This window comes from Balaenoptera borealis, assembly GCF_965194805.1.
Source record: "Balaenoptera borealis genome assembly, chromosome: 1".
NCBI classification, from domain to species: Eukaryota; Metazoa; Chordata; class Mammalia; order Artiodactyla; family Balaenopteridae; genus Balaenoptera; species Balaenoptera borealis.
Genome location: NC_138860.1, coordinates 3,395,467 through 3,467,555, shown reverse-complemented (window position 1 = coordinate 3,467,555; position 72,089 = coordinate 3,395,467). Strand labels below are relative to the sequence as shown.

At 37.7% G+C, this 72,089-nt stretch overlaps 2 long non-coding RNA genes across 4 annotated transcripts; one reads left to right on the top strand and one right to left on the bottom strand.

Moving 5' to 3' along the window:
- Window positions 1-41,605: 41,605 nt before the first annotated feature.
- LOC309630586 lies at window positions 41,606-55,647 on the bottom strand. 3 transcript variants are annotated; one of them, XR_014245775.1, is made up of 4 exons: window positions 52,829-55,647; window positions 44,189-44,445; window positions 42,323-42,481; window positions 41,654-41,743 (listed from the first exon to the last, which is right to left on the bottom strand). It is a non-coding gene; the product is annotated as an uncharacterized lncRNA (long non-coding RNA). The 3 variants fall into 3 exon arrangements; XR_014245774.1 differs by lacking the exon at window positions 42,323-42,481 and having other exon boundaries at window positions 41,606-41,743; XR_014245776.1 differs by lacking the exon at window positions 41,654-41,743 and having other exon boundaries at window positions 42,323-42,454.
- Window positions 55,648-55,652: 5 nt separating this feature from the next.
- LOC309630630 lies at window positions 55,653-60,413 on the top strand. The gene is made up of 2 exons (XR_014245850.1): window positions 55,653-58,075; window positions 58,375-60,413. It is a non-coding gene; the product is annotated as an uncharacterized lncRNA (long non-coding RNA).
- Window positions 60,414-72,089: the final 11,676 nt, after the last annotated feature.

The following is a 72,089-nucleotide window of genomic DNA, read 5'->3' as shown; positions in this document are numbered from 1 at the left end:
TTTCTCCCCTGGTGGCTTTGGATTTGCCTGAGAACTTCTTGAAGAGTGTTTCCTGCAGCTCTTTCCGTTGTAACTCACTGTCTAATTATCCTGGAACCCTATCAAAATGGTGGGAAGGTGATGGGAAGGAGAAATCATGACATTTAATCTTCTGATTAAATCTGTTATTTAGTGGGCCTGACCTTCAGAAGTGCTTCTTAGCCTTTTTTGTGTGTGTCACCCCTTATTTGAGATAGGAAAGCTGGAGGAGATTAGAGCTGACCAGGTGCCCCTCCTGCATGTAGATAAGACTCTGGTGATACAGTTTTCTTTGGAGGGCAGGACTTTGTTATGGAGAAAGATCTGAGTATATTTTAAAATGTTACTTTTCCCTTCTTCTGCCAGAAACAGGAGAGGATTTTTCTCTAATTGTAACCATGAGAACCTAGTTGGGTTTTTAGACATTAAACTCACTCAAGTGTGGGAGTCCCCTAACACTGGCCCCAGGAGTTTTTAATCTCTCATGCTAGCCTACTCTCGCCCTCCAGAAATTCATCAAAATTACCATTTAACTGTTTCTGGCAGTTGCTGGCTCCAAAAGCTTCTGTTTCAGGTATGCTGATCTCCACTTGATTTTCTGTGTGCACATATCTCTTCAGATTTTAGCTAAGCAGCCCTGTAATCTCAGTTCTCTGATGAATCTAAAAAAATCACTGATTTTCAGTTTGTTCAGCATTTTTGTTTCTGTGAGGGAGTGATAACTTCTAAGATCTTTGCGTATTGGAGATAAAACCAGAAGTCTTCCTTTATTTATTTTTAATTCTGATTTATGTTTTTGTTTTCATATCTTCTATAATTGTCTTAATTTCCTTTAACTAATTTTGAAATATGAGGTTACAGTTTTTAATTTATTTTGTGAGTATGCCTTTCTGGCATTTTTCTCTTGTAAGGGTGTTATCTTGTTTCTTATTATTCTTTTACCTATAGTGAAATTACTTAGGATTCAACCATGTTTATTTTTTTTTAATTGGAGTATAGTTGCTTTACAATGTTATGTTAGTTTCTGCTGTACAACGAAGTGAATCAGCTATATGAATACATATATCCCCTCCCTCCTAGACCTTCCTCCCAACCCCCCATCCCACCCATCCAGGTCATCACAATTATTTTCTGTTGTTCATTTTTGCTTCCTAAACTTTTAAAAGGGAGGGAATGGGTCAAGATAGCCATTTTAACTTTATGACCGGTCTGTGTTCTATTATTTTCATGAAATGTTACACTTCATATAATATGTAAATGTATGACCCTGGACTTCTTGAGATTTCTTGTCCTTGTTCTTCTTCCCAAGTGTTTTCTAGGACTTCTATTTAATTTGACTGATGGACTGAATCATGTCTCCCACCCAAATTCATCTCTTGAAGCCCTAACACCCAAAATGAATGCACTTAAATGTAGGACCTATAAGAGGGTAATAATGGTTAAGTGAAGTCATAATTGGGGCCTTACTCCAGTAGGACTGGTGTTCTCATACCAAGTGAGAGACACGCTAAAGATCCGTGTTTCTTCATGTGCACACAGAGGAAAAGAAAGGTCATGTGAGGACACAACAAGCCAGAAAGAGAACTCTCACCAGAATCAAATTTTCCAGCATCTTGATCTTGGATTTCTATCCTCCAGAAAATAATTCCTGTTGTTAAGCCATCTCATCTGTGGTATTTTGTTATGGCAGCCCCAGCTGACTAATATACCCCCTTATCAATGTCCTATTCAATTTATTTTCTGTTGCTATGAGTTTCTTCTTAGTGTAGGACTTTGTCTTAGAGGGGAGATTTGGATAGTTAGTTTTGGGACATTATAGGGCCTGTACTGCTTTCATTTCTGCACACCTCACTCACAGTTTTAGCTGCTACTAAAATTGGCCCATCACACTGTACACAGTGTGTAGCTTTGGCTATTTGGGGTTCTCCAATTTTCAGATTTTTCAGATACCCCATTGCTTCCCTCTTCTTTTTTATGCACAGATACTATATGGTTCTGCCCTACCCCTACCCCTAGTCTAGTTAATATGTTTGTTTTGATGGTTAACTTGGAAATATTAAAAAATGATATGGCCATTCCTATATTTTCAGAATTTTCAATTTTAAAAAAAAAGGGGACACTGGAAATTAGTTATTACTGGACTTAATATTAATAACCATTGATATTTTAGAATTGAACATTAAATACATTTTTTCCAAGCACAGAGCAAAAGAAGTAGAGATTAATAGGTGACAGGAGTTGTCATACTAAATTTATTTTTTAATATGGTTATCAAACTATTAAAATACCTTCATCAAAGTGTTCTTGATATTTTCAGTAATATATGGAAAGAAAATATTTCATTATCTCAATGACAGTATGATATACTAGACCAGATTTGTTAAATTGCAGCGGACAGAAATTTAACTCAAGCTAACATAATAGATTTTTTGGCTCAGGAAACCAAATTGGTTTTCCTTACAGTGAACTAGGTCCCTGTAGGGATCTTACAGAAGGAAACCAGAGCCTCAAGGCAAAGAGAACTCTCCCTTTTTTATACATTTGCCTTTGCTTGACCTTGTACTCAGTATAAATTTTCCTGATATAATAAAAAAAAGAAGCCTGCTAGCAGTCCCCAATTTTCATCTTTCCAAGAATATACTCAAAAAAAAAAAAGTCCCTTGTCCTCCAACTCTAGATAAAACAACCCTGGTGAAGCACTCTCTTGGCCTAGACTGAGTCACCTTCCCATGCTGGAACTATCACTGGACAGAGAAATTAAATGCTTTGCTTAGACCTGGATCAGTGGTTCAACTTTGTGTCTGTGGAGGGAAAGGTATTGCAGCTCCATTTAGCACCACAGCTATAGAGGGAGAGGAGCAGATTTTGGACGGAAACAACCTCCTAATAGAACTAGGCATGATTGAGTTTTCAGCCAATAACTAAACATGATGTATTTGAGATTAACATAGTAATTGTACACTAAAAGTGTTGATTAGGATTCATGACCTGTTGGAGGTTAAATTCTAGTGGTGACCAAAATGATGTAGTGCTTACCAAATCTGATTCCAAAACTTTACCAATTGCAGTGGAATTAATTAAGGTATTTGAATAATTTGCAGAAGCCACAAACCTTGAGGGGCATAACTAGTGTGCTTGTAGATACTAGTCTTTATTTTTACATTTGTCACTACAGATTGATACTTATTCATGGAAGTATAAATACAGTGATAATGGACACATCTTAAATATACAGGTTGATAAGTTTTGACAAACATAACTCAAATTTTGGTCAAAATATAGAGCACTTTCATGACCCAGAAAGGTTCTCTTCTGCCTGTATCCATTCAGTTCCAATACTGAGAGGCCGCTGCTTCTGCAATTTCCATCACCATGGATTAGTTTTGCCTGTTTCTGAACTGCACATGAATGGAATTATATGTAAGCACTCTTTTGTGTTGGATTCCTTCTCTCAACATAATGCTTTTGAGATTTATACATATTATTCTGTGTATCAGTTGTTCACTCATTTTTATTGCCAAGAAGTCTATTCTTATAAATTTTGTTTCTCAATTTTCCCATTGTTGAATGCAGAAATTGTTTCCATTTTTTTGGCTTTGAAGAATAGTACTTCTTGTACAAGTCTTTTTGTGGACATAGGTTTTCAGTTCTCCAGGAGTAAAATTGCTAGGGCATGTGCATGCTTAACTTTATAAGAATCTACCCAACAGGTTTCCAAAGTGATTGCAGTCCCACCAGCAATATATGAAAAATCCAGTTGCTTCACATCCTATTGTCAGTTTTCTTAAATTTAGCCATTCTTGTGGGCATGAAGTATCTCATTTTGGTTTTAATTTGTATTTATCTGATAACTAACACTACAGTATACCTCACTTAGTACTTAGTAGCGATTTTATGTTTTTTTTTTTTAAATAAGTGTCTGTTTAAGTGCTTTATTTACTCAGGAGTTATTTATTTTAGACTTAAGTTCTTTATTAGATATTTGTAATATGCATATTCTTTCAGCAGACAATGAATTCTTTAAGGTTCCATTGACTTTAAAATGTCTTTATTTTCAAAGGATATTTTTGCTAGATATGGATTTCCAGGTTGATAAAGTTTCTTTCTTTGACACTTTAAAGATGATGTTTCATTGTCTTCTAGCTTGCATTTTTCTGATGAGAAGTTAACTATCATTTTTGTCATTGTTCACCTAGAGGTGAAGTGTTTTTTTCCTCTGAATTCTTTTAAGACTTACTCTTTATATCTTATTTTCAGAAACTTGATTATGATGTGCCTGGATGAGGCTTTCTTTGCATTAACTATAATTGAGGTTTATTACATTTCTTGAATTTCTGAGTTGAGATTTTAAATTAAATTTGGAAAACTTCTGGCTGGCATTTCTTCAAGTCCTCTTTTACTTCCTCATTCAGTCTCTTCTCTCCTTCTGGGAGAGCAGTTACAAATATGTTAGGTGGTGTGATATTATCTCACATATCACTGAACCTCCCTTAGTTTTCTTCAATCTTTTCTTTTTATCTTTGCTTCAGTATGAATAATTTCTATTGTCTGGTGGGTTTTCTTCGAATAACTATGTTTTCTCTTGTTTATGATCACATTTTCCTGCTCTTTGTATGTCTCATAATTTTTTAATTATATTGTGTATAAAATTATAGTGGATATTGCTGTATAGTTTTGCTTTGTTGTTCTCCTTATTTCATAAAAGAATGCAAGTCTTTTTCTGTGTCTAGTGGTTAGGGTGAGGGTCTATGAGAGCAAGCATTCTGGGCACTGGGTCTGACCTTCACTTGGATTGAGCTCAGTGACTGGCTGTGCTAAACCCCTGTAGCGCTATCGCCGCCTTTTCTACAAGTCAGTATTTGAGCTGAGAGGCAACTGGGTATCAGTTTTTTGTTTTTTTTTTTCTTTTGCTCATCTCTGGATTCAACTCCTCACAATCCAAGAATTTTGAGACTGTGGAGAAGTGTTGCTGTTTCCCTCTACTTTTGAGGCTGCCCTCCATTGCTCCTTTCCTGGCAAAATTCAGTGATTGGTTAGGGCAAGAGACTAGTTGGGCCACATAATTTGTACATTTGTCACTCTTCCAGATTCCCCCAAGCCCCACCACTCCACACTGTCCTCTGAAGTTCAGCTTATTTCTTCTCATTCCTACACAGTCTCTTTGTTTATGTGAGACTTATTCCACCACCATCCAGGTGTTCTCAGACCTGAGAGTTCTGAGAACTCTCTTTGTATGTCTCTTAGGTTTAGAAGGAGCTGAGGTTCTCTCCTCACTGTGAAGGGCTCATTTCTATCTAGAGTTCAGTTTGACAAGGATCCTTGCAGCCTAGTCTTTGCTATTCTCATAGAAAAGTATTATTTCTATGTTGTCCAGAATTTTCTTATGATTACCATGGGGCCACAGGTATTTCACATTCTACATCCTAACTGGAAGCAGAAGTTTGATAAACAGCATAAAGATGTTAAAATGTCAGACTGAGCTTGAAATATAGCGAAAATCACCAAAAATAAAATTTTCTATGTGAAAACAACACTTTTTTCTTATTAAAAGTCTTAATAGAAAATTTACAAAACACAGAAAAATTAAACTTGATACAATCCATAATCTCATCTTGCTAAGTAAATTGTTCTTAATATCGTAGTAGGTTTATCTAATACAAAAACACACTCAGATACCTACAGCTACATGTTTATAAAAATTGGGATAATATTATTCTTACAATTTTGTTAATATTTATTAAAATTTAGTTCAATTTAATTTGTTTTAATGTTTTTAAGTACAAATATATTAAGTGCTAAGAATGGAAACGTGCAAGACCCAGCTCCTAATGTCCAGGATTTTGCCATCTGATGGGAGAGATACAGATATGGATACAACAAAGTATATGACAGTATTTGTCCTTGTCTATCTCAAGGACATTTGACTAGACTTTGATGTCACATTAAGATTCCATGAGTATGGGTGTGGGTGTTGTATTGTGTGTGCGTGTGTGTCTGTGAACACCTGTGTGGTGAGCAGTTGCTCAGAAGAGGGATGAAGACATTTCAGGTAGGGTGAGTGATGTAGAGGCAGAAACATTTAGGATATACTCAGGGAGCAGCATGCCGTGTCCTGTATGGCTGGAGGAGAGAGTCTGTGAAGGGGCTGGTGAGAAAGTAGTAGATGATGGTAGACAGGAAGACCAATGGCAGGTTGTGAGAGGGTGTGGAAGCCTGACCAATGATTACAGATTATTCCTTATAATAAAGACTTCACACCCCTGGGGAGACATCTCAAGTTTTTAAGCCCAGGAATCATATAAATATATCTATAACCTAGAGATGTACATCTGTCTACAGTGTGGTTGTCAAGGTCAAATGGGAAGAGACCAGACTGGAGGCAGGGAGGTTCATACTCAGGCTGCTTCAGTAGTTCAGGGTGAGGCTGAGGAGACACTGAACTAAGAGGCCAGGGGGCATAAGGGTTAAGATGTACTCAGAGCAGACTGCCTGGGCTTATATCCATACATTAGACGGTGACAGCGGGAGCCCCATGTAGCCTCTCTGTGCCTTGAGGATAATAAAAGGGTTGTTCCTTGTGGGGTTGTTAGGAGGATAAAATGAGTTAGCATTTTAAAAAATTTATTTAATTATTTTCTCATTAGTCATCCATTTTATACATATTAGTGTATACATGTCAATCCCAATCTCCCAATTCATCCCACTACCACCACCACGCCCCCCACTTTCCCCGCTTGGTGTCCATACATTCTCTACGTATGTGTCTCAGTATCTGCTCTGCAAACTGCTTCATCTGTACCATTTTTCTAGGTTCCACATATATGCGTTAATATACAATGTTTTTCTCTTTCTGACTTACTTCACTCTGTATGACAGTCTCTAGATCCATCCACCTCTCAACAAATGACTCAATTTCGTTCTTTTTTATGGCTGAGTTATATTCCATTGTATATATGTACCACAACTTCTTTATCCATTCATCTGTCGATAGGCATTTAGGTTGCTTCCATGACCTGGCTGTTGTAAATAGTGCTGCAATGAAGATTGGGGTGCATGTGTCTTTTTGAATTATGGTTTTCTCTGGGTATATGCCCAGTAGTGGGATTGCTGGGTCATATGGTAATTCTGTTTTTAGTTCTTTAAGGAACCTCCATACTGTTCTCCATAGTGGCTGTATCAATTTACATTCCCACCAACAGTGCAAGAGGGTTCCCTTTTCTCCAAACCTTCTCCAGCATTTGTTGTCTGTAGATTTTCTGATGATGCCCATTCTAACTGGTGTGAGGTGATACCTCCTTGTAGTTTTGATTTGCATTTCTCTAATAATTAGTGATGTTGAGCAGCTTTTCATGTGCTTTTGGCTATCTGTATGTCTTCTTTGGAGAAATGTCTACTTAGGTCTTTTGCCCATTTTTGGATTGGGTTGTTTGTTTGTTTAATGTTGAGCTGCATGAGCTGTTTATATATTTTGGAGATTAATCCTTTGTCCATTGATTAATTTACAAATATTATCTCCCATTCTGAGGGTTTTCTTTTTGTCTTGTTTATGGTTTCCTTTGCTGTGCAAAATCTTTTAAATTTCATTAGGTCCCATTTGTTATTTTTGTTTTTATTTCCATCACTTTAGGAGGTGGATCAGAAAAATCTTGCTGTAATTTATGTCAAAGAGTGTTCTGCCTATGTTTTCCTCTAAGAGTTTTATAGTGTCCGGTCTTACATTTAGGTCTCTAATCCATTTTGAGTTTATTTTTGTGTATGGTGTTAGGGAGTGTTGTAATTTCATTCTTTTACATGTAGCTGTCCAGTTTTCCCAGCAGCACTTATTGAAGAGACTGTCTTTTCTCCATTGTATATCCTTGCCTCCTTTGTCATAGTTTAGTTGACCATAGGTGCGTGGGTTTATCTCTGGGCTTTCTATCCTGTTCCATTGATCTATGTTTCTGTTTTTGTGCCAGTACCATATTGTCTTGATTACTGTAGCTTTGTAGTATAGTCTGATGTGTGGGAGCCTGATTCCTCCAGCTCTGTTTTTTTCCCTCAAGGCTGCTTTGGCTATTTGGGGTCTTTTGTGTCTCCATACACATTTTAAGATATTTTGTTCTAGTTCTGTAAAAAATGCCATTGGTAATTTGATAGGGATTGCATTGAATCTGTAGATTGCTTTGGGTAGTATAGTCATTTTCACAATATTGATTCTTCCAGTCCAAGAACATGGTATATCTCTACATCTGTTGGTATTATCTTTAATTTCTTTCATCAGTGTCTTATAGTTTTCTGAATACAGGTCTTTTGTCTCCCTAGGTAGGTTTATTCCTTGGTATTTTATTCTTTTTGTTGCAGTGGTAAATGGGAGTGTTTGCTTAATTTCTCTTTCAGATTTTTCATCATTAGTGTATACGAATGCAAGAGATTTCTGTGCATTAATTTTGTATCCTGCAACTTTACCAAATTCGTTGATTAGCTCTAGTAGTTTTCTGGTGACATCTTTAGGATTCTCTACATATAGTATCATGTCATCTGCGAACAGTGACAGTTTTACTTCTTTTCCAATTTGTATTCCTTTCATTTCTTTTTCTTCTCTGATTGTCATGGCTAGGACTTCCAAAACTATGTTGAATAATAGTGGTGAGAGTGGACATCCTTGTCTTGTTCCTGATCTTAGAGGAAATGTTTTCAGTTTTTTACCATTGAGAATGATGTTTGATTTGGGTTTGTAACATAAGGCCTTTATTACATTGAAGTAGGTTCCCCCTATGCCCACTTTCTGGAGAGTCTTTATCGTAAATGGGTGTTGAATTTTGTCAAAATCTTTTTCTGCATCTATTGAGATGATCATATGGTTTTTATTCTTCAATTTGTTAATATGGTGTATCACATTGATTGATTTGCATACACTGAAGAATCCTTGCATGTCTGGGATAAATCCCATTTGATCATGGTATATGATCCTTTTAATGTGTTGTTGGATTCTGTTTGTTAGTATTTTGTGGAGGATTTTTGCATCTATATTCATCAGTGATATAGGTCTGTAATTTTCTTTTTTTGTAGTATCTTTGTCCGGTTTTGGTATCAGGGTGATGGTGGCCACATAGAATGAGTTTGGGAGTTTTCCTTCCTCTGCAATTTTTTTGGAAGAGTTTGAGAAGGATAGATGTTAGCTCTTCTCTAAATGTTTGATAAAATTCACCTGTGAAGCCATCTGGTCCTGGACTTTTGTTTGTTGGAAAATTTTTAATCACAGTTTCAATTTCATTACTTGTGACTAGTCTGTTCATGTTTTCTATTTCTTCCTGGTTCAGTCTTGGAAGGTTATATCTTTCTAAGAAATTGTCCATTTCTTCCAGGTTGCCCATTTTATTGACAAAATTTGCTTGTAGTAGTCTCTTAGGATGCTTTGTATTTCTGTGGTGCTCTTGTAACTACTCCTTTTTTATTTCTAATTTTATCGATTTGAGTCCTCTCCCTCTTTTTCTTGATCAGTCTGGCTAATGGATTATCAATTTTGTTTATCTTCTCAAAGAACCAGCTTTTAGTTTTATTGATCTTTGCTATTGTTTTCTTTGTTTCTATTTCATTTATTTCTGCTCTGATCTTTATGATTTCTTTCTTTCTGCTAACTTTGGGTTTTGTTTGTTCTTCTTTCTCTAGTTCCTTTAGGTGTAACGTTAGATTGTTTATTTGAGATTTTTCTTGTTTCTTGAGGTAGGCTAAACTTCCCTCTTAGAACTGGTTTTGCTGCATCCCATAGGTTTTGAATCATCGTGTTTTCATTGTCATTTTTCTCTAGGTAGTTTTTGATTTCCTCTTTGATTTCTTCAGTGATCTCTTGGTTATTTAGTAACGTATTGTTTAGCCTCCATGTGTTTGTGTTTTTACGTTTTTTTCCCTGTAATTGATTTCTAATCTCATTGTGTTGTGGTCAGAAAAGATGCTTGATATGATTTCAATTTTCTTAAATTTCCTGAGGCTTGATTTGTGCCCCAAGATGTGATCTATCCTGGAGAATTTTCCATGCGCATTTGAGAAGAAAGTGTAATCTGCTCTTTTTGGATGGAATGTCCTATAAATATCAATTAAATCTATCTGGTCTATTGTGTCATTTAAAGCTTGTGTTTCCTTATTAATTTTCTGTTTGGATGATCTGTCCATTGGTGTAAGTGAGGTGTTAAAGTCCCCCACTATTATTGTGTTACTGTTGATATCCTCTTTTAGAGCTGTTAGCAGTTGCCTTATATATTGCGGTAGTCCTATGTTGGGTACATATATATTTATAATTGTTATATCTTCTTCTTGGTTTGATCCCTTGATCATTACTTAGTGTGCTTCCTTTATTTTTGTAACATTCTTTATTTTAAGTCTATTTTATCTGATATGAGTATTGCTACTCCAGCTTTCTTTTGATTTCCATTTGCATGGAATATCTTTTTCCATCCCTTCACTTTCAATCTGTATGTGTCCCTAGGTCTGAAGTGGGTCTCTTGTAGACAGCATATAGATGGGTGTTGTTTTTGTATCCGTTCAGCAAGCCTGTGTCTTTTGGTTGTAGCATTTAATCCATTCACGTTTAAGGTAATTACCGATATGTATGTTCCTATGACCATTTTCTTAACTTTGGGGGGTTTGTTTTTGTAGGTCCTTTTCTTCTCTTGTGTTTCCCACTTAGAGAATTTCCTTTAGCATTTGTTGTAGAGTTGGTTTTGTGGTGCTGAATTCACTTAGCTTTTGCTTGTCTGTAAAGGTTTTAATTTCTCTGTCGAATCTGAATGAGATCCTTGCTGGGTAGAGTAATCCTGGTTGTAGGTTCTTCCCTTTCATCACTTTAAGTGTATCATGCCACTCCCTTCTGGCTTGTAGAGTTTCTGCTGAGAAATCAGCTGTTAACCTTATGGGAGTTCCCTTGTATGTTATTTGTCATTTTTCCCTTGCTGCTTTCAATAATTTTTCTTTGTCTTTAATTTTTGCCAATTTGATTACTATGTGTCTTGGGGTGTTTCTCCTTGGGTTTATCCTGTATGGGACTCTCTGTGCTTCCTGGACTTGGGTGGCTATTTTCTTTCCCATGTTAGGGAAGTTTTCAACTATAATCTCTTCAAATATTTTCTCTGGTCCTTTCTCTCTCTCTTCTCCTTCTGGGACCCCTGTAATGCGAATGTTGTTGCGTTTAATGTTATCCCAGATGTCTCTTAGGCTGTCTTCATTTCTTTTCATTCTTTTTTCTTTATTCTCTTCCACAGCAGTGAATTCCACCATTCTGTCTTCCAGGTCACTTACCCGTTCTTCTGCCTCAGTTATTCTGCTATTGATTCCTTCTAGTGTAGTTTTCATTTTAGTTATTGTATTGTTCAGTTTTGTTTGTTTGTTCTTTTATTCTTCTAGGTCTTTGTTAAACATTTCTTTCATCTTTTCGATCTTTGCTGCCATTCTTTTTCTGAGGTCCTGGATCATCTTCAGTATCATTATTCTGAATTCTTTTTCTGGAAGGTTGCCTGTCTCCACTTCATTTAGTTGTTTTTCTGGGGTTTTATCTTGTTCCTTCATCTGGTACATAGCCCTCTGCCTTTTCATCTTGTCTATCTTTCTGTGAATGTGGTTTTTGTTCCACAGGCTGCAGGATTGTAGTTCTTCTTGCTTCTGCTGTCTGCCCTCTGGTGGAATAGGCTATCTAAGAGGCTTGTGCAAGTTTCCTGATGGGAGGGACTGGTGGTGGGTAGAGCTGACTGTTGCTCTGGTGGGCAGAGCTCAGTAAAACTTTAATCCGCTTGACTGCTGATGGGTGGGGCTGGGTTCCCTCCCTGTTGGTTGTTTGGCCTGAAGCAACCCAACACTGGAGCCTACCCGGGGTCTTTGGTGGGGCTATTGGCAGACTCTGGGAGGGCTCACACCAAGGAGTACTTCCCAGAACTTCTGCTGACAGTGTCCTTGTCCCTTGGTGAGCCACAGCTGCCCCCTGCCTCTGCAGGAGCCCCTCCAACACTAGCAGGTAGGTTTGCTTCAGTCTCCTATGGGGCCACTGCTCCTTCCCCTGGGTCCCTATGCGCACACTACTTTGTGTGTGCCCTCCAAGTGTGGATTCTCTGTTTACCCCAGTCCTGCTGAAGTCCTGCAATCAAATCCCACTATCCTTCAAAGTCTGATTCTCTAGGAATTCCTCCTCCCATTGCTGGACCCCCAGGTTGGGAAGCCTGACGTGTGGCTCAGAACCTTCACTCCAGTGGGTGGACTTCTGTGGTATAAGTGTTCGCCAGTCTGTGAATCACCCACCCACCAGTTATGGGATTTGATTTTATTGTGATAGCGCCCCTCCTACCGTCTCACTGCAGCTTCTCCTTTGTCTTTGCATGTGGGGTATCTTTTTTGGTGAGTTCCATTGTCTTCCTGTTGATGATTGTTCAGCAGTTAGTTGTGATTCCGATGTTCTCGAAAGAGGGTGTGAGTTAATATTTTTAAAGCACTTGGAAGAGTGGCTGGCGCTCAGTAAGAGTTATGCATTTGCTAAACAAAATATAAATAAATACAACTAAACAAATAAGGCAGTAAATATTAAAGAAGTCAGGTATGGGGCAATTTCAGGAGAACGGACAGTATTTGTTGATTTTGTAGATATGGCCATGACTCTGGATTTTCTAGCTTCAAGTGTAGATTGTGACACCAGGACATGAGAAGGAAAGCAGAGTATCCCATGGTTTAGAGGAATGAAAATAAGTTCAGCTGAATGTACTATTTTACATTTGTTTTTGTCTTTGTTTTTTGATCATTCCTACAAGGCCAGGATTGAAGAGGCTTGGTGTGAAAATAATTTACATAACAAACCCACAGGGGTTGGGTGACCACAAGCTTCTGTGAGCAGCACTGAGGCTTGGCTTAGTCTGAGTTAATAGACAAGTGATGTTTACCCTGGACTCGACCTGAGCTGGACTGCATTCTAAGGTACAGTGTTGGAAATTTCAGGCCCCACATGAGGTCTGGCATTTACACTCTGGAATGTAGCCAGAGAAAAGTGGCAGACAGTGAGAAAGCGATTTACAGTTGTGTATGTTGCACAGTTAAAAGTCCTGGGAGTATTTGGTCTATATGTCCCCATAACACTTTGCTTCTACCACTTGTATAACATATCATACCTCACATTATGGTGTAGTTAATTACATTTGTATCTGCCACTTCCAGTATATTATAATCCTGTTTTTCGTTACTGAGCACCTACTATATACTTGACATAGTCATGGGTGGTTCACAAAAATTATTGTATTCAATTCCTACAGCAAACTTATGTGGAAAGTATTATAAATAATCAGTCATGGAATGGATTTTCTCTGAGTATACAAATATAAGATAAACACACAATACACTAGAACTGAGATTAGCAAAATCATCTGAAAGAGGTAGGGGGTTATATGGGCCTCACAATTAACACACTTAAAAAGATGGAATTTTAGTCAGAAGAAAGCTTGATTGTGGAGGTATAGGAAAAGAAATATTACGGAAGTGAGGAAGTCTTGAGTTTTCTGGTCCCAATGGCTCAGGCTCTCATTAGGGTAGAGACGATGTAAAGTTGGCAGCATTAGCCTTCAACTGTTTCTGCTCCCATGTACATAACCACCTTTATGGTATATTGAGTGCATCCAGAGTCTTTGAATGGTTTGATGCCATTAAATATCCTTGAGGACACGGGGGTAGGGGGGGAAGGGGAAGCTGGGGCGAAGTGAGAGTAGCATTGACATATATACACTACCAAATGTAAAATAGATAGCTAGTGGGAAGCAGCAGCATAGCACAGAGAGATCAGCTCAGTGTTTTGTGATGACCTAGAGGGGTGGGATAGGGAAAGTGGGAGGGAGACGCAGGAGGGAGGGGATATGGGGATATATGTATACATATGGCTGATTCATTTTGTTGTACAACAGAAACTAACACAGCATTGTGAAGCAATTATACTCCAATAAAGATGTATTAAAAAAATTAAAAAGAAAATATAAAAGAACTTATACTGAAAAAAAAAATATCCAGTTCTTTGTACTTCCCTTATTCTGTTTCTGCCCTCAACACAGCATTCTCATCCCCACACACGTTTACCTACAAGGAAAAAGCACTAATCGTATAGGTATTTTTGTCCTGCTTCACGGTAATTTTTCCTGAGAAATCAGTAAAGTGGTTCTGATTAGGTTTTGGCTTTCCTTGCAGCTTGACTGCAGGAGAGCATTGCCAAGCAGATGGCCGGCACATATTTCTGGTCTGTGTGACAGGAGTTTCTCACTGTAAATCAGTAAGTTAGCATCCTGATGTCTGAGCCCATCTTGTGTATGTTTCTGTGCTCGTGAATCAGGCTGTCAGGGTCTGATCACCCCTTGATATGACAGGAGTTAGTCCCTGGGTCTTCCAAGCAGTAGGTCAGAACACACTGCTGGTTTCCTTTAGATCACATTGAGATATATATTATAATATACACACACACACGCACATACGTATACATATATGTATATCATATATATTCTTGTATTTTTTTTTAATTTTTTATTGGAGTATAGTTGACTTACAATGTTGTATTAGTTTCTGCTGTACAGCAAAGTGAATCAGTTATACATATACATATATCCACTCTGTTTTAGATTCTATTCCCATATAGGTCATTACAGAGTATTGAGTAGAGTTCCCTGTGCTATACAGTAGGTCCTTATTAGTTATCTATTCTATATATAGTAGTGTGTATATGTCAATCCCAGTCTCCCAATATATCCCTCCCCACAACCCACTTCCCCCCCCTGGTAACCATAAGTTTGTTTGCTACATCTGTGGCTCTATTTCTGATTTGTAAATAAGTTCATTTGTATACTTTTTTTAGCTTCCACATATAAGCAATATCATATGATATTTGTCTTTCTCTGTCTGACCTACTTCACTAGTATGACAGTCTCTGGGTCCATCCATGTTGCTGCAAATGGCATTATTTTATTCTTTTTTTATGACTGAGTAATATTCCATTGTATACATGTATTATACCTCATCTTCTTTATCCATTCCTCTGTCAATGGACATTTAGGTTGCTTTCATGTTCTAACTATTGTAAATAGTGCTGAAATGAACATTGGGTGGTGTGTGTCGTTTCGAATTTTGGTCATTTTGTTACGTGAAATAAAGCACGATATAGACTGTAAGCTGCATGATGAGGCCCACATCTATTTTGTTCAGCCTGTTTAGTCTGTGGTTTGTGAAACCCTGACATGTGTCAGAAGCTTCATGACTGTGTTTTCCTGATTGACTAATCAGGATGTTTGCTAGAGAAAAACTAGAGAATGTGAATAAGCAAAGAGAAGACAAGAAAACAGAGTTCAGATATGTGGAGACAAGACCAGAGGCAGCCTAGGCCGGGGGGCAGCAGAATGTCTCTGTAAAGGGCTAGATAATCAGTAGTCTTGCCAGCCTGCAGTAAGGTCTCTGTCACAGCCACTCAGTTCTGCGGTAGGGATATGAAAACTGCCACAGATAATATGTAAATGAAAGAGCATGGCTATGTTCCAATAAAACTTTAAACAGGTAATAGGCCATATTTGGCTCCTGGGCTGTAGTTTGCTGACCCCTTGTCTAGACTATTGCATCCTGGAGTAAGGATGATGAGAAGTTGAAGCTTATGTTCATAGATGCTAAATACACAATGTACCAGCAGGAATCCAAGGTTTAAGAATGTTGGGGTATGTTTATCATGTACAACCTCACATCTACTCACTCTACTCTCTCCCTTATCCCTTCCCCACTCCACATGAATTCCCTGAGAGGGTCCAGAGGATACTTCACAAAGCCATTGAGGAAGGCACCAGGCAAGGGCACTGACATTCTTGAAAGGCTGTGTAGGGTCTGTCCTCTGTAGAGGGAGAGTCTGCTTTGGGGATGGGCTCTTTTACTTCATGGGGATCATGGGGTCATGGAGAGCCCAAGACCAATGTGGCAGCACTTAAGTGCCAGGGACATGATGGCACATTGGCCATAAAGGGAAGCAGGGATGAAATGGTAATAAGAGCTTGTGACCTTCAGTGGAATTCCACGTTGTCTAGTTAGTTACAGTTTCCCTGTGGACTTGTGACCCTCTCTGTGGATGTCAGTAACCTTTTCCCCCAGAATCCCCAGTGTTGTTCAGTGGGCTCAAGTACAAATTATTCTTTGTAGGTGGGATAAAGTTCATGTATGTATTTAACAACAGGGACATCCCTTCACAAAGGCTTTATATAAATACTGTCACTTGCCAAGTGCCTAACTAGCCTACAGCATAGACCAGTGCTCAACCCTTGGTATGGACCATTCTCTAAGGAAACCAAGTAGCCAGCTGGTGGCAGGTTGAGCAACTTCCATCATGCAAGTGGAAGAAATTCCTTACTTTAATAAACATTTATTTGGAATATAGATTTTCTTTCCTGTTAGCAGTACTTTTTGCCAGCATAATTGCCCATGGACTTGATGAAGTTTTGATTCAGTGTCATGGTCTTCCACACAATGTTGCTTCTAACCAAGAAACTCATTTAACAGAAAAAGAAGTACAGCAATAGACTAATTCTCAAGAAATATCTTGATATCAGTTACATACCTGATCACCCAGCCATAGTTCGACTAATAGAAGATTCAGTTAATATGCTGATTAGAAGAAATACTTGCAGGATTGGGGCATTATTGCATACGATATGCCTTTAACAAGCAACCAGTAAAACATACAGGGGTGTGAAAGCAAACAATGAAAGTTGGAGAAGCACCTCTTGTTATTACACAAAATGGACCATTTGAATAACTTGGACTTCCTAAACCTGCAACTTCAGGCTCTAGTGATTTATATAGCTTAGTCTTCAGGAGAGAAAAGCTTCTACCAGCAGACTCAACAATTCAATTCCATTGAGTGGGGGGTTGATATTCCACCTGACCATATTGGTCTCCTCATGCCACTGAAATCACAGGCAAAGAAGGGAATGTCTCTGCTGGCTGGGGTTGTTGACCCTGATCATTAAGGAGAAAGTGGGTGCTTGGAGCAAAATGGGAGTAGGGGACACTATATCCAGATTCCAGGAGATCCTGGGTGGGGAACTTCTTAGTCTTTCCATTTTCCTTTTTCTGTAGTAAAATTTAAAAGACAACTAGAGCAACAAAATAAATACAGTGCTTCTGATAATTCATATTCTTGCAAATAAAGTTGTGTGTCACTCTACCAGGTATAGAACTATGACTGGCTGAGGGCAAAGGGAAAGGGAATAGATAGAAGAACAAGGAAGGTATGAATATCATCTGTGTTCTTGAGACCAGATTTACGATTGATGACTGTAACAGCTAAGCATGTTTTCCTCATCATATTTCATATATAATAACTAGAATTTCCTTTTATTAACCTTTCCCCTATCCTTTTATGTAGTGGTTGCTTTTGGTGGCAAACTTAGTTGTTGTGTTACAGAATATTCAGGTGGGGGTATGAGTGAATTAGAAGAGGAATAACATCATCCAGAGATGGGAGTGGTAAGTCTTGGAACTTTGTATCTTCTCTTTGGGGGGAGATGAGAGAGGTTTTGTCTTTATGAAGGATCGTTGCATCTTGTTAGGAAGATGCATGCACTTGTTGTTGCTCTACAGAGGTTTAAATAAAGGTGAGAGAATCCATAGGAATGCTGAGGAGCCAAAAAGGTAGATTTTGCTGGTTATCTACCTGTTGTGTCTGAGTATCAAGCTGACCCTTACATACTTCACTTTTTGACACTGGGGTTGGGATTCTATAAGTTACATTTTCCAGACTACTTTGTAAACCTCTTTCCAGTTGATTTTTGCAAATGGTGGTCACTGATGGCAGGCGGGAGGGAGAGAAAACAGGAAGAAGGATTTATATTCTGTTCTGAGCTCTGTCAGATTTCTGCAGGCAGTCAAGGACAGCTATGGCTTTAGTCTCCAGCTTCATTGCACCCTCATTACCAGTCGTGCCCGGCCCCTTCCGAGTTCCAGAGCCAGCTGGGCACTCAGCTTTTGGTGGTCCATGAACCAGTTACACAGCATCCTTACCCCCAGGGAAAGCTGAGCACCAGCTATGCTGTGCTGCCCGCAGAGGTCTGAGCGCCCACCACGAGGTGGCACAATTCTGTTAGCTCCACCTCTTCCTAATGGTGACCACTGCTTCCTGCAGTTACTAATGTCTGAGTTAGCTGAGCCGTAGGGGTAGTAACTGCTTCCTGTAGATACTAATAACTGGTGACCTCAGCATCCTAACCCTTTTAGCCTTTCAACCCTTAGTAGTCAGTTCCCTGTATTAAATCCTACTGGCTTGAAATTTCTACTATACTTTCTGTCTCAATTTTTTACTCTGGGGGTGGTGGGGGGGCTAGCCCCTGGCTGGTACGCTACTTGAGGACAGGCATTAGCTCTGTTTAATCTTTAATTCTTGGCACTTAGCCCAGTACTTGACACATAACATTGCTGAATAAATGCAAAAGGTGAGGCATCACAAGTTTTCAAAGCACTGCCAGATAGATGAGGGAATAAGGTTTTCAAGCATTTTGTCTGGTTTTACTAGAAATTAAGGAGAAGATTTCAATTCAACCTAAGGAGCAAATTTTTATTTCCATTAGCAGAATAAAGTACCTAAAAATCACCAAATTGCCCATCACTGATATAATTGAAGCAGAAGTTAAGTGACCCTTTGTCAAGGATGCTGTAGAGGGCAATTCCTCAAATGTGTTGAAGATTAGAAAACATCATGTTTGGAGTACATTCTAGACTAAGATTCTATGATCCTTGTTTATGAAATATATCCTAATTCAACGCCAATATGCTCTTTCTCTTGATAACAACACTGACACTCTTACAGCACAGGAATATGATAATCATTTATATATTTGTAGAGTGCTTTACCATTTGCAAAATGCCTTATATTCATTTTCTTTAAATTTCACTAGTTTTTGTGAGGTATAAAGAACAGTAATTATATGTTACAGTTGAGAAGACTGAGGTTCTGAAGGTACAACTCATCCCTTGTTTGTTTACCTTAAAAAAGGTCAAGATTGCAACTAGAGCTTTGTGTTTGGACTCTAAACTCTGTCCCTATGGGTGGGTAGGTTGTGTGTGTGTGTGTGTGTGTGTGTGTGTGAGACAGAGAGAGAGAGAGAGAGAGAAGAGATTAGAGTCAGAGGGCACCAAGATAGAATTTGGAACTTCTGGATCCCTAGAGGCTTTGAACTTTGATTTGTAAAAATTTTTTAATGTCACTTTCCAAACCATTATTCCTGTTTTCCGGTACAAAATACATTTTAAGATCTAGCCATTTGCCCAGAATTCCAAGAACGGCTGAGTTTTTGTTTAAAGAATGTTTTACTAAAAAGCAAATTTCATACTCCACACTTGGGGAGTCTCTGTTTTTGAAATATTGAGGTTAGGACTATTCCTGGTTTTTGACCTTTCTTCTGCCTTTGTCTCAGTGGTTCTCTGAATTTAGTTTTACATCTGAGAGCTAAACGGTGTAACCCTCTGATGATTCTATGTATGCAAAAACAAAGGAATGACACCAAGCAAATATTTCTGCTAAAATGCAGAGGCTATGTAAGCATGCTTTGGCACAAGTATCTTCAGAAGTCAGACTTTTCTGCCTTCCCCAAACAGTGTGGCATTTAAACACTGAATGCACACAAGTACTTAGTGTTCATTAAAATTAGTAACAGAAAACACAGAGCTTTGGAAGTCTGCTCAATGCTGAACCCAACACTAGGAGTTTAATATGCACTTGAACTAGGAAAGATACCAGAAAATGTAGTTTTAGGCCCAAGAGACATCTTGTAGGTTAATAAATATTCCCTCTGGTTCAGAGATACCCTCCTAAATTTAAACATTGAACTATATAAAATTATATATATATAAAATTATATTTGTGTATTTCCCTGGGCATTAAACAAATATAAGCATACACCTCTATTCCATAACTTTTTCTTTAACATGTGTTAGAATTAATAAGCACTGATGTCAGGAAATAAGCCAGTTGGCCCAAATCTATATTTCACTTGCTGGTTAATATTTGAAACTGCTTCTCCTCACTGTTCACAGTGATGTAACAAATATATGAGGTATTGCTTGTCCCCCTGGGGCCTCTCTGTGCTACTCTTAGTAGTAGGATGATAGGCTACTACTAAGAGGGAAATGGGTCCCAGGAATGTTAAGTCAGTGACTGGACCAAATCCATGGAGTTATTAAATGGTGGAGCAGGAATTAAAACCAAAGGCTTGAGAGGTCTCCAATAACTTTTGAGTTATTCTGCCGTACTCAAGTTCTTCCATCTATTTTCTTAAATTATGAAGCAAATATTCATTGCCTCTTCCCATTGAAAAGTAAGTGATTTGGGCAGTTTGTGCTGGGTAACACATGAGTTATCGTTCTTCTAATTCTTTCCGTTTTGGAATTACCTTTGGGCTATTTTTTTTTTTTTTTTTTTTTTTTTTAAATGTTATTTATTTATTTATTTACTTTTGGCTGTGTTGGGTCTTCGTTTCTGTGCGTGGGCTTTCTCTAGTTGCGGCAAGTGGGGGCCACTCTTCATCGCGGTGCGCGGGCCTCTCACTATCGTGGCCTCTCTTGTTGCGGAGCACAGGCTCCAGACGCGCAGGCTCAGTAACTGTGGCTCACGGGCCCAGTTGCTCCGTGGCATGTGGGATCTTCCCAGACCAGGGCTCGAACCCGTGTCCCCTGCATTAGCAGGCAGATTCTCAACCACTGCGCCACCAGGGAAGCCCCACCTTTGGGCTATTTTTGTTTCAACTCATAAATATTTATTGAGTGCCTACTCTTTTTGACACTAAGCGTACACTAGCGGATAAAATAGATCAAAGAGAGGGAGAGAGGCCAAGCTGGTGGAGCAGGAGGACGCTGAGCTCACCTCCTCCCACGGACACACCAAAACTACAACTATTTGCAGAGCAACTATCAATGAGAGTCACACGAAGACTAGCAGAAAAGACCTTCTACAGCTAAAGATATAAAGAAGAAACCACAAGGAGATGGGTAGGAGGGGCGGAGATGTAGTACAGTCAAGCCCCACACCCCTGGGTCCATGACCCACAAATGAGAGGCTAATCCCAATTGCAGAGGTTCCTCCAAGGAGCGAGGGGTATGAGCCCCACATTGGGCTCTCCAGCCAGGGGGTCCTGCACTAGGAAGACAAGCCCCCAGAACACTTGGGGCCAGCAGGGCTTGTTTTTGGGAGACCCAGAGGGCTGTGGGAAATAAAGAGACTCCAGTCTTAAAGGTGCACAAAAATCTCATGCACTATGAGACCCAGGGTAGATGCAGTAATTTGAAGGGAGCTTGGGTCAGACACATTTGTTGATCTTAGAGAGCCTCCCAGAGAGGCAGGAGGCAACTGGGACTCAACTGGGGGGCAAGGGTGCTGGTGGCAGCCATTTTGGGGAGCTTTGTCTACCACGAGGACACTGGGGCTGGCAAGTGCTAATTTGGAATCCTCCCTCTAGCTTATTAGATATATGTCATAAGCATGGTATATCTTTCAATTTGTGTAGCCTTCGATTTCTGAGTACAGGGCTTTTACCTTCTTAGTTAGATTTATTCCTAGACCTGTAGTCAGAAATTGAAGGCTACACAAATTGAAAGATATATCATACTTATGGATTGGAAGAATTAATAATGTTAAAATGATCATAGTACCCAAGGCAAACTACAGAGTCAATGCAATCTCTTTTAAAATAACAAGCATTTAAAAAAAAAAATAACAAGCATTTTTCACAGAACAAGAACAAATGATTCTAAAATTTGTGTGGAACCATAAAAGATCTCCAACAGCCAAAATACTCTTGAGAATTAAGAACAAAGCTGGAGGTATCATGCTCCCTGATTTCAAACTATACTACAGCTAAAGTAATCAAAACCATATGGTAGTGGCAGAAAAACAGACACATAGATCAATGGAACAGAACAGAGAGCCCAAAAAGGAACCCAAACTTATATGGGTCAATTAACCTATGACAAAGGAGGCAAGAATATACAATGGGGAAAAGACAGCCTCTTCAATAAATGGTGTTGGGAAAACTGGGCTACTTTATTGCGCTGTATACAAAAATAAACTCAAATTGGATAAAGACTTAAACATAGACCTGAAACCATAAAACTTCTAAAAGAGAACAGGCAGTATGCTATTTGACATCAGTCTTAGCAATATTTTTTGGATATGTCTCCTCAGGCAAGGGAAGCAAAGCAAAAATGAACAGGTGGGATTACATCAAACTAAAAAGTTTTAAACAGTGAAGGAAACTATGAACAAAACAAAGAGGCCAACTACTGAATGGGAGAAGATATTTGCAAATGATATATCTGATAAGGGGTTAATATCCAGAATATATAAAGGACTCATACAACTTAACATTAAAAAAAAAAACTTAAAATTGGGTAGGGAACCTGAATAGATTTTTTTTTTCAAAGAAGAAAGGAATGGCCAAAGGGCACATGAAAAGATGGTCAACATCACTAACCATCAGGGAAATGCAAATCAAAATCACAATGAGACATCACCTCACACCTGTCAGAATGGTCATCAAGCAATTATACTCCAATAAAGATGTTAAAATAAATAAATTAATTAATTAATTTTTTAAAAAAACCACAACAGTTAACAAGTATTGGCGAGGATGCAGAGAAAAGGGAACCCTGGTGCACAGTTGGTGGAAAAGTAAATTTGTGCAGCCACTATGGAAAACAGTATGGAGGTTCCTCAAAAAATTAAAAATAGAACTGTCATATAATCTAGGTATTTTCCTCCTGCGTATTCATTCAAAGAAAACAAAAACACTAATTCAAAAAGATAGATGCATCCCTATGTTTACTGTAGCATTATTTAAAATAGCCAAGATATGGAAGTAACCTAAATGCCCATCATTAGATGAATGGATAAAGAAGATGTGGTATATATTACAGTAGAATATTATTCAGTCATAAAAAAAGAATGAAATCATGCCATTTGTAACAACATGGGTGGACCTAGAGGATATTATGCTTAGTGAACATAAGTCAGAGAAAAACAAACACCATATGATTTCACTTATATGTGGAATCTTAAAAGAGCAAACAGAAACAGAGTCATAGATACAGAGAACAAACAAGTGGTTGCCAGAGGGGAAGAGGGTGGGGGGCTTAGAGAAATAGGTGAGGGAAATTAAGAGGTACAAACTTCCAGTTATCAAATCAATTAGTCATGGGTGTGAAATGTACAATGTGGGAATATAGTCAATAATTATGTAATATCTTTTTAATTAAGATAAAAAAGATTGCTGTACAAGCAGGTTAGAGGTAAATTGCCATGAGAGGTATATGCTTTGTAATCTTTTCTGAACATTTTGACCATAGAACTCTTTTAACATGAAGCGATTATTAAGATTAATTTGCAAGGCGTACACTTTGAGAAATGCTGTTCTGGGTTTCATACTTACTGGTAACACACAGTGTCATCCCTAAATGCAGCTCCAGTCCCAGCATTAGCACACCCCACTGAGCAAAGAACCACTGTAAAGTCCTTACCTGACTTCTACAGTTCCTGTAGGAGGCAACTGGCTTTTGAGTGCACGTGATAGCTAATATCAGCGGGAATTTCACATATGAGAAATCAGTTGAGAATTGGTTCACTCACTTTTCCAGTCTTCAAACCTAAACTGATGACAGCTATTTTTTACTCTGTCTACATGGTTCTCTGGAGTAAATATAATAGTGATAAAGATAGGAATAAAGTCTAAAACAGGAGACAGTGGGACATTGGGTGCCCTATTGGCATTCCCCATCCATCACCTTAATGCATTCTCTTTCCTATTTCTAATTTAGTCTTAAAGAGGATGTCCTACTATTTTTCAAGGATGAGGCTCCATCTCCTTTAACCATGAGACATTTATTTGCTTTTTATGTAATTTTTCTGATCTTTGCAACACTTAAGCCATGCTTAGTTCGGTGCGCCCCTCTTTCTTACTATCAAAATAATGCTTCAAAAGATATATTTATCAGATAGAAAATAAGGACAATATGGCCAAAATCATGGGCAACATTCTTTACAATGTATACATGGAGCAATGCATAAATAACATTCCTATTTGCAGCCAAAGAAGTTGAGTGACAGAGGACTTAAAGGACTTACTTTAGGTCAAACAGAAGTCAGTAAATGAATACCTGACTTAGTAAAATGGAGGGTTGTGATATATAGTACGAAATGATTAGTAATTCACCTTGTGTCCTGCTATAGCAACACCCGAGCTCCCAACACCAACCAGATAGAGAGTTAGAATATTAAATAATGACATGTAATATAAAAGTGAGGCTTAAGATAGGTGTTCAAATGGGTCATTCCCTTCTCTGCTTTAAAATCTATATAGGACCCTGATTCAATTTGTTGTGCTTAAGGCAGACAGTGGAGCCAGGAAATAACCATATTTAAAGGAAACTGTGTCCCACAGGCAGAGAAAAGGGAGGATGTTCAAGGGGGACAGACCTTGGGAGCATGAGGAGAGCAGCTCTGGGAAAGAACGGGTGGTTCAGAGGGTATGTAGCAGAGTTCAGGCAGCATTATGAGCATTTCGGGCACCGTTTGCCATCCTAAGCTCTTGGGATCCTTACAAAACCAGAGTCCAATTGTATAGTGAAAAGTTTAGGATTCATTTGGCTTTGTATTCTTTCTCAAAGTGGAAAAGCCAAGCTTCTAACGTACATGGCAACACAGTGATAATTCATTATCAACTCTTTCTCTATTATATTGTGTTGCCATTTTGCATTTTAATATTTTAGTTTTATTCATGCATCCAGTCTGTTGAATTAAAGACCTTTAATGTCTTAGAAGGAAACGTGTGGAATCCAGATCTACTTAACCGTCTATGAAAGCAGGTAACATACACTGCAGACAAAGTCTGTCAATATAGATACATGTCTTCTCCTTTAGATTTATGAATAAATCACTGATATCAGTAATACAAATATCTTCACGACAATATTTACTTAGCAAGATTTAGTTCTACTTGTGAAATTCTACCAAAAGATCCTCTTGGGGAAGGTTTTGAAAATTATTTCTTATGAGGAATCTCTAATAAAAGCAAAACTTTGTAGGATGAAAGGCAGTTTTGGTCACTAAATTTCTTATGGATGTGTTTTTTTCTCTGGTTTATGTGAAATAAAAACTGCATGTGCTAAACAGAATAATGACCCTCTAAAGATGTCCATGTACTAATCCCCAGAGGTTTGATTTTGGTATGTTACATGGCAAAGGGGAATTGAGGTAGCAGCTGGATTAAGGTTGCTAATCAGCTGAATTTAATACAGGTGGATTTTACTGGATTATCCACATGAGCCCAATGTAATCACAGGGGTCCTTAAATGTGGAAGAGAGCCAGGTGAAGAGGTCAGAGTGGTGAGATGTGAGAAGGACTCAACCTACTGTTGCTGGCTTTAAAGATGAAGAAAGGGGGTCATGAGTGAAGGAATGTGGGCAGCCTCTGGAAGCTGGAAAGAACAAGTAAATGAATAAAATGCAACTCTGCAGTCGTCTTAATATTAGCCTAACGAGACCTGTTTCTGTCTTCTGACCTCCAGAATTGTAAGATAATAAATGTGTGTGTTTTTTAATTGAAGTATAATTGGCATAAAAAGTTGTATTAGTTTCGGTGTACAACATAATAGTTCCACATTTATATCAATACACTACGAGATGATCACCATGGTAAGTCTAGTACCATCTGTCACCATTTAAATTTATTACTGTATTATTGGCTATATTCCCTATTCTGTATTTTACATTCCCATGACTTATTTATTTTATAACTGGAAGTTTGTGCCTCTTAATCTCCTTCACCTATTTTGCCCAAACCTGCCCCCTCCTTTCTGACAACCACCAGCTTGTTCTCTGTACCTATTAATCTGCTTCTTTTTTATTTGTTTTTAAAATTGCACATATAAGTGAAATCATATAGTATTTGTCTTTCTCTGTCTGCCTTATTTCACTTAGCATAATACCTTCTAGGTCCATCCATGTTGTTGCAGAAGGCAAGATTTCATTCGTTTTTATGGCTGAGTAATATCCCATTTTGTGTGTGTGTGTATGTATTACATCTTATTTATCCATTCATCTATCAGTGGGCACTTAGGTTGCTTCCATATCTTGGCTATAGTAAATAATGCTGCAATGAACACTGGGGTGCATACCTTTTCAAATTAATGTTTTTGTTTTCTTTGGGTAAACAGCCAGGAGTGGAGTTGCTGGATTGCATGGTAGTTCTACTTTTATTTTGGCGGGAACCTCCATACTGTTTTCCATAGTGGCTGCACCAATTTACATTCCTACCAACAGTGCAAGAGTGTTCCTTCTTCTCCACACCCTCATTAACACTTGTTATTTATCTTTTTGTTAATAGCCACTCTGACTGGTGTGAGGTGATATCTCTTTGTGGTTTTGATTTGCATTTCCCTGATTAGTGATGTTGAACATCTTTTCATGTGCCTGTTGGCCATCTCTACGTCTTTGGAAAAATGTTGGTTCCGGTCCTCTACCCATTTTTTATAGATTGATTTTTTGGGTATTAGGTTCTATGAGTTCTTTGTATATTTTGGATATTAACCTCTTATTAGATATATTGTTTGCAAATATTTTCTCCCATTCAGTAAGTGGCCTTTGTTTTGTTGCTGGTTTCCTTCTCTATGCAAAAGCTTTTTAGTTTGATGTAACCCCATTTGGTTTTCGTGGGTTTTTTTGCTATTGTGGCCCTTGACTGATGAGTCAAATTCAAAAAATTATCACTAAGACTGATGTCAAAGAGCATACTGCCTGTGCTTTCTTCTAGGAGTTTTATGGTTTCAGGTCTTACATTCAAGTCTTTAATCTACTTTGAGTTTATTTTTGTATATAGTGTGAGATAATGGTCCAGATTCATTCTTATGTATGTAGCTGCCAGTTTTCACAACACCATTTATTGAAGAGGCTGTCTTTCCCTCATATTCTTGCCTCCTTTGTCATAGATTAATTGTCCATATAAGTGAGGGTTCGTCTCTGTGATCTCTATTCTGTTCCATTGATCTATGAGTCTGTTTTTGTGCCAGTACCATATTGTTTTGACTACTATAGCTTTGTAATATAGCTTGAGGTCAGGGTGCATGATGCCTCCAGTTGTGTACTTCTTTCTCAAGATTCTTTTGGCTATTTGGGGCGTTTTGTGTTTCCTTACAAATATTAGGATTATTGGTTTCAGTTCTGTGAAAATGCTTTTGGTATTCTGACAGGGATTGCATTGACTCTGTATTTGCTTGGTGCAGTATAAACATTTTAACAATATTAATTCTTCCAGTACATTAGCACAGTACATCTTTCCATTTATTTGTGTCATCTTTGATTCCTTTCATCAAAATCTTATAGTTTTCTGAGTATAGGTCTTTCACCTCCTTAAATTTATTCTGAGGTATTTTATTCTTTTGAATGCAATTGTAAATAGAATTGTTTTCCTAATTTCCTTTTTCGATAGTTTGTTATTAGTGTATAGAAATGTAACCCACTTCTGGGAATTAATTTTGTACTCAAACTTTACTGAATTCATTTATTAGTTCTAATAGTTTTTTGGTGGAGTCTTTAGGGTTTCCTATATATAGTATCATGTCATCTGCAAACAGTGTCAGTTTTACTTCTTCCCTTCCAATTTGGATGCTTTTTATTTTCTTTTTCTTTTATGACTGCTGTGTCTAGGACTTCCAATAATATGTTAAATAGAAGTGGTAAGAGTAGGCATCCTTGTCTTATTCCTGATTTTAGAGGAAAACCTTTCAGTTTTTCATCGTCGAGTATGATGTTAGCTGTGGGTTTGTCAAAAATGGCCTTTATTATGCTGAGATATGTTCCCTCTATACTAACTTTGATGAGAATTTTTATCATAAATGGTATTGAATTTTGTGAAATGCTTTTTCTGCACCTATTGAGATGATCATATGATTTTTGTCATTCATTTTGTTAATCTGGTGTATCACGTTGATTGATATGCAGATGTTCAACTCTCCTTGCACTCCTGAAATAAATCCCACTTGATCATGGTGTATGATTCTTTTAATATTACTGAATTCAGTTTGCTAATATTTGTTTAGGACTTTTGCATCTGTGTTCATCAAGGATATTGGCCTGTAATTTTATTTTTGTGGTGTATTTGTCTGGTTTTGGTACCAGGGTAATACTGGTCTCATAAAATAAGTTTGGAAACTTTCCTTTTTTCTACAATTTTTTGGAATAGTTTGAAGATAGGTATTAACTCTTCTTTAGTTGTTTTGTAGAATTCACCTGTGAACCCATCTTGACCTGGACTTTTGTTTGTTGAGAGTTTTTTGGTTACCATTCAATTTCATTACTAGTTAAAGATCTATTCAGATTTTCTATTTCTCCCTGACTCAGTCTTAGAAGATTGTATGTTTCTAGGACTTCATCCCTTTTCTTCTACATTTTCTAAATTGTCGGCATATAATTGTTTGTAGTAGTCTCATGATCTTTGTATTTCTGTGGTAGTGGTTGTAACTTCTCTTTCATTTCTGATCTCATTTATTTAGTCCCTTTCTCTCTTTTTTTTTTTTTTTCCTTGATGTGTCTGGTTAAAGTTCTCCCAATTTTGTTTATCTTTTCAAGGAAACATCTCTTAGTTTCATTGATCTTTTCTATTTTTTTTTTAGTCTCTATTTCATTTATTTCCATTCTGATATTTATTATTTCCTTCCTTCTACTCACTTTGGGCTTTGTTTTTTATTCTTTTTCTAGTTCCTTTAAATATAAGCTTAGATGGTTTATTTGAGATTTTTCTTGTTTATTGAAGTAGGTTTGTATCACCATAAACTTCCCTGTTTGAACTGCTTTTGCTGTGTCCCACATATATTGGAATGTTTTGTTTCCATTTTCATTTTTCTTCAGGCATTTTAAAATTTCCTCTTTGATTTATTTGTCGATTAATTGATTATTTAGTAGTATATCATTTAGCCTCCACGAGTTTGTGTTTGTCTCCAGTTTTCTACTTGTAGCTGTTTTCCAGTTTCATACTGTTATGGTCAGAAAAGATGCGTGATATAATTTTAATCTTTTAAAATTCATTGAGAATTGTTTTGTGACCTAACATTTGATCTATACTGGAGAATGTTCCATGTGCACTTGAAAAGAATGTGTATTCTGGTGTTTTGGGATGGAATGTCCTGTATATATCGGTTAGGTTCATTTGCTCTAATACATCATTTAAGGCCAGTGTTTCCTTATTGATTTTCTGTCTGGATAATCTATCCATTGCTGTAAGTGGGGTATTAAAGTCCCCTACTATTGTTGTGTTGCTTTCCATTTCTCTTTTTATGTCTGTTAATATTTGTTTTATGTGTGTAGGTGCTCTGATGTCCAGTGAATATTTACAATTGTGATATCTTACTGTTGGATTGATCCCTTTATCATTATGTAACATCCTTCTTTGTCTCTTCTTACAGTCTTTGTTTTAAAGTCTATTTTGTCTAAGTATTACTACTCCAGCTTTCATTTTGCTTCCATTTGCATGGAATATCTTTTCACATACTTTTATTTTCAGTCTGTATGTGTCTGTAGGTCTATAGTGAGTCTCTTTTAGGCAGCATATATGTGGGTCATGTTTTTTTTTCTTTTTAATCCAGTCAGCCACCCTGTGTCTTTTGATTAGAGCATTTATTCCATTTACATTTAATGTAATTTTTGATATATATGTACTTATTGCCATTTTGTTAACTGTTTTCTGGTTGTTTTTGTAGTTTTCTCTGTTCCTTTTTTCTTCTCTTGCTCTTTCCTTTTGTGATTTAATGACTTTCTTTAATATTATATTTGAATTTCTTTCTCTTTATTTTTTGTGTATCTATTACAGGTTTTTGGTTTATGGTTGCCATGAGGTTCATGTATAATGACCTATGTATATATTAGCCTATTTTAACCTTAAGTTTGAACACATTCTAAAAACACTACATTTTCACATCTCCCTCCATGTTTTACATTTTTGATGTTATAGTTTACATCTTTTTGTTTTGTGTATCCCTTAACTAATTATTGTAGTTATAGTTGATTTTACTACTTTTGTCTCTTAACCTTATATTAGCTTTGTAAGTGGTTGATCCACTACCTTTATTGTCTGTTTGCTTTTACCAGTGAGATTTTCCCTTTCATGTATTTTCTTGTTTCTGATTATGACCTCTTTTTTTTCCTGTTTAAAGAAGACCCTTTAACATTTCTTGTGTAGCTGATTTAGTGGTGATCAAATCCTTAGCTATGTTCCTCAGGAAAGTACCTTATATTTCCTTTAACTCTGTATGATAACCTTTCTGGGTAGACTACTTTTGTTTGTAAGCATTTTTCCTTTCAGCACTTTGAATATATTGTGCCATTCCTTTCTGATCTGTAAAGTTTCTGCTTAAAAATCAGCTGATCATCTTATGGGGGTTTCCTCGTACCTAACTAGTTGTTTTTCTCTTGCTACTTTTAAGAATATCGATGTTTAACTTTGAAATTTTAATTTTAATGTGTCTTGTGGATCACCTTAAGGATACACTCATTTGGGACTCTGTGCTTCCTAGGCTTGGCTGTCTGTTTCCTTTACGAGGTTAGGGACGTTTTAGGCCATTATTTCTTGAAATAAGTTTTGTGCCCTTTTCCCTCTCTCTTCTCCTTCTAAGAACCCTGTGATGAGAATGTTAGTATACTTGATGTTATTCCAGAGATCCTTTAAACTACCCCATTTTTTTCTTTTCTCTTTGCTGTTCAGTTTGGTTATTTCCACTTCCCTTTCTTCCAGATTGCTGATCCATTCTTCTGCATTTTCTAATCTGCTGTTGATCCCATGTAGTGCATTTTTCATTTCAGTTATTGTATTCTTCAACTCTAGTTGGTTCTTTTTTATATTTTTAACTCTTGATTGAAGTTCTTACCATGTTTATCCATTTTTCCCCCAAGCTCAGTGAGCGTATTTATGACCATTATTTTGACCCCTTTATTAGGTAGATTAGTTATCTCCATTTTGTTTACTTCTTTTTTCTGAGGTTGTGTCTTGTTCTTTCACTTGGAACATATTTCTCTGTCACCTCATTTTGCCTAACTCTGTATGTTTATTTCTGTGTATTCAGTAGATCAGCTACATCTCCTGTTCTTGAAGGAGTGGCTTATGTAGGTTTTCTGTGGGGCCCAGAAAAGCAATCCCCATGGTCACTAGAGTCAGGGGCACCAGGGGTGTCCCCTGAGTGGGTTGCATGCAACTCCCCCCCTTTTGAGGTGGTGCTGTGGTTACTGCAGGTGCATTGGTGGGTGGGGCTGGCCTCCATCCTGTCTGGCAGTGAGGCCTGGCTGCAGACACACTGGTGGGCAATAAATGTGTTCTTTTAAGCCACTAACTTTGTAGTAATTTGTTACGTCAGCCATAGAACACTAATATAATACATAATCTTCAAAATGACATTGATTATAACTTTAAATAGAAGTCTATAATGGAGTGTTCCTTCATGAAGATATGTATTTTATAAATAATGAAGTATTTCCTCATAATTAAATCCTATTTTGTGTAAGTTACAATTAAACTATCATATATAGACCTTTGACATTTTTTAGTTTAAAAGTTTTGTGCACCCTGCAGTTCAGTACTCTTCTTTTGGTTCATAGAAGGTGAAATTTCCAAATCTTATGTCCTTTTATTACTAGTAAAATAAAAAACATTGTCCAGATCAAAGCTTATATTTCTCTGCTAGTAATATCAATTTCTACTTGCTCTGTCATGAACTAATTCACCTACCTTCCCAGGAATGGAAAATGAGGCAAGGGAAACTTTGCAATGTTACAATTAAGATATTCATTCAATTTCTGAACTTTCATTCCATTTCTTTAAAAAAGAGCAAGCTGGGTATGGGGGATGAATTGGGAGATTGGGACTGACACATTATTGATACTATATATAAAATAGATAACTGAGGAGAGCCTAATGTATAGCACAGGGAACTCTACTCAGTGCTCTGTGGTGACCTAAATGAGAAGGAAATCCAAAAAAGAGGGGACATATGTATACATATAGCTGATTCACTTTGCTGTACAGCAAAAACTAACAAAATATTGTAAAGCAACTATATTCCAATAAAAAAAAGAGGAGGCAAAGATGGATTTTTTAGTTATTTTTTTCAATTCATGCTTTCAAAATATCATAATTACCTACAAAATCCTGTTTTGAACCTCAAAACTAACTTAAGAATCCCTTAAATATTGAGAATTGATTTTTTTGGATGCTGTATTCACTAACAAATTTACTAACAAATAAATTGAGAAAGTGTTAACTGATAAAAGGCACTTTTTTGTCTCAGATTCTCATCCTGCTTCCTCTGAGACTAAGAAACTTGGGCCCATCATCTCCAGCTCTTGGATAAAATCCTACCAATGCCAGGAGGGAGCAGCCCAATAAAAAAAGGCTGTGTCAGCGGTTCTACATGTATTCTTATTTTCAGTGATTCCTAAATTTGCCATAAAAAATCTACTGTAGGTTGAAACTTGACACACCAAAACCTCAGTCTGGGAGCAGTTTTATTTTTCTTCAATTTGCAGAAAAGCATCTCAATGGATTGAATTTCTAGAAACATTAGAAGTTAGGTGTTTCAAAGCTGTCTTGTGTTTTCTTATAATAAAACGCCTTTCTTCTTTTAATTATAGAAAACAGGGACGATGCTATCAGTGTGAATCCCTCCCACCCAGCAAGGGCCATAGGTTGGCTTATTTATTGGGTAACTGGTGGCTATGAAAACACTCCACTGCTGTCTCTTAGTTAAAATAATGATTAAATGACATGAAGTTGCACTTTTCAAAGAAAGTCTTTTACTGTAAACCCTCCCATAACAAGGCCATTCAAAATCCTATCTGATAATCTGTGGCCAAATGAAAATAGCGTCTAAAATGAAACACAACAATGTTACTAACTTGAACTAAATGACAGGGGGCAAAGGCCAAACTGAATTAGTCTGAACTTGCAATCTTTTTAAAGAAATGAACATCATTAAGAGAGGAATGAAAGCTCAAAATAGGCAAGAAGATTAAAAGAGACAGTTGTTTTAAATGAATTCAAGACTCTAGGCCCACGCAGATTATACACCAGGATATGGAAAAAACCTGGATATGGAATTGCAAGACCGCTGTTTGTATCTGAAGAAATGTGGAAGTTGCCAGAAGTCTTTAAAAGGGCCAGTGTCGTACAGGCTTCAAAAAAGGAATAGATGGGTTTAGAAAATGACAAATCAGGAATAGGTTGTCTACCTTCAGAAATATTAGAGAAAAAGTTTAGCAAAGATTTGTGTGACCTTAGAAAATAACCAAAGGAAAGCTCTACTCATTAGGAATCAGTATGAACAGTCCACCTGTGACTCCACTCTGCCTTTCATCTCCAGCTCACCTGCTGCCCCTCTGCATCCCCCATTTCTCTGAATGGACCATCATCCTCCATTCCTAGGCTCAAAGCCAGGCCTTCCTTAGCTTCTCCTTCTCCATATTCAGATCAAATCGCTTGGAACCCTCTGAGAGGTATATGATCCAGGGCCTTAGAGGACATTTTTTAGAATGTTTTAGGACAATTTTCTGTTCTCTCTGTGAAAACCTTAAAGACAACAATTTCTACATTTCACAAATTTTACTCCAGGCATTTGAAAATGCTACTGTTAGGCTAATTTTTTTCATGACCATTTGAAGCCTTTCTGGGTTTAGTTAAAAATCAACTTTTATTTTTCCTTTTGATTCTTTATGAACCTAAGAGAACAAGTAATCAACATTTCCCTCGTAAGAATCCTTTTTTTAAGGATGCCATCTACTAGCTTGCTCTTTTCTACTCCTTCCTTAACCTTCTGTAATCTTGCTCCTGTTCCCATCATTCTGATAAAACTGCTTTCTCAGCACTCACTTATGACTTCATTATTGCCAAATTTGGTACATTCTTCCATCTTAATTTTTACTTTGACTTTTCTGTAATATTTGACACATTCTTGAAGTAGTCATTAGCAAGTGCTTATCCTAGACTATTAACCTCAAATTATAACCTCTATGCAGGTGGGGACTACATCTGTTTTTTTCATCAATGTACACCCAGTTTCTTACTTTAACATGTGGCAAGGTCTGAGTAATAATTGTTTAACAAATAAATTACGTTCTTGACACTCACTTAAGCTCTAGTACTTCTATACTTTTCAGTTGAACAACTCGCCATTGCCTTGAGTATACATATTAAAATTTAATTAATGAATACTTGTCCCTTTCCAACCCAGTTTCTCTTCCTCAATTTATCATCTTATCCAATGGTATAATCACACAGTCTATAAAATTTAAGACTAGTATTTAATTCATGACACAGAAACTTTACCTTCGCCAATAGTCTTTCATTCACCAGATCTTGCTGATATTTTACTATGTTCCCCTCCTTTCTAGTTTTATGGACATTTTAGACCACTGGTTTCTATTGTACTAATCTACAAGGATGAAATCTATCCATTTATGAATAAACTAAAATTAAAGAAAATACAGATGAATCAGACAAAATTTTGACCACTTTTTATTTTGAACTGTAGAATAAGATAATCAAAATAAAACCAGCAAAAAAAAACAAAAACAAACTATCATCTATCTACCTTTGTCAATTTCATTTTTTTTAAATTTTGGGTTTTTTTAGATTTTTAAAAAAATTTTAGTTTGTATTGGAGTATAGTTGATTAACAATGTTGTGTTAGTTTCAGGTGTACAGCAAAGTGATTCAGTTGTACATATACACATATCTATTCCTTTTCAAGAATTTGAAAGAATTTGAAAAAATCTCATGTTGAAAACCCTAAGCCAATTTGACCTTTCACAGTTGTAGGTCCTTTGATAAATGTCGGTAGCCTGTGATAATTGGAAGCAAGTAGGGAGTATGTGCCCCCTTGCCCACACCCTTACCACCTGTTATGATGTTATGAATCCAAAGTCTAAGGATCAATTTGCTATGAATGCAAACATTTATTAGTAAACAGCCCCCCAAACAATCATAAGGCCAGTTCCAGGAGGTGGGCAAAGCCCTCTGCTTTCTGGCTTTTCAGGCATTCCAATAAGCACTTGGCAACAAAGGTTACTCCAAGGCGGAAGCAACATGACGCTTTTGGCAGGACCAGTGGACCTTTTCTTGTTTGTCCTCTCTTCAGTGGAAGGAGCCAAAACCAGTTTTCTCTAAAGATGCTAGGTTGTTGAATTTGCTATTCTTATATTTTTTTCATGCAAAGATGTAGATACCTACACAATCTTCCCAGGCAATGACATGTCTTGAATACTGCTCAGTTGACCAATTATTTCTAATATCCTTTAATTAACAAGGCTTCTCATTCAGTCATTCATATTTAAAACAGTTGCCCTAGACTCCTCTGTGTTGTGGATTCTTGATTGCCAAGAGCAAACTATGCACCTTGTAGTGTCGATTCTGGATTAGGGTACTTTATATGCTAACAACTTATACAGATCCTCAGCTAGGGTACAGATTAAAGAAAACTTATACATCTATACATACTGTTTATACTGAACTATTTTAAAGAGAAACAATAGACCATCATGTTCTAAAAAAGTTTTTAAAATGTTGTAAATAGGATTGCCATATTATTTATTAAAACCAGGATATTTAAAAAAAACAGCAACAAGTAGTAACTTGTAAGATCTCAGGGAAATTGTGTCTGGTCACTCTACATACAAAGGATAGTTCTTTAAATAACATATATGTAGTAGTATCTCATTTGATACATTTTATTAATTTGGTTGTTTGTTTTCTTATTATTGAGTTGTAAGAGTTCTCTCTATAGTCTCAATTTAAGTCCTTTTTGAGCTATATCTACTATAAATGTTTTCTTCTGGTCTATGGTTTGTATTGTCCTTGTCTTAACAGTGTCTTTCTAAAAGGAGAAGTTTTTCATTGTGATGATGACCAATTTATCATTTTTTTTTTATTTTATAGTAATCATTTTGTGTCCCAAGAAATCTGTGCCTACTCCAGAATTACAAAGATTTTATCCTATGTTTCTTTTTAAAAGTTTTATGGTTTCAGCTTTCACATTGAGGTCTGTGGTCTATTCTAGTTAGTTTTGTGAAGGCATGAGGTAAGGGCCAAAGATTTTTTTCTCCATGTGAATTAGTAGTTGTTCCAGCTTCATTTGTTGAAAAGACCTATTCTTTTCTCCATTAAATTACCTTGGCAACTTTGTTGAAAATCAATATAAGTATCGAGTTATTTCACTACTCTCTACTCTGATCCATTGAGCTATACTTTATCTTACACCAATACCACACTGTTTTGATTACTGTAACTTTATTATAAATCATAAAATCAGAAGTGTAAAACCTCCAAATATGTTCCTTTTCTTTTTAAAAATTGTTTTAGCTATTTGAGGTCCTTCCAGTCAATTCTACAAAAAAAAAAAAACAAAAAAACAAAACCCTGAAATTATATTGAATCTAAGGATTCATTTGGAGAAACTGTACCTTAATAATATAATCTCCCAACGTCTAACCATGATACAGCTCGCCACTTCTTTAGGATTTCTTTAACTGCTCTCAGCAGTGTTTTATAGTTTTCAGTGTAGAGTTCTTATACTTCTTTCTTAATTTATCATTAAGAATTGTATGTTTTTGACTCTATTATACATGGAATTATTGTATACATTTAATTTTTTATTTGTTGATAGGATACAGAAAAAAAATGGCTTTTGTTTATTGACCATATATGCTGTGACCTTGCAAAATTCAGTTATTAGTTACAATAGCCCTTATGCAGATTTCTTGGGATTTTCTACATACATGATCATGCTGTATATAAATAATGAGAGTTGTACTACTTTCTTTCCAGTCTGAAAGCTTTTTCTTTTTCTTGTCTTACTGTTCAAGGGCATCCAGTGCAATGTTAAATAGCAGTTGTGAGGGACAACATTCTTATTTTTCTTAATATTAGGGTTTTGTCTTTAAATATGGGTTGTCTCTTGATTTTTATAGATACTCCTTATGAGGTTGATGTAATTCCTTTCTTTATCTAGTTTACCAAGAGATATTATCTTGAATGGATGTTAAATTTTTTCAAATGCCCTTATAGCCATTGAGATGGTTATGTTTCCTGTTTATTCTGTTAAATGTAAAGAATTACATTAATTTTTGTTTGTTTTTATTTATTCATTTATATTTTGCCTTTATTCTGATAAGGTGATAAAATATATTGATTATTGATGTATGATTATTTTTTAATGTTAATATTGCATTAATGGGATAAATTCCATCTGGTCTTGATACCATAAATTGTATTGCTAATATTTTATTAAGGATTTATGCAACTGTGTTCAGGAAGGATGTTGACCTCGAATTTTATTTTCTTTTAATATCTTTCTCTGGTTTTAATACTGGGATATATAGGTTTGAGAAATGTTTCCTTCTCCTCTACTCTCTGAAAGGGTTGCAGAAAGATTTGTATAATTTATTACTTAAATGTTTGATAAATTCACCAGTGATTCCAACCTGGACCAGAAGTTATTTTGAGAGAAGGTTTATATTATGAATTCAATTTTTTTCTTAGGTATGAAGGTAGTCAGAATTTTTATTTTTTAATCTTCCAGTTTGGGTAATTTGTATCTTTCAAGAAATCCATTTATTTTATCTAAGTTGTCAAATTTATTGGCATAAATTTGGTCATAAAATCTCTTATCTTTACATGTCCATAGGATCTGTAGTGATGTCCTATCTTTTATTCCTGATATGGGAAGCAACATAGGTTAGAACACTTGATATTGTTCCAGAGCTCACCGATACTCTATTCATTATTTTTTCCAGTTCCCCCCCACCCCCCGCTTTAGTTTGGATAATTTCTATTATAAAGTCTTTAAGTTAACTGATCTTTTCTTTTGAAATGTCTAATCTAGTAATCCCATCCAGAATATTTTTTACTTCAGATTATTTTTTTTTCAGCTCTAGAAGTTTCATTTGGTTATTTTAAATCTTTCATTTTCCTCCTAATTATGTTAAATTTCTTTTAAATCCTTGAAACTTATAAACATTCCTTTCATTATACTTGGGTCTGTTTCTAGTGACTGATTTTTCTCACATGTCTAGCAGTTTTGGATTAGATGGTTGACATTATGAATGTTATATTGTTGAAGATCTGTATGTTGTTCTCTTTTAAAGATCTAGATAGGTTTTGTTTGTTTGGTAGGCATGTAACTTATTGTGGGTCACCCAAATTTTTTGAGGCTTATTTTTAAGCTCTATTAGGAAGGTTCTATAGTAGTCTTTAAAGATAGTTTAGCCCTATTAGGTTTACCTTTTTAAAGCCTCTATTTAGTATTTGGCCAAAGACTCAAGAGTTTCCTCCATGTGATTTTGGATTTTCTTTTTTATGTACCGCTTTCCTTTCTGGTGCTCTGCCTTTTAAATGCCAGCCATGTTGGCCTCCCCACACACTCATTACTCTGCTATATGCAACGTGCTCTGCTTAGATCATGCTTCCTTGCATTGCGCTGGAAAGTGCCTCCAGCCAGAAAGCCAGGGTAATATTAGGGCTTGTTTTTCCTCCCATCTTAGTAATCACACACTTGGACTGCTTGTTGTTCAATGCCTGTAAACAATTGTTTCATATTGTTGGCCTGAAACAATTAGACTGTCAGATATTTTTCCAGCAAAGATGGGTTTATTCGGGATCAGCAGAGAATTGCAATTTGGGATCTGCAAACATGATGAGCCACCTGCAAGCCCCCACATGACGAGGTTAAGGAGATTGCTTTTATAGAGAGAAAAAGGAAGTCGGGAGGGCTATAGTAAACAAGTAGTCCATGGCTTTTCATTGGCTGAGTCCTTGCCAGTAAGGAGTCTTTCTTCTTCCTGTTGGGCTCTGCTCTTGTCACAGGGTGTGAGAGCTTCCCCTTCTGGTCTCCCAACTCTATTTAACTGAGGTTTCTGTTTATTAATTTTTTGGAATATTTAGTCCAGTTTTCCAATCATTTCCTATCAGGCAAATCTGGTAACAGTTACTCCATCATGACTAGAGGTGAAAGTTAAAATTATCTTTTAGAAATACATACTTTTAATGACACTATTATGAGGGAAATAAAATAATTTATAAATCTGTATGTTCATTTGCATAATAGTTTATTAATATGTACTCATAGAAAGGAGACAAGAAGCATGTATATAAAAAAATAATGATTGTGGGGATTGGTAGTGAAATTTTTGTTGTCTTTAGTTTTATTTTGCAACTTTTCAATAGCCATTATGCTTTTATTTTTCAATTAGAAAGATGTTATTTTTTTTATGGAAATGTAGTTGATTTACAGTTTTTTAGGTATACAGCAAAGTGATTCAGTTATATATAATTTTTCAGATTCTTTTCCATTATAGGTTATTACAAGATATCGAATATAGTTCCCTGTGGTATACAGTAGGCCCTTGTTTATCTGTTTTATACATGGTAGTTTGTATCTGTTAATCCCAAATTCCCAGTTTATCCCTCCCCCCCTTTCCATTTTGGTAACCTTAAGTTTGTTTTCTATGTCTGTGAGTTTATTTCTGTTTTGTAAATAAGTTCATTTTTATCATTATTTTAGATTCCACATATAAGTGATACCCTATGATATTTGTCTTTCTCTAACTTCACTTAGTATGACAATCTCTAGAAAAATGTTATTTTAAAAGTTCTGTTTGATATAGAATATGGTATGGTCTTTCTGTATCATCCGCTTTTTAGTAAGCATTATTAACGTGACGTTAAATAAATAGATGCTTATGAATTTCAATTATTAAATTTAGGAAGACTTTCTCTACACGCCACATTTGAAAAGTTGCGTCATTGTTAATTTAAGATTAATAATGGTCATGGACTTCAGAGTTGACAGGAACTTCAGAAGCTCGTCTGGTTCAATTTCTGTAAGTAACTGATGTTTTATGAAGTAAAGTGATTTTGTGGAGGTTTGATAGTTAGTTAATAGCAGAATCAGGACTAATTTCCATTGTAGGGTTTTTTGATACTACTCCAAGCTGCGTACTTCTTTGAAGAGGTCTGGAGGTAACTTATAGGTTAATAAGCCATTACTAAATTAAAGATTTAGGGGTTCATTAGAATTAAGTAAGAAAGGAAGCAGAACTAGATGCTACTAGCTATCTACGATTGTAAAACTGGGCAGAAATTTAAGATTTCTGTTGTTGAGACAAAATTGAAAACACTTCCAGCTAGAATAAGCATGCATTTTTATATTTATAGAGGTACACTTTGGGGGAGTATTTATCATAAATAGGATTTTACTGTGTGAAAATGCACTCATATATATATTTATAACGCATTAAATGACTCATTTGTAATTAACAGTATCAGTTTAACACATTTATGTGCAAATGTCACGGAAAGAGTACTTCTAAGTAAGTTAAACATCTGCAATATCATTTGTATTAATAATTTGCTGAGCAAACCTTATCTTCAAATAGCATAAAATAGTAAGCTCTAGTTCAGCTCAGATCAAAATCAGACAAATTCTAAATGAATTTATTCAGAATAAGTGAGATTTTTTTAAGGGTAGTAGTGATTCATATTCTGGTGTACCCTTAATTCTCTGTGTAAGTCCGTCTTGTAGCTTCCACACTAAACTCAGCCAAGTCAGGCAAAGGTGGGCAAAGGTAGCCCATTTGGGTCAATCACATTTGCACTCCACCAGCATTTCCACTTCATCAAGAATGCCACAGAATTCTTTTTGTTTTAAAATTATTGATTTATTTATTTATTTTTGCCTGCATTGGGTCTTTGTTGCTGCGTGCAGGCTTTCTCTAGTTGTAACGAGCGGGGGCTACTCTTCATTGCGGTGCACGGGCTTCTCTTTGCAGTAGCTTCTCTTGTTGCAGAGCACGGGCTCTCGGCACGCGGGCTTCAGTAGTTGCAGCACGTGGGCTCAGTAGTTGTGGCTCGCAGGTTCTAGAGCACAGGCTCAGTATTTGTGGCGCACGGGCTTAGTTGCTCCGTGGCATGGGGGATCTTCCCAGACCAGGGCTTGAACCCGTGTCCCCTGCATTGGCAGGTGGATTCTTAACCACTGTACCACCAGGGAAGTCCCAGAATTCTTGATGAAAGGAGGTAATAATTAGAATTAATTATTCATCTCATCTCAAGATGCAATCAGGATTAATCCTATTACTCTCTTCATCCAAAATTATTTTAATCTTCACAAGAAGCCCAAGATTCAGTCTCATCCTCAGACCCCTCCATTGTGCCTATGAGACACATTACTTTTCACGGGTAAAATCCCAATATGCTCATCACGATGGGTCTGTGAAAGTATCTTTACCTTCTTCTACCTGAGCGTGGATGCTCCCTGAGGACACTGATTCCACAGAAAATGATTCCTTTCCTTTCACACTCACATACAGTTGAGTTGGGGGAAGGGAGTTAGTGTTCTTATTCTTAGTCGCTGCTTCTGGAAGGTTGCTTCTTCCTTTTTCCATACAATGCGCAGAGACTTTGAATTTTCGTCATGTACTCCAGCCAGATTGTGCAGGGGCACAGGAGTGCCTGCACGTAACTTCCAATCTGACGGGAACGCCGGACCTCTTCTTGCTAAGCCAGAAGCCCTGGCTCAGGGACGCATCCTGTTGAGTGAGGTTCCTGTTTCTCAGGGGCTCAAGGAACCATTCACTTCCAAGTTGACCTTCTGCATGGCAATGTCTGTCCAGAGGGGGTGCTGGGGTGTTTGTTTTTTTCTAAAAACAGAAAAAGAAAAACAAAAGCATCGTATGGGCTAGTGGTTCTGGCTTGTCATGCACAGATGTCTGGGTCCCTCCCCCACTTTCCTCAAATCTTTTACGATCTGGTTTATGGCTGCTCTTTCCAAAACTACCATTATCATAATCTTGGTGATTCTTCACCTCAGATTTTTCCTTCCGTGCTTATTATTCCAACATCTGCACTGGTTCCACAATCTCCAGACATTCCCCTCTCTGACTTCTACTGCCTGTGCTTCAAGCACATTCACTCCAGTATCTAAACTCCAAAAGTGTTTGACTCTGCTGGGATTTCCAGGCCACTGACCATTCTTTACCTTATATCCTCTCTTCCTTCCTTACTCAGTTTAGATTCCGTGATCCATCATAGAAATCACTCCTTAAAGCACATCTCTGATTATCTTACCCCTGTCTCTCTTTGTCCTACTTTCTGGTTGAAACGCCAACCCTGGCTAAAATTCAACTCTCCGTTTGTTCTTCACCCGAACAATTGAATATAACTGAAGAAAAACAAACTATGAGACCGATTAGTCTCACTTTCATATGATGGCCACAAACCTTACAGAGGCCTTAGGGTTAACCGTGATCGTACTGCATTTTCTTAGTCCAAAGATTGGCCCTCTTCTAGGTGACTCTTTCCCGTTATCTCCAACCAAGCAACACCTCATCATATCTTCACATGTTCAACTTCTTTTTTCAGGAGAAAATAGGAGCAATCTGATGAAAATTCATACAAGTTCCCACCAATAAATATGAAAACCATATATCGCGTCTTTCCATGAGTTACAATGCCATGCCCAGATTTGAGTCCAACTTTTCCACTTGTGTACTAGATCTTATCCCTTCACCTACTAAAGGGCTTTACAGATACACTTACCTCCATTTATCCTATATCATCCATTTTCCCCAATACACTGGATAATTCTCACAAGAACACAAAAATGTGATACATCTTATATTAAACCTTTAATATTACGTGAGGCTGGGTGAAGGGAACATGGGATCTCTGTAATACTTTTGCAGCATCTTGGGCATCAACTGTCATTTCAAGATTAAAACTTAAAAATATAATAATCTTTTGCTTTACCCAAATCTATGTCTAGCTGCACCTTATTTATCTACTCCTTTTATAGTAAATCTCCTATAAAGGACTGTACATACTTACTGTTTCCACTGCTCCTTCAGTTCTCCTGAACACACTCCAATGACTTTAGTCTCCACTACTCTGTTGAAACTGATTATGTTAGTGTCTTCAATGGCCACCTTATTGCCAAAGTCAATCCATAATTCTCAGTCCTTATCCCATCCTGCCTTTCAGCATCGTGTGACCCAGCTGACCACCATCTAAAAACTCCGACACACTTTGGCTACCTGGACTTCAGAGATAGAGGAGCAACACTTTTTCTTTTTCTCCATCCTCTTCTCTTCGACTTATTTTCACTAAACTTTGAAGTGCCCAGGCCTCAATCCTCGGATCTCTCTCTCTCTCCCTCTCCCCCTCCCTCTCTCTCCCTTTCTCTCTCTCTCTCCTCCTCCCTCTCTCTCTCCTCCTCCCTCTCTCTCTCCCCCTCCCTCTCTCTCCCCCCTCTCTCCCTCTCTTCCCCCTCCCTCCCTCCCTCTCTCTCTCTCTCTCTCTCTAATCTCACCCATTTTCTTGACTTCCAGATTCACATCCCCAGTGTCACAGTCTCCCCTACACTGCTGACTCTCATTTTTACCACCTACTCCACACTTCCACCTGTATGTCAAATAGACACCTCAAAGTAAACCTGTTTATAGGGCTCAGGACATGCTACCCCAAATAGGGCACCTTGACATATTAAATACCCTAAGCCGCAGGAATTTTCTAAAAGGCAGAAGCAGGAAGGGCACTCTGACCTGTTCCCCCCTCTCCTCTTCTCTGAAACAGGTCATGAAACTCCCACGTGAAATATACCGTCCCTGTATCTGGAAGAGGGAACACATTCTTATCACCAGAGACAGGGAATTGCGGGCTGGAAAATCTTGCTTTCACAAGATTAGCAAACCTTGTTAAACTAACCTTCATCTTCCTAGCTACCACTTCACCATTTACTACCCCTCACCCAAATGCCTTAGTCTTGTCAATTCTTCACAAATGGATTGTTTGTTTGTCTGGAAGGTATAAAAGCTTCCTGCTGTGGTCACTTCTTCAGGTCTTCATTGTCTTGTGAAAACTCCCATATACATAAAAATTTAATACAATGTATATTCTTTTCTCCTGTCAATCTGCCTTTGTCAGTTTAATTTTTGGACCCAACTGGGGACCCTTAGAGGGTCAAGGAAAGCTTTTCCTCCCCAATAATGTCTAGAGCAGAGCTCTTGATTCATCTGCTCCCTTCCTTACACCCCCAAACTAGCTCTTTCCTCGGTGTTCTCTTCATAGGATGGAGCAGGACCACTTACCAAGTTTGTCAAGCCCCAAATCCCGAAGGAATCTTTAATTCAGATGTGCATCTCACCATCCATTCCATTCCGTTAGGAAATCCTGTGTTCTCTGTCTTCTAGATGAATCCAGAATCAGTCCACTTCTCCCAGCCTGGGTCTAAGCCCCCAGCAGCTCTCTCCTGCACGATCGCGGTGGCCTCCTAGCCAGTGCTCCGGCGGTCACCGGGAGCCCATACGGGCTTTTCTACACAGCGTTCAGAGTGATGCTTTAAACACTAAAGTCATGTCAATCATGATTTAATATCATATCAATCTTATGTTCCAAAACCTTCTAATGAAATCCCATGACACTTAGAATAAAATCCAAAACCTTTGTCATAGACTAAAAATACCTGCATAAAAGACTTTTCAGACCTAATTAGCTGCCATCCCCCTTCTTTACCTACACTGCCTCAGTACTGTTCCTTAAACACAGTGGGTACCATTTTGCCTCAGAACCTTTACATTTATTGTTTCCTCTGCATGGAATGGTCCCTCCTCCCCTCCAGCCCTGATATCTGCATCATCTGTTTCACATATCCTTTTAGATCTTTGCCCAAATATGACCTTATTTGAGGTGGTTAGACCTTTTGGAACTGCTCTCTGTAAAAGACAATACCCTCCCAATCTGAGGTCTCTCTCTTTCTCTACTTTGCTTTATTTCCTTCAGACCACTGATATTTTCTCTATTTATTTGTTTTTTATTGTCTTCATTCTCTGTTAGAAAGTAAGCTCAATGGGGAATTTTTTGCTTCTGTTCACTGTACTAAAGCTAATGCCTAGGCAGTGCTTTAGCATATAGTAGGTGCTCAAGGAGTATTTTTGGATGACTGATTCACTAATTGAATGAATGAATGAACTGTAAGGCCCAGCTCTACCAGGACACAGTTTACTCTTTACCTGCCTTTTCCCCCACACTTAACATTTAATGAACATCCAAATGCTACGCTGGGCATCAGTGATACAAAAGTAAAAAAACAGTAAAAAATTTATAAACAGACTATAGTAGAGAAAAAGAGAAAATTGACATCTATTGAAATAAATGCAACTTGTGATTCATTCTAACAGTGACACAAGGTACTTGGAAAGCCTAAGGAAAGAGATAACTAACTTAGCCTGAGGAAGGAAGGATTCTAAGAGGAACAAATATTTGGCAAAGGGCAGTTGATGAAGATGATTATAGGATGTAAAATCAGAGAAAACAGGATATAAAAAGGCATTCTACGTGCTTGTAAGGGTTGATAGGGTCTCATGATATTTACCATAGTTGGAAAAATAAAGTAAAATCAGTGCTGAAATCTAAGCAGCCAAATATAATTTGGTCTTTGGCCAATTTATATCCTTTTATTCCTTCTTCATCTTTCTGCTTGTTATTTGCAGAGACTCGTTTTCAAGAGACCTAATTTGGGAAAATTGATTTTCAGAGTCAGAAAATTTCAAGGTCATTTGGAATAAAGACCTAAGAGACCTAATATTTAGGATTCCCTTTACCTATAGGTATCTAAATACTGACTTTTTTTTAGATGTCTGTGCTTCCTTAGGGTACCTCGCTCTATGCTTTGTGTTTTTTTTTAATTTTTAATTGAAGTGTAGTTGATTTACAACATTATATTAGTTTCAGGTATACAGCATAGTGATTCAATATTTTTATAGATTATACTCCCTTAAAAGTTATTACAAAATAATGACTGTATTTCCCTGTGCTGTACAATATAGTCTTGTTGTTTATTTTGTACACAGTAGCTTGTATCTCTTAATCTCATACCCCTGTTTGCCCCTCCCCTCTTCCCTCTCCTCACTGGTATCGACTAGTTTGTTTTCTTTATATATCGTTTTGTTATATACATTTGTTTATTTTTTAGTTTCCATATATAAGTGATGAAACAATATTTGTCTTCCTCTGACTTATATCACTAAGCATAATACTCTCGGGGTCCATCAACGTTGTTGCAAAGGTCAAAATTTCTTTTTTTTTTTTTTTTAACATCTTTATTGGAGTATAATTGCTTTACAATGGTGTGCTAGTTTCTGCCGTATAACAAAGTGAATCAGCTTTACATAAACATATTTCCCCATATCCGCTCCCTCTTGCGTCTCCCTCCCACCCTCCCTATCCCACCCCTCTAGGTGGTCACAAAGCACCAAGCTGATCTCCCTGTGCAATGCAGCTGCTTCCCACTAGCTATGACTTATATTCCATTGTGTGTACACGTGTGTGTGTGTGTGTGTGTATACCACATCTTCCTTATCCATTCATCTGTTAATGGACACTTGGGTTGCTTCCGTACTTTGGCTATTGTAAACAATGCTGATATGAACATTGGGGTGCATGTATGTTTTTGAATTAGTGTTTTTGTTTTTGGATATATATCCAGGAGTGGGATTGCTGGATCATATATATGCTAAAAATAAGGTGTTCTATGAAATATAAAGCTCTCTTAAAATTTTGTTAATACTTAGCATGACACATAGTTAAAACAGTAATATTTAGTGAAGTGTGACAATATTTGGAAATATGAACCAAGGTTTTATACCTGTGTTTCCTTATATTACTTAACCTTTCTCCAATTTGAGTACTCAGGCCATTACGCTCTCAATGCCTTAGGGAAGAGATTTAATATAATACAAGTGGAGGGAAAAAGAGCCATCTCTACCTTTTTATTGCCAAAAGCAAAAGCTTCCAGGGGAGGTGTGGCCCAAACAACAGATTCAAAACACCTCTGAAGAACTCAGAGTAGGGCTCCCTGTCTAGAGACAAATTTTACTTTTCCCACATTGGGGTGGGAAGCTCGTTAGAAGGAAGCCAGGAGAGAGTAAACTGCTGGATTTGTGAGAAACTGCTCTCTCTATTTGGTGCGAATCTGACACCCACTGCAGAAATGCAGAATCCTAGGTAGTTTTGCAGAGCCAACAGGAGCAGAAACTATGCCCCTGCAGCGTGCTACAAAAGACAGAGCAAGGGCAATCATACACACGCTCAAGGGTGACCTACAAGTCAATAGGGTGTTAATTCCACAGGATTTCCACGGCTAGTGTTATCTGGGAGCAAGAAAACGATGCTCATGCACTAAGGGGAGGCACCAAAATGTCAAGGGCAAAAGCCCACCAGGCCTTGAGGTTAGGAATGAGGGACAATGCAAGTCAGCCTTCCAGCCTTACAAGGGACAATGCAAGTCCTGGATGAAGGACCAGAGGGCATGAGGATGTGACAGTGGATACATAATACAGTGGATAAGCAATTTTAAAACCAGTGACCAGATCAGACCTCCCCCACCCTCAACCTTTGATCTCCTCTTAAAGAACTAGAACCAAAATGAAAACTGAGGACAACTGAGGTTAAAAATAGAAAGTGAATTCAGTGACAGAGAAGGAAAGGAAGTTCTACTTCGTACGCCTTTGAGTTGTGGGCTAAGAATTGGACTTGCTACGTTTGTTTTCACACACACACACACACACACACACACACACACACACACACACACTGCCATGAGCAAATGTCTAAACGTTTATAAGTCGTGTCTGTTACAAATCCAAACATACAATCGTCTCTTACTTTGGGAATTGAGCACAAAGGATAGTAGGGATTTCCTCAACTTGGCTCATTCATTATCTTTTTAAATCTACATGTTCTTAGTGATATTTGAGAAACAGTCAATGTTTTTTGACAGAGAAACTCACTAGAGTGGATACAGGAATGCAAAGGGCCTCCGAATGTTTTCCTCTTAAATGAGTTTTAGGCACTTAATTTATATAAAAATGGTATGAGACCAACTGAGAAGACAGGTCTAAGTTGCCGTCACGAAAAAAAATTTTTTAAGTTCCCAGAGCTAAGATCCTACTTAAAATACAGACCATCGAAGATTGAAAGCATTTGTCAGGCTTTAGGAGAAACATATTTGAGTGTTTGAAGAGCTTTAGCGTATTATTATTACTAACAATGCAGCATTTGAATGCTGATCTCAGAGAAGCCATCCACTTGGCAAACAAATCAGCAACTCCCATTTCCAGAGCAGCTGAGATGAGTGTCAATTCCCTGACGAGGCAGATTAATTTCCCGTGAATACGTCATTAAAGCCAGCTCTGTATGCAACACGCAATGTCTCGGCAATCAAAGATCTGTGGCGTCCCGAATATGCAAAAGCAGCAGCTAAGATACAGTTTACTCCTTACTAAAGGAAAAGTGATCACCCAGGCACAAAATCCTGTGGGAAAGAAAACATGCAGGATGGGGCCACCTGAGGTTTTGAGTCACTTGCTTTTATTGTATTTCTTGGGAGTTGGCTGCTGTGTTTTGTATTTCCCTTGAGATTAGCTGGGACGGACCACTGGGGAGATTTGGAAGGTGTCCTCTAAGTATTTATGCAGAAAAGCATGGAAATGTCAAAAAAGTCAAATGGTTTTTATGTGCTTCTTGCATGTTCTCATATAGTGCCTTAATTTAAAATAGCATCTACTGCACAGTATGCAGTCAGTGTATTAACCAGCTGGAATCTATGGTCCTTGAGATTGAGAGAAAAGAGGCAGCCATGTGAAAACTGAGAAGAATAGAAGCCTAGTGTGTTGCCCATCCAACAGAGAGCTGCCTGGGGATACTTTATCAGAGGGGTCCATGGAGCTCTATGACCACAGATGAAGTCCCCCAAGAAAAGCCACACTGTGGCTTTCACTACGTTTTGTGTCTTTCATGCAGAGGATCACATTTGTTGCTGTGATTCAGTGCACTCATTGCTCTGTCATTAGAAAAAGGATTTCGGAGTAGCTCTTATACTTGAACTCTCTAATTCACTGTTATGTGATAATCTATAACCCAGTTATTGGGAAAAGGAGGGGCTCTAATTTATTGAATACCTGGTATCAGTCAGATCCCTTGCTAAATATTTGCATGTGTTAATTCCTTAAGCATCTGACGTAGATATTACCTCCTGCTTACAGATAAGGAAAATGGGGTTAAGAATGTTCCTGGTCACAGAACCAAAAAAATAACAATGCTGAGTCTCAAAGGCAGGTCTTTTGGACTCCAAAGTCCTTGTTTGTGCTACTGTGCCGCGTTCTTCCTTTTCTTTTTTTGAAATTCACGTTCTTTTATTTATTTATTTATTTATTTATGACTGTGTTGAGTCTTTGTTTCTGTGCGAGGGCTTTCTCTAGTTGCGGCAAGCAGGGGCCACTCTTCATCGCGGTGCGCAGGCCTCTCACTATTGCGGCCTCTCTTGTTGCGGAGCACAGGCTCCAGACGCGCAGGCTCAGTAATTGTGGCTCACGGGCCCAGTTGCTCCGTGGCATGTGGGATCTTCCCAGACCAGGGCTCGAACCCGTGTCCCCTGCATGGGCAGGCAGATTCTCAACCACTGCGCCACCAGGGAAGCCCTTCCTTTTCTTAAAGACAGAGTAGTAGTAAATATCATGCTAACCTTAACAGCAGAGACACCGAGTTGAGGGGAATATGTATACCTTGGGGTGCAGCGTTAGATGAGCTCTGTGGGAAATCAGACACATGCTCATTTCCCAGGAGCCCCGCTGCCAGCACCCCCTGCCTGGTGGGTTGATAATCTCTTGTCCAGATTGTTCAGAGGAGCTAATATTATCCCTTGAGCGGGCCTCACAAGATACCAGCTGAAAAAGGAACAGAAAACAAATCCACTGAACATTTAAACACAAAACTAACAGAGGAATAGGCATCAGGGGCTCTCTGTAAAAGGAAATTACACCGAACTAACCTCTGTCAGTTCTTGGAGTAGGTAAAGAAAATGCAGATAAGGGAGAACAAGGGGCCCTAGTTGGAAATGCATTTGAGGCTTTCAAAAATCTGTCTCCAGTGAGAACTGTTGGGCAATAGAATTACCATAGGTCCTGCGGCCTATTTCGCCATGCCTAGGGAGCCTTAGCAAGGATGGAAGCCAGTGGAGGAAAGAAAGAGATACTTCATATAATGGAGAAATGTGAGTGGTATGGTACCCCAAGGATTAATGCTTGGAAAAACTTTACTTTTAAAATTTTATGCATAATCGTAAGGAATAAAAACTCCACATCGCACACAACAACAGATTCTAATTTGAAATACTAAGATAATTTGGCGAATTTCTCCAAATCATGTGACTGGGCTGGAAGACAAGAGATGAATTTGAAGTAGTCAAGAATTAACTAACATATATTCAGTCATTCATGTTTTAGGTTTGAGGCCAGACACTAGAAATAAACAAAAGGTTCCAGCAACAAATTAATTCATGACCCTTGGTTTGTAAGTACAACATTGTGATCTGTGGTGCCAGCTAATTTGAATAAAGTGGATAAAAGTTTCTTTCTCTAAAGGGTATAAAGTATAGATACAAACAAAGAACTATAATACAACATGGTAAGTATAAGGACAGATACACATCTGATAAAGAATGCTTTAGCACAGGGCTTCTCTGCCGTAGTATTACTGGCATTTTAAGCTGGATAATTTTTAGTTGTTGGGGAGTGTCCTGTGCATTGTAGATGTTTAGCAGCATCTCTGGCCTCTGCACAACAGATGCCAGCGGCAGCGCCTCCCTACCAAATTTTGACAACCAAAAACGTCTCCAGACATTGCTAGATGTCACAAAGGAGGCATGTGAAATTGCTCTCCCTTGAGAACCTCCATTGCTTAGCCGTTTGTACAAGGGGCATCTAACTCAGCCCTGAGATGATTGTGGGGAGGGGAAAGAGAGGGGTCGGAGGCTGGAGGAAGGCTTTTGGAGGTGATGCCTAAGCAAAGGTGTTGAGAGCGAGTAGGTGGTAGCCCGCCAGAGGGAAGACATACCAGATCAGAAGCATTCCTGAAAGCAGAAGGTAAAGAAAACTCCGGTTCCTCAGTTTGGAAATTCAATTTGCTCTACTTTGTTGGACATTTATTGAGCGCCTACCATATGCCAGGTGCTCAGAAGACAAAAGTTCAAATGAGCTCCCAGCCCAGTTAAGCGATCCCCAGTCTCAACATCTCCCCACACTTGTGTATTGTAATGTTGTGATTGTCTGGGGGGTTTGTCTTACATAATTTGTTACTAATACTTCATTTTAAAAAATGTTCGGTAGTGGTTTACTATTACCAATAAGTTATCTCTGGAGTGAAATCATTTTCATTCCCTGGCTTTCTGATATTTGTTTTGAGTGATGGGTAAAGGGGCGGTGTTTAAGGAAGGCTATCTTACTGGGAAACATGGTTCATCCTAAATTTGCCTCATTTATGATACAGCTCAGAGATGGTTGCCCGAGTGCTTATTATTAGTTTTGGTGGACAAAAGCCTGAAATCTATTTAAATTAGGGGAAAGAGAGAGACAACTAAAACAGAGTGTGATAAAACAGAAATAGACTTGCAGACATATTATAGAAAACAAACTTATGGTTACCAAAGAGGAAAGTTGGGGGGGAGGGATAAATTAGGAGGTTGGGATTAACAGATACAAACTACTACTATATATAAAACAGATAAACAACAAGGACCTACTGTATAGCACAGGGAACTGTATTCAATGTAATAACCTATAATGCAAAAGCATCTGAAAAAGAATATATATAACTGAATCACTTTGCTGTACACCTGAAACTAATGCAACATTATAAATCAACTATACTTCAATAAAAATAATAATTAGTTAAAATACAGTACGGGCAGAAGATCTAAATACACATTTCTTCAAAGAAGACATACAGATAGCCAATAGGCACATGAAAAAATGCTCAACATTGCTAATTATTAGAGAAACGCAAATCAAAACTACAATGAGGTACCACCTCATACTGGTCAGAATGGCCATCATTAAGAAGTGTACAAACAATAAATGCTGGAGAGGGTGTGGAGAGAAGGGAACCCTCCTACACTCTTGGTGGGAATGTAAATTGGTACAGCCACTATGGAGAACAGTATAGAGATTCCTTAAAAAGCTAAAAATAGAGTTACCATGTGATCCAGCAATCCCACTCCTGGGTGTATATCCACAGAAAGCCATAATTCGAAAATATACATGCACCCCAATGTTCACTGAAGCAGTATTTACAGTAGCCAAGACGTGGAAGCAACCTAAATGTCTATCAACACAGGAATGGATAAACAAGATGTGGTACATATAGACAATGGAATACTACTCAGCCATTAAAAAGAATGAAATAATGTCATTTGCGGCAACATGGATGGACCTAGAGATTATCATACTAAGTGAAGTAAGCCAGACAGAGAAAGACAAATACCATATGATATCACTTATATGTGGAATCTAAAAGTGACACAAATAAACTTATTTACAAAACAGAAATAGACTCACCGACAGAGAAAACAAACTTATGGTTACCAAAGAGGAAAGGGAGTAGGGATAAACTGGGAATTTGGGATTAACATATACACACTAGCATATATAAAATAGGTAACCAACAAGGACCTACCATATAGCACAGGGAACTATACTCAATATTTTGTAATAACCTATAAGGGAAAAGAATCTGAAAAAGAATATATATATATATTATATATATATATATACACACTTGTATAACTCAGTATCACTTTGCTGTACACCTGAAACTAACACAACAGTATAAACCAACTATACTATAACATAAAAAGAACTTATACCCCACTAGAAAGAAAAGTGTGATAAACTCACCTACATATGTTTGACAGTTTTTATTTTGTTTTTATCTCTTCTTTTGGTTTCTTTGGTATCATCTTTCCTAGTTTTCCTTCTTCCTCTTCAACCATTTTCTATCTTAGTCTCTCTTGGCATTTTCTATGGTTCTGGTCTGTGTTCAGCACATGATTTTTTGAGAGCCCATTGTGTGAGGCTACTATTTTAGGCAGTTTTGGTGTTGCTCAGGGATGCCTGCATTTACGAATCTACATTAGTGGCTCAATAACTTGGGGGTGAGATGGAGGCTATGAAAAATGTGTCTATTTTGTTTTGGTGGTGTTGCTACCCCCCCTCACACTCACTGGGGTGATCTTGCAGCCACGCTCAAACCCATGGCAGGAGGGGAGAGCTTCTGATAAGGGGCATATGCCTTAAGCTTCCAGAATATTGGGCAAAACAACAACAACAAAAGAGGTTTAGAATCCTAATTGTTTGAAATATTCTTCTAGAACAATCATCCAAACCTCTGGCTTCAAATACCACCTACACCTTGCTCACTGACTCTCTGACTCATCCAGACCTTCCTCCCAAGCCCCAGAACCATCTCTACATGCTCTGGGATGTCCCCCAGGTACCACTGCAAACTGAGCACATCTGGAAATTCATATATTATTTATTACCCAAATCTCCTGTCTCCTCCTGCAGTTTCTACATCAGTTAAAGTCACAACCCTCCATCTAGTACCTCAGCCAGAGATCTGCTCATCTGACATTCCACCCTCCGTTGTTCCTACTTGTCACTCATCGAGAGCTGAATATTCTATCTTCTTCATATATTTTCTGTCATCATATCCTCTCTTTCTCTTTCTCATTGACTTATTTTTTAAAAATCCAGACTGCCTTTGCTCTCTTGGTCTTCTACATGGTTCTCATAGAATAGTCAGATCAAGTCGCATCCCAGCTTAAAACCTTAAAATTCCGTATTTCCCTATAGCTGTAAAATAAATTGATCCTTGCCACCCAAATTCTCTTACATTTTGTCATTCCTATCATATATCTGTCTGTCTTCAACACCAAGACCACAAACTTAGCCCAAATCACTGTCATATCTTGCCTGGGCAAATAAAGCCTCGCTTTTGTTTTCTCTGTGGTCATGCTTGTCTCATAATCTGTCCTCCACATGGTGCCCAATGTAATCATTTAAAAATATCATCCCTCTGTAAAACCCTTAATAGCTTCTCTGTGAACTAAGGACAAAATACAGTCTTTAACTTGCCCACAAGTCGCTGCATGGGCCAGCCCCTCCCAGCCACCCAATCTGACCTGCGTTCCCTCTCCTGCTCCTCAGGATACTCCAGCCACAATGCTTCCCTTCAGGTCTGCAAATGTGCCTCTGGTTCCTTCTTTCCCCAGGGTCTTCCCACACACTGTTTTCTCTGCCTAAAATACTCTTCCCTCCACGTTTTCCCCAGCTAAGTCTTACTCATCCTTTGGGTATCATCAGACCACATAACTTGTGGTTTTTCAAAAATGCTGGGCTATTTATGTCACCATTCCTTGCTTTTTTTTTTTTTTTTTTTTTTCCATTTGAAATAGTCTTTCTCCCACCCAACATCGCATTACTCTGTCCTAAAGAACTTGGTTCATTAGTTTTCTCATTTGGGAACACTTTCTGGAAACCTTAGGCTGACATAGATATCCCTCCTCCGTGATCCTGTGGATTGTGATCTAACTCTACCCCGTTTCAATTAAAGTCTCCAGAGACATTTTCCTATATTGAACTTCTCCTTAGTCGTGAACATACTAACCAGCCACATTCATTCAGTAAATACTCCGGTAAGAATGCAGTGCCGACTTTCCTGGGAATTTAGTTTTAAAAGTTGGAACTTCGCTTTTATTGCTCAAATTTAGTGACTTTTCTCCAGCGACCCATAGCACAAAAATCATAAGGACCACTTGCTTAATTGAACTTATATTTCCATCTCTTTGGAGTAAAATTATTTTGGATGAATCTGAGTTTTGCTAGATTCTTTTTTTTTCTTTTTAAGTTTTGAAGAGAGTTCTAGGAGAAGGGGAGAAATTAATTTCGTTTTGCTTATGTTTATTATTGTTTTTGTTTCAATAACTTCATATTTTGGGGGCTGTCATGCAAAAATCTTTGCTCTCCCTTGTATTTCACCACCTTTGAGTCTACCAGGAGTCCCTGCTGGTCAGTCTTCACAGGGATGCAGGGCTTGTTTCTCTTTTTGCACATGACAGAGGCCCTGGAGCTTTCTGCAGGAAGAACTCCTGGGGCCAGCATTTCTCCCGGGGATGGTGGGACTGGTTTTCCTCAGGCAGCCCCACCACGTGGTTGGCATTTTCAAAATGCTCCACCTAAACTGATTCAGTGACCCCCTCTACTATCTCCAGTATTCAGTAACAATTATTAGAATGGACTCAAACAAGAATCATACTGGTAAAACATATTCTGATTTATCCTTAGAAGTCATTACAGCTTTTGGCTCTGTCACCCTCTCTCCTTCTCTTTCTTTTCCTTCCTAACTCTTTGGCATCTAATCAATGTATGAGACTTGTATCTGTGTCCATTTTTCAACATTTGTTTTTAGTTCTCTTTAAATATGTTTTCTGTCTCAGTACTTTTGTTTTCTTTCTCAGGAATATCAATTTTATATACATTGAATCACTTCTGTATATTTTTCACGTGCTGTTATTTTCTCTGCTTCTGTTAAACTTCTTGTTCATTTCTGTTTTACTTCTTTTTAAAATCTCTCATGTCTTCCTGGCTTGGGGCAGTGTCATTTCTTCTTTGTGCTGATGCTAGCGTGGCCTTCACATGTGTGATCACTTTGTTTCCCCCCCGATCTCTTGACAGCTCATCTGCACAGATGCTTCTCCACTCAGCCTCTCTGACTCACTGGTTCATGCAAATGTGGCTTCTTTCTCTTGACACTTGCATTCATCACATGAAGCGTGATACTTTCATCAAGAATGTGGTTCCTGCTGTCAATTACCATTTGGGAATCAGTCGAACAATGTGTTTTGAAAATGCACATTCTATCACACCATGGTTTATCCTCTCTTGCAAGTGATAGTTTATTTTCTTTCTTGACAAATTGTTTATAAATTCTCCAGGATGATTGTACTGTGAGAAGGAAGCAGAGAAGGTTTTACAGACGAGGAGACATCTAAATTTGATTTTGAAAGATTAGGAGTTTTCCGGGACAATAAAGCTGGACACAGGATTGCTAAGCCAATAGAACATTGTAAACAACCCCGGCACTCGTGCTTATCGGATTTTAATGATTCCCCTTGAATCACGGGCCATCTTTGAACTGGTCACAGTGTTCTCCATGCCTGAGTCTGGTTTATGTAGCTGATGCTGTTTGGTTCCTGGGATGAGGCAGGTCTCACCCCAAATGACATGGAAAATAAATGGGAAAGAAATGACTTTATAATAAATAGTCAACTAGAAAAAATGGGAATGGATGTTAGGAAGGAAATAACGATACATATCTAATGTGATCTAACTCCTGGCTACTTACCATCCACATAAATTCTTCTTTCAATATATAGAACTTCAAAAACTTTTCCATCTAATTTTATGCAATTGTGCCATCTACAAGAGATTATGTTTTCACTCCCTCCCAAGCAGGAGAAAACCGAAGTCATATCCAGGGGCATTGAACTCCAAGTCTGGGAACTCAAGGGAACGTTCATCCACCTGCATCACAGCCAATGTAGCTCCTCAGGGTCTGGGGACCTGTGGAGATAAAGCTCAATGCCACCACTGCCAAACCACCCACCGCCTGGTAGAGGGAAGGCAGGCATATGCAAATAGAAACTCACATTTGCAGTTCACAACTCCACAGATCATTGCATATGCTGCCACAGTGAGCAAACAAAAGTTGACCAACCTTGATTCTCATATTTTTTCTTCTTATTCATTGTTCTCTGTGCCCACATTAGAGATGGGCACTGAGAAGGTGCTCGTCTGAAGACTCTGCCTCTTTGGGTGCAGATTTGGAAGTCTGAGGAGGACCTTAGCGTTTCAGTAATTAAGCATAGGTCTTTGTTTTCTAGGCTCTGTGTTTACCTGGCGGTTTTAGTCAATTTTCATTTGTTTACTCAGGTTAACCAAAGTCAGATCTTATCACATGGTTGTCCTTAAACAATGGCTTGGGATGATCCATCTCTTAAAAACCAGGCTCAGCGCTCTCTGTGCAAACCTCAGGCCCTTAGAAGAATGGCTTCCATGTTAGCCAACACCTCGGGTCAATGGAAAGCCTTCTGGGAAGAAAGATAGACTTACTTGTAACAAAACGTATTTTCTTCCATTTTGGTGTTCTTCAGCTTACGTTTTGTCTTTCCCGTTGGATTTTACTGAAAGCGTCAAGGAATTATAATCACAAACCTGACACTCTTTATGAAATTACTCAAGCGCCAGGCTCAGTGAAACACAGGGTTTGTATCTCCAGAGACAGCAGGCATCAGCTGAATCAGTTTTTCCCCTGACACGTAAAGGAACTGCCCATTTCCCAGTTTGAGACAGGAATATTCTCACTGCCCAGAACTTCATCTTGATGTAGACAAGCCTGTATTTTAGAAGCCATCATGTGTAACATTCTACTTCCAAGTACTAATTTCTGTACGAAGTTTTTTAAAGACGTAAATGACAGAAACTCAACTCAAACTGACTTGCACAAAAAAGGCTTTAAGCTGAATCCAGATGTGCAGTGAGGTTTTCTCCATCTACTGCATCCACTTTGTCCATGATGACTTTATTGTTTGGCAAGGTGTCCCCTAGTCATGGCATTAATAGTCTGGTTTGCATCACCCAGATTAGCAGCTTCAGCAAGAAAAGGTTCCCTTTCCCAGAGGTTCTAGAAGAAGTGTTCTGACATTTCCTAGGTGTATTAGTTCCCTATGACTGATATAACACATGACCACAAACTGAATAGCTTTAAGCAATAGAATTTTATTTTTCTCATAGTTTAGGAGGCTAGAAGTCCAAAGTCAAGGTACTGGCAGGGCCATGTTCCCTCTGAAGTGTCTAGGAGAGCATCCTTCCTTGCCTCTTCTGACTACTGGTGATTCCTGGTGTTCTTTTGCTCGTGGCAACATAACTCTAATCTCTGCCTCTGCCTCTGATAGCAGATGGCCTTCTTTCCTGTGTCTATGTCCAAATTTTTCTCTTCTTACAAAGATACTAGTCATTGGATGAGGGCACACCCTAATCCAGTATGACCTCATTTTAACTTGATTATATCTGTAAAGACCCTATGTCCAAATAAGGTCACATTCTGAGGTTCTGGGCACATATGAATTTTGGTGAGGACATTGTCAACCCAGTATTTGAGGTATCACCAGACTCTTTCTCTGCCTAGAGCCTTTGCACCTGCAAATAACTAAAATTCTCTAATTCTATCAGAACATATTAAATGTCACATCCTCAGAGAGGAGTATAATCTAAGGTAACCTCTTCTCATTATTCTCTATAGTGTATCTATTTGGTTTCTTTCTTTGCATTTATCACAACATGTAATTATTTGTTTGTTTACTTTCTCCTTCGGAAGAATACAGTATCTCTGAAATTGCAGAGCCCATGTCTGTTTTATTTATTCTTTTATCCTTAGCATCTGGCATTATTCTTGACACATGGTAGGACATCAATAAAAAGTGATGAAGAAATAAATCAATGGATGAATGAATGTATGGGTGGATAGAAGGGTGGATGGATAGAATAACTGATTATAAACAATAGGCATGTTCTACTTAATTATATTCATTCAATCAACATTTGCCTTTTGCAATAAATAATTATTATATTTGTATACTTATCTGTTTGTATCTGAGTTAATATCTGCAGAAAATATTGAGGGCCTTCGACAGGGGCAATGTCCAGGAGAAAAAAATGAGAACAACCTGGATTCAATACTTGCTCCCAGAAGCATATGATTTAAGATAGAAGAAACAGATTAAAAAAAAGAAAGAAAACAATAATCACCCTTAGGATTTTTATCTTAATGATGGTATTAATTCAGCATATTCAAAAACACTGCAAAGTTTTAGGTTCATATATAGTTCACATTCTTCTAAAGTTTACACTGAGTAGCAATAAACAAGGCTCTCTCAAAGGGTCTGGAACATAATAAACACTCAGTAACTATTAGTTGGATAAATTAATGAATGAATATTTTGTAAAGAGGCAGAGGAATCCAATCCTTATCTCTAAGGAACAGGCACAGTTTTTGCAGAGCTTAAACTGGCAGGAACCATTAATACATATACTGTTCATGAGGGCCTTTCCCACCAGAATGCCTGGTTAGACTGACTTGTGGCAGAGTTTGTCTTGCTGTCTGAAAATTTGCAAGAAAGAATCCAAAAGTGACAACCGACGTAGCGGGGCTCCTCTCTTTTTAATTTGGGAACATTCCATGATCCCTTTCAAAGAGGGATTGATTAGTAGATTTTTTTTTTTTTTTTTAGTTAATTAAATCCTCCATCTTGATAAGCAAGGAAAAGCTTGGTAGTAAACTGAAAAATCTATGATCTGAAAAATAGCATGTTTCATATAACCTATGGGCTAGATTGCAATGGGGCATTTTAAATATACATATTTCTTGTTCTCCACTAGATAAGGAGAGTGAAATCTGACTTTTTTGACATACTACATGACAGACACGTCCCATGACAGTTTGAGCCACGGTGTTGGCAGTTTTCTTGGCAAAAAGCCTGAGGCTGTATTACTAATTTATCAGCATTGCCATGCACATCGGAGCTGGCTTTCTGCAGTTTTCTTGCTCTCATTCTCTTGGACCCTTACATGTATTCTCCATCTTGGGAGTTAACAGCGTTTCTCCTTTTTACTGCACCTGCCTTTGGATGAATAATTTTATCCATCACTCTCCAGGAACCCTTTGAAAATCCCTTTGTTGCTCAGTCACACAGCTGTATCCTGAGCCTCGGACCACATGGGAAGCCCTTGGAAACCTGCTCTCACAAATCCTATTGTCCATCTCGGGAAGTGCCTCTCCTTGCATGTATGTTTCTTGCAAATAATGTCTTCTTGAGTTTCTGACATGTTCCCAAACAGTCAAGCTGGCGCTTGCTTTATTCTGGGGATGAAGGAGCAGGAGTGATTAGTTTCTCTGTCCCCCACCCCTCCCAATTTGCTCAAATCTGTGAGCTGCTAAGAGAGGAGGTCGGCCTACACGTGTCACAGGCACTGCCAATTAGGGTAATAGACAAGCAGGCAGGACCCCGGCGTTGAACTGTGTCATGTGTGACGCTGGTTTACACGTAATGAAAACAGGAGAGGCAGGATCTCTCTGACTCATGATGTGTTCTTTTCGAAGAGGGCATTGTGATTTTTGAGAGAGGAAGGAAGGAATTCGGACAAAACAAGGGAAGGAAGAATTTGTTATTTCCTTCCACCAGCCAAGTCTCTGGTTCCTGTTGCCAAGAATGTAACTTTAATTTATAAGACAAATACAAACCTAATTATATATCATTTAAAATTTAATTCAGAGTAACACCATATCTTTGGAGTCAAGTTCTCTATTTTGAGGTTAAAAAAAATAGGAACATGAGACAGATAAGAATTCTGACGGGTCCCCTAATGCAAATTCCATCACCTGTATGTGTGCTTAATACAAATATGGGTGTTAAATAAAATTTCATTTCATGAATTATATCTATTTTTAAAGTAAGTCTGCTGAATATATATACCATGCTACAATAAGGAATATGTTCTGATTTTCAGCAAAATACATAATAGGAAGAAGGAAAGTAGAAGAAACAAGGTAAATATAGACTGGAATTATTATATGACAATGTTGTTGTCAGGATAGAGCTTAAAACCTAGGACCATGTTTCACTGTGTCATCTGCAAATAAGTCACAAACCATTACATTAAAAACACATGAGAAACCTGAAATCATGCCAAAGAGATTCTTTCCTGTTTTGTTCATCCCAAAGTAAAACATCCCCACCAAAGCTCACCATTGAGAAAATGTCTGTAAGGAATATATTTCAGTGGAACTGGCCCTTATTTTCTTAATGCAATAGTTTGCGTGTCACCACGAAGGCGTTCTGGCATGAACACTTCTAAGTTCCGAACAATTAGCTTCAAGAACAAAAGAGTGAATGTGTGCACAAGCTACCAGCTAGTCAGTCTCAGTTGACAGTTCATACAAACGCAGCCACCTGAAGCAAATCAACTTGTTTTTGAGAATGAGCTTTAGGGCTAATGCTCTACTGACTTCCATTGTTAGTGAACATAGGTGTTGGCTTTTCATCTTTCCATACACATGTGAATAAAATCACAGAAAATGTGAGCAAAAGATATTAAGACAGAGATTTTATGTTCAAATAACATATTCAGGAAATATCACCATTAAGGTCATTTTTAGCAATGTTAAATTGAGAACATTGTACACTGCCTTTTCCCGGAATTACATATTAGAGTGTAAAAATTATTCTAGCATACTGTATAAGTGGAATGTGATCAAATTAACACTCCACTAACAAGAAAACCCAGTAGAGAAAGAGATAAAACAACCACAGATGATCCAGTATTTATTTTACTTTTACAGAGAAAAGTGAGCAAAAATGATAACTATTTTGCATTTTAATAGTAATGTTCAGTGTTCGTGTCTCCCCATAGATCTAAAAATACTTAGGAGTTTCTTAAAGTTAGTAAATCTATGGTGTTATATTTTGGATTAAAAAAACATTTATTCTATGGTTATGTTTGTTTATTTTGAATAGAACAAGAGCAAAGTCTCACTGCATTTTCCTATGAGAAATTTATATTTCTAAAAGAACAATATATTTTCCCACTTGGTAATTCAACAGTTTTCCAGGGGTCCTTGTGTTCTCAGACATTTTTGTGGTAAAAGGGCACTTCTGCTGCCCCATCACTTCATGCAGCAGAAGCAGAGCACAACACTCCTGTTTGTAAGACAGCAATGCACCTTTGGACTGGTGCGTGGAAAAATCCATCAGTTAAACACACTGCTTAGAAAGTTATGAAACTTAAAACAAGCTATAGTATTTGGGTGACTGGAATTTCTAGATTAAGTCAATGGCAACAGGAATCATATGTATTTGTGATTGAAACAAGGTTTCACCAGAAAAATCCTCTACGAGGGCTTTCCTTGTGACAGTGTCCCATGTGCTTCCTGCATATATCTTTAAAATTTCCCTTTTAGCTGAATCAGACTATAACCTTATAATAGTTTCTATCATGAGGAAGTCCCTCGACCTCCCATTCTCCTTCCAGCCTCTGCCCCATTTCTCTGTCCTGCATTACAAAACTCATAACAAATATTATCCCTGTTCCCCGTGTCCAGCTCTCTTCATCCGCAGCCTCTTTAACCCACCAATCACACTTTAGTTCCTGCAGCACCCCTGAAACTGCTCTGCGGAGCTCAAGGTCACCAACCATATCCACATTTCTCCATCTGAGTGTTTCATTCTCAGTTGCTGACATTATATGCCCTAAGCACCATTTGCTAGAATGGATCACTCCTTTATGAAAAACTTGTCAGCATTTGTCTTGCATAAGCAAGTGCTTTGACTTCACTGAATGCTTCATGTCAATATTCTTTTAGGGAATCCTCCCTTTATCTACTCTGGCTCCACAGATGATTTTATTCAACCGTGTCCTTCCTTTTTATTTCTCCCACATAAGGGCACTACTATTCTGACACCTGTCACATAAACCTTAGGACGAGATTTGCTTGATTTCTTTCACTTATCATCATGGCACTGGGAGTCATTGCTGCTTTTGTTGCATTATCAGTAGTTCGTTCTTTTATGTTGTTGTGTAGTACTCTGTTATATGAATATTCCAGTTTATTTCCTCTGTCGCTGATGAAAATTTAGGTTATGATTTGGGGATATTACGAGTAAAGATACTATAAATATTCTTGACCATGTGTTTGGTTGGATATAAGCACTTACTTTGGTTGGGAATGTGTTCAAGAAAGGAATTGCTCAATTCCATTCTTGGACATAGGTTATATTTATTTTAGTTGGTACTACCAAAGAGTTTCCTGAAACATTTGTATCAAGTTACACACCTATAGTCAATGTAAGAGAGCTTCATTTAATTCAAATTTACACCAAACTTGATACTGATTTTTAATTTTAGCCATAGTGGATGTATAGTGGTATCTCGTGATTTTAATTTGCATTTTTTCCTAATACTGAATGATACTGAGAATTCTTTCGTATGTTTAAAGTCCATTTTTATAACTTCCTTCCTGAAGTGTCTTTTTAAGTCTTTCCTTATATTTCTTTTGAATGATCTTTTTTTATTATTAATTTGAAAATTACTTTTTAGCAATCCTAAATGGCTTTATGTATTTTATATGGATATTTGAAATATCTTTTACTGGTCTGTGATGTGCTTTCCTTTTACTTTTTTAATAGAGTTTTTGATGAATAGAAATTTTTAACTTTAATGAAGTCCAATGTACTGATTTTCTTTTATCATTAGTGATTTTTATTTTTTATACTGTTTTATTTCTTTTTTTAAGTTTTTAATTTTTATTTATTTATTTATTTATTTATGGCTGTGTTGGGTCTTCGTTTCTGTGCGAGGGCTTTCTCCAGTTGCGGCAAGTGGGGGCCACTCTTCATCGCGGTGCGCGGGCCTCTCATCATCGCGGCCTCTCTTGTTGCGGAGCACAGGCTCCAGACGCGCAGGCTCAGCAATTGTGGCTCACGGGCCTAGCTGCTCCGCGGCACGTGGGATCTTCCCAGACCAGGGCTCGAACCCGTGTCCCCTGCATTGGCAGGCGGATTCTCAACCACTGCGCCACCAGGGAAGCCCTATTTCTTTTTCTAATTGAAGTATGGTTGATTTACAATATTAGTTTCAGATGTACAACATAGTGATTTAATATTTTTATACATTATAATCCATTTAAAGTTATTACAAAATAATAGCTATATTTTCCTGTGCCATACAATATATCCTTGTTGCTTATTTATTTTATACATAATAGTTTGTATCTCTTAATCCCCTACCCCTATCTTGCCTCTCCACCCACGCAGTCCTCTCCCCACTGGTGACCACTAGTTTGGTCTCTATATTTGTGAGTCTGTTTCTGTTTTGTCACATATATTTGTTTTATTTCTTAGATTCCACATATAAGTGATAGCACAGAATATTTGCCTTTCTCTGTCTGACTTATTTCACTAAGTGTAATACTCTCTAGGTCCATCCAAACTGTTGCAAATGGCAGAATTCTATTCTTTTTTATGGCTGAGTAATATTCCATTGTATATATGTACCACATCTTCTTTATCCATTCATCTGTTGATGGGCACTTACATTGTTTCTATATCTTGGCAATTGTAAATGATGCTGCTTTGAACATTGGGGTGCATGTACCTTTTTGAATTTGTGTTTTTATTTTCTTTGAATATATACCTAGCCATGGAATTGCTGGATCACATTGTATTTCTATTTTTAGTTTTGTAAGGAAACTTCACACTGTTTTCCACAGTGGCTGCACCAATTTACAATCCCACCAACAGTGTACGAGGGTTTCCTCTTCTGCACATCATCACCAACATCTGTTATTTGTAGACTTTTGATGATAGCCACTTTGACAGGTGTGAGGTGATATCTCATTGCGGTTTTGATTTGCATTTCTCTAAAGTTTAGCAATATTGAGCATGTTTTCATGTGCCTTTTGGCCATCTGTATATCTTCTTTGGAGAAATGTCTTTTCAGGACTTCTGCCCGTTTTTTAATTGGCGTCTTTGTTTTTTTGATATTGAGTTGTGTGAGCTGTCTATAAATTTTGGATACTGATGCCTTATCAGTTATATCATTTGCAAATGTTTTCTCTCATTAAGTAGGTGTCTTTTTCAGTTTGTTGTTGGTTTCCTTTGCTGTGCAAAGGCTTTTAAGTTTAATTAGCTCCCATTTGTTTATTTTTGCTTTTGTTTCTTTTGCCTTAGGAGAAAGATTCAGAAAACATTGCTACAATTTATATCAAAGAGTGTTCCACCTATGTTTTCTTCTAAGAGTGTTATGGTTTCAGGTCTTACATTTAGGTCTTTAACACATTTTGAATTTATTTTTGTATATGGTGTGAGAAAATGTTCTAATCTCATTTTTTTCTGTGTAGCTGTCCAGTTTTCCCAGCGCCACTTATTGAAGAGACTGTCTTCTCTCCATTGTATTTTCTTGCCTCCTTTGTCATAGATTAATTGACCATAAGTGTGTGGGTTTATTTCTAGGCTCTGTTTTCTGTTCCACTGATCTGTGGGTCTGTTTTTATACCAACACTATGCTGTTTTAATTACTGTAGCTTTATAGTATAGTCTGGTATCAGAGAGCATGATACTTCCCGCTTTGTTCTTTTTTCTCTTGGTTCGGATGTTTGAGGTCTTTTATGGTTCCATATAAATTTGGATTATTTGTCCTAGTTCTGTGAAGAATATCATGGATATTTTGATAGGTATTGCATTTAATCTGTAGATTGCTTTGGGTAGTGTGGCCATTTTAACAATAATAATTCTTCCTATCCAAGAACACAAGATATCTTTCAATTTCTTTGTATCATTTTCAAATTTCTTTATCAGTGTTTTGTAGTTTTCAAAGTATAGTTCTTTCACCTCCTGGGTTAAGTTTATTGCTAGATATTTTATTCTTTTTGATGTGATTGTTAATGGGATTGTTTCCTTAATTTCTCTTTCTGATAGCTCATTACAAGTGTATAAAAAAGCAACATATATGAATCTTGTATTCTGCAACTTCAATGAATTAATTTATTAGTTCTAACAGTTTTTTTGGTGGAGGCCTTAGGGTTTTCTATGTATAGTATTCTGTCATCTGCAAACAGTGGCAGTTTTATTTCTTCCCTTCAATTTGGATGCCTTTTATTTCTTTTTATTGTCTGATTGCTGTGGTTAGAACTTCCAATACTATGTTAAATAGAAGTGGTGAGAGTGGGCATCCTTGTGTTTTTCCTGATTTTAGAGGAAAAGCTTTCAGCTTCTCACCATTGAGTATGATGTTAGCTGTGGGTTTGTCATATATGGCCTTTGTTATGTTGAGGTATGTTCCCTCTATATCCACATTGTTGAGAGCTTTTATCATGAATGGATGTTGAGATGTGAGATGCTTTTTTTGTGTCTACTGAGAAGATCATGTGATTTTTTATCCTTCCTTTTGTTAATGAGGTGTATCACATTGATATGTGAATATTAAACCATCCTGGCATCCCTGAAATAAATCTCACTTCATGGTGTATGATCCTTCTTATATATTGTTCAATTCGATTTGCTAATATTTTGTTGAGGATATTTGCATCTATATTCATCAGAGATATTGGCCTCTAATTTTCTTTTTCTGTAGTGTCTTTGTTTGATTTTGGTATCACAGTAATGGTGGCCTTGTAGAATAAATTTGGGAGTGTTACATTCTCTTCAGTTTTTTGAAATAGTTTGAGAAGGATAGGTATTAGCACTTATTTATGTTTGTTAGAATTTCCCTGTGAAGCTGTCAGGTCCTGGACTTTTGTTTGTTGTGAATTTTTTTAATTACAAATTCAACTTCACTATTCGTGATCAGTCTGTTTAGATTGTCTATTTCTGATTCAGTCTTGGAAGGTTGTATGTCTCTAGAAATTTGTCCATTTCTTCTGGGTTGTCCAATTTGTTGGCATATAACTGTTCATAGTATTCTCTTATAATTTTTTGTATCTCTGTGGAATCAGTTGTTTTCTTCTTTCATTTCTTATTTTGTTAATTTGGGTTCTCTCTCTTTTATTCCTGATGAGCCTAGCTAAAGGTTTATCAATTTTGTTTATCTTTTCAAAGATCTAGCTCTTGGTTTCCTTGATTTTTTCTAATTTTTGTCTCTATTTTGTTTCCTCTCTGATCTTTATTATTTCCTTCCTTCTGCTGGCTTTGGCTTTGTTCTTCTTTTTCTAATTCCTTTTGATGGAAGGTTAGGTTGCTTATTTGATATTTTTCTTGCTTCTTGAGGTATGCCTGCATCACTATAAACTTCCCTCTTAGAACTGCTTTTGCTGTATCTCACGGATTTTGGAAAGTTGTATTTCCATTTTCATTTGTCTTGAGGTATTTTCTGATTCCCTCTTTGATTTCTTTATTGACCCATTGGTTTTTTAGAGCATGTTGTTTAGTCCCCACATGTTTGTGTTTTTCCCATTTTTCTTTGTATAATTGATTCCTAGTTTCATACTATTGTGGCTGGAAAAATGCTTGATATAATTTCTATCATCTTAAATTTGCTGAGGTTTGTTTTGTGGCCTAGCATGTGATATGTCCTGGAGAAAGTTCCATGTATACTTGAAAAGAATGTGTATTCTGCTCTTTTTGGCTGGAATGCCCTGTAGATATCTATTAAGTCCAACTGGTCTATTGTATCATTTAAGACCACTGTTGCTTTATTGATTTTCTGTCTGGATGATCTGTCCATTTATGTAAGTGGGGTGTTAAAGTCCCCTACTATTACAGTGTTGTTGTCGATTTCTCCCTTTATATCTGTTAATATTTGCTTTATATAATTAGGTGCTCCTGTATTGGGTGTATACATGTTAACAAGTGCAGTATTCTCTCCTTGTGTTGATCCCTTTATCATTATATAATGCCCTTCTTTGTCTTTTCTTACGGACTTTGTTTTAAAGTCTCTTTGTCTGATATGAGTATTGCTACCGCTATTTTCTTGTCATTTCTATTTGCATGAAATATATTTTTCTATCCCCTCACTTTCAGTCTGTGTTATGTCTTTAGTTCTGAAGTGAGTCTCTTGTAAGCAGCATATAGATGAGTCTTGTTTATTTTAATCCAATCAGCCACCTTATGTCTTTTGACTGGAGCACTGAGTTCATTGACATTTAAAATAATTATTGATAGGTGTGTACTTATTGCCATTTTGTTAATTGTTTTCTTGTTTTTTGTTTGTTTTTGTAGTTCTTCTCTGTTCTTTCCTCTTTCTTTTACTTTCTTCCCTTGTTGTTTGATGATTTTCTTTAGTAGTATGCTTGTGTTCCTTTCTCTCTTACTTTTTTGTATCTGTTGTAGGTTTTTGATTTCTGGTTACCATGGGGTTCCTATATGTTGACCTATATCTATTTGTTTTAAACAGGTAGTCCTTTAAGTTCAAACACATTCTAAAAGATCTACATTTTTTATTCCTTTCCCCCACAGTTTTTTTTTTTCTTTTTATTGAAGTATAGTTGATTTACAATGCTATGTTAGTTTCTGGTGAACAGCAAAGTGAGTTAGTTTATACTATATATACATAAAAGTATATATACACTTTTCCATGTTCTTTTTCATTATGGTTTATTATAGGATATTGAATATAGTTCCCTGTGGTATACAGTAGGACTTTGTTGTGCACACTTTGTATTTTTGATGTCATAGTTTACATCTTCATTTTTATGCCTTTACTGATTATTGTAGTTATTCTTGATTTTACAACTTTGTATTTAAACTCCATACTAGTTTATTTAAGTGGTTGATCCTCAACCTTTACTATATATTTGCCTTAACTACTGGAATTTTTCCTTTTATATAGATACTTCTTGTTATACCCTTTTCCTTTCCAGTTAGATGACACCCTTTAACACTTCTTTGAGGGTCAGTTTAGTATTGATGAACTCTTTTAGCTTTTGATTGAGTAGTTTTTTCTCTCTCCTTCAAGTCAAAATGATAATCTTGCTGGGTAGAGTATCCTAGATTGTAGGTTTTTCCCATTCAGCACTTTAAGTATATCATGCTACTCCCTTCTGGCATACAAAGTTTCTACAGAAAGATCAGCTGATAGCCTTATGGGGGTTTCCTTGTATATGACTCTTTGTTATATATGACTCTTGCTACCTTTAGACTTCTCCATCTTTAACTTTTGCCATTTTAATTGTGATATGTCTTGGTGTGGGTCTGTTTGGGTACATCTTGTTTAGGACCCTCTGTTCTTTCTGTACCTGGATATCTGTTTCCTTCTTCATGCTTAGTTTTCAGCCTGAATTTTATTAAATACATTTTTAACCACCTTCTCTTTCTCTTCTCCTTCTGGGACCCATGTAATGTGAATGTTGGCACACTTGGTGTTATTCCAAAGATCCCTTAAACTGTTTTCATTTTTTTAAAATTTGTTTTTCTTTTTGATTGGGTGTTTTCTATTATTCTACCTTTCAGATCACTTATGTGTTCTCTGTGATCTAGTCTGCTGTTAATTCCTTCTAGTGTATTTTTCTTTTTAGTTATTGTATTCTTAAGTTCTGCTGGCTCTTTTTTATATTTTCTAGTTCCATGTTAAAATTCTGTGTTCATCTGTTCTTTTCCTGATTCAGTCAGCATTATTATTACTAATGCTTTGAAGTCTCTATCCAGTAAACTGTGTATTTGTTTCATTAGTTTTTTTAGGGGTTTTCTCTCTGTCTTTCAATTGAGACAAATTCCTCTGTCTTTTCATTTTGCTTATCTTTCTCTATCTCTATGAAATTAGGAGAAACTATTACCTATGGTGCTCTTTAAGGGTGTCCTTATGTGGCAGCATCCCTATACAGACTGTGTGTGCCCAGTGCCTTTGGTGGGAGAGCTGGATTTGACATGAACGCAAGTCACATCTTTCCTCAGGGTGTGCTGGCAGCTATCACCTTGGTAAGGAGTGGGGCTGGAGAAGGAGGGGCTAGGGCTGGATCCAGGTGTGAACTAGGGCTTCTCCTCTACTCAGTGGCCATCAGTGCCCTCTAGGAGGCAGGGTCAGGTCCCAAGTTGCTGGACCAGGAGAAACCCTGAGGGTCAGGTCCTAACTAACTCAGTTCCCTCTAATTGTGTGCTCTTCCCCCTCCCAGCACCGGCATCCTCAGCTCTGGAGAGGAGCAGTGCCGGAGCAGGAGGGTCTGGTGCGGGTATTCAGCAAGGGTCGGGGCACCGGGTGTGGCGATCTGTCTGCCGTTAGAGATCTGGTCTGCCTCTGACGCACCACCTGTGCAGTCACCAGTAATGGCCGCCCCTCCCTGCGCAGACGCTGCTTAGGGTTTGTGCTGCCACAGCGTCTCACGGTCAAGCTTTTCCCTCAGTCATGGCAGCCGCTGCTCCAGTGTGGAGCTGCAACACGAGGCAAACACTGCTGGAGAGTTCGTTCAGCTCAGGCTTGGATGTGAGTGGGGTGGTTGTGGGAAACCAGTCAGACAGCCAGGTGGTTTCAATCCACCCTTTCCACCCTCTCTGCCCTGCTTCGGGGGCAAACATGCATCCGTGCACTCCTCACAAGTGGAATCCATGCTTCCCACACAGAAGACCTCCTGTTAGTCCCACTAGCCCTCCAACCAGCCAAGGGGGCTCGCCGTTCCCCGGTTGGACCCCAGCTCTGTGGGGACCGATATGTGGCTTGACTGCTCGCTCCCCAGGGAGGGTCACCACCTGTGTAATCTCCCTTTTCCTCTGAGTCCCCTCCCAGGGGCATAGGTCCCCTCCTGATCGCTTCTCTTCCCTTCCTCCCTGACCAAGCATGTAACTGTCTTACAGCCTTGGTTGTATAGGAGTCTTTCTGCCAGTCTCCAGTTCGTTTTCAGTGAGAATTGTTCCACATGTAGATGTACGTTTAATGTATTCTTGTGGGGAGGTGAGCTCTGCATCTTCCTACTCTGCCATCTCGATTCCTTCCTTGTCCTGTTTAAAAAAAAAAAAAATGCCCATTCCAAGGTTATGAAAATATTACCCTATGTTTTATTTTAGAAGAGGTCAGATATGGGTCTATTTGTGTTTTGGTGGGGGGGTGGTGGCTCAGGTAGTGATCAAGGTTCATTATTTTCCACATGGATGTACAATTGGCACAGCACTATTTATTATAAATAGCAGCCTCTCCCTCAGTGAATTGCAATGGAGCCTTTGTTATAAATCAGATAACTGTATATGTATCTGTGTTTCTCTCCATTTTGTCCCACTGGTGTATTAGTCTATACTTGTGGCAGTCCCGTTATTTTAATCACTGTAGATGTAAGTAAGTCTTGATATGTGCTAATGTAAATTATCCTGCTGTTATCTTCTTTGATGCTGATTTTGCTGTTCTAGGTCCTTTGCCTTTCCATATACATTTTAGAAACAGCTTGTGTATTTTCACAAAAAAAGAAACAAAATTAACAACAACAGAAAACCACTTGTGACTTTCACATGGATTGCATTGAATAGAGAGATGTGAAGAGAACTAACATCTTAACAGTTTTAAGTCTTCTAATTCACAAGCATAGTAATAAACTACCACTTATTGAGGTCTTTAATTTTCTTAATAATATTTAATAATTTCCAGGGCAGAGTTCTTATAAATCTTTGTTATATTTACTGTTAAGTATTTGATATTTTTGATGTTATTGTGTTACTGGTTTTTAAATTTCATTTCCATTCATCCATTGCTACTACCTAAAAATACAATTAATTTTTGTATATTGGCCTTGGGTTCTGAGACCTTGCTAAATGGATTTAATAGATCTAGTAGCTTGTTTTAGAATTATCAAGATTTTCTAAGTCTATGAATAAAGTCAGTTTTACTTTTTGTTTTGCCTTATTGTAGTAGCTAGTTTTTCCAGTACAGTGTTGAATAGAAGTGATGAGAACATATTGCTTTGTTCCCAATATTAGGGAGAAAGCAGTCAGCCTTTCAACATTAAATGTGGTGTTAGCAGTAGGTTTTTCATAGATGACCACTTTAGAAAGTTTAATTCTGTTCCTATACTTCTGTGTGTTTGTGTGTGTTTGTGTTTTAAAATCATGAATGGGTGTAAATTTTGCCCAATGCTTCATCATCTTTGAGATCATCATATTTAATTTTTAAAATTCTGTTAATATGATGAATTGCATACATTTTTAAATGTTAAACCCACATTCTTGGACTGAACTCTACCTGGTCATTTTATTAGTCAGGGTTCTCCAGAAAAACAGAATCAATAAAAGACATATAGAACAACAAAAGACATATATATATAAAATAAGAAATTAGCTCACACAATTATGTAGTCTGAGAAATCCCATGATCTGCCATCTGCAAGCTGGAGTCCCAGGAAGTCTGATGGTAGTAGTTCTGAGAATCAGAGTGCGGACGGTGTAAGTTAGTTTCAGCCAAGGGCAGGAGAAGACGTTGTTTCAGCTCAACTAGTCAGGCAGAGAGAGAATTCAGCCTTCCAAATTTCCTCCACATTTTTTTGTTCTGTTTGTGCCCTCAGTGCATGGATGATGCTCCCACATACTGGGAAGGGCGGTAGCTTTACTCAGTTCAATTCAAATGCTAATTTCTTCTG